This window comes from Glycine soja, unplaced genomic scaffold (assembly GCF_004193775.1).
Source record: "Glycine soja cultivar W05 unplaced genomic scaffold, ASM419377v2 tig00019702_1_pilon, whole genome shotgun sequence".
NCBI lineage: Eukaryota > Viridiplantae > Streptophyta > Magnoliopsida > Fabales > Fabaceae > Glycine > Glycine soja.
In genome coordinates, this window is record NW_021143737.1 from 1 (window position 1) to 66,270 (window position 66,270).

Here is a 66,270-nt window from a genome sequence, read left to right on the forward strand (position 1 = left end):
TCCTTGCCTTTTTTTTTTCTCGGGGCCCCATGAATTATGTTTTCGTTCATGCATCCTCCACCATAGAGTTTGGAGCCATGCTTCATGATTGACTAGTGAGGACCCTCTAGTGCAATCCTCCTTCCTCCCCTTTTATTTGGAGCCCCAGGAATTGCGTTTTCGTGAATGCATCCTCCACCAAAGAGTTTGGAGCCATGCTTCATGATTGACTAGTGAGGACCCTCTAGTGCAATCCTCCATCCTCGCCTTTTTTTTTTCTCGGAGCCCCATGAATTGCGTTTTCGTTCATGCATCCTCCACCAATGAGTTTGGAGCCATGCTTCATGATTGACTAGTGAGGACCCTCTAGTGCAATCCTCCATCCTCGCCTTTTGTTTGGAGCCCCATGAATTTCGCTTTCATTCATCCATCCTCCACCAAAGAGTTTGGAGCCATGCTTCATGATTGACTAGCGAGGACCCTCTAGTGCAATCCTCCATCCTTGCCTTTTTTTTTTCTCGGGGCCCCATGAATTATGTTTTCGTTCATGCATCCTCCACCATAAAGTTTGGAGCCATGCTTCATGATTGACTAGTGAGGACCCTCTAGTGTAATCCTCCATCCTCGCCTTTTATATGGAGCCCCAGGAATTGCGTTTTCGTTAATGCATCCTCCACCAAAGAGTTTGGAGCCATGCTTCATGATTGACTAGTGAGGACCCTCTAGTGCAATCCTCCATCCTCGCCTTTTTTTTTTCTCGGAGCCCCATGAATTGCGCTTTCATTCATCCATCCTCCACCAAAGAGTTTGGAGCCATGCTTCATGATTGACTAGTGAGGACCCTCTAGTGCAATCCTCCATCCTCGCCTTTTATTCGGAGCCCCATGAATTGCGCTTTCATTCATCCATCCTCCACCAAAGAGTTTGGAGCCATGCTTCATGATTGACTAGTGAGGACCCTCAAGTTCAATCCTCCATCCTCGCCTTTTTTTCGGAGCCTCATGAATTGCGTTTTCGTTCATGCATCCTCCACCAAAGAGTTTGGAGCCATGCTTCTTGATTGACTAGTGAGGACTCTCTAGTGCAATCCTCCATCCTCGCCTTTTATTCGGAGTCCCATGAATTGCGCTTTCATTCATCCATCCTCCACCAAAGAGTTTGGAGCCATGCTTCATGATTGACTAGTGATGACCCTCTAGTGCAATCCTCCATCCTCGCCTTTTTTTCGGAGCCCCATGAAGTGCGTTTTCGTTCATGCATCCTCCACGAAAGAGTTTGGATCCATGCTTCATGATTGACTAGTGAGGACCCTCTAGTGCAATCCTCCATCCTTGCCTTTTTTTTTTCTCGGGGCCCCATGAATTATGTTTTCGTTCATGCATCCTCCACCATAGAGTTTGGAGCCATTCTTCATGATTAACTAGTGAGGACCCTCTAGTGCAATCCTCCATCCTCGCCTTTTATTTGGAGCCCCAGGAATTGCGTTTTCGTGAATGCATCCTCCACCAAAGAGTTTGGAGCCATGCTTCATGATTGACTAGTGAGGACCCTCTAGTGCAATCCTCCATCCTCGCCTTTTTTTTTCTAGGAGCCCCATGAATTGCATTTTCGTTCATGCATCCTCCACCAAAGAGTTTGGAGCCATGCTTTATGATTGACAAGTGAGGACCCTCGAGTGCAATACTCCATCCTCGCCTTTTATTCGGAGCCCCATGAATTGCGTTTCGTTCATGCATCCTCCACCAAAGAGTTTGGAGCCATGCTTCATGATTGACTAGTGAGGACCCTCTAGTGGAATCCTCCATCCTCGCCTTTTATTCGGAGCCCCATGAATTGCGTTTTCGTTCATGCATCCTCCACCAAAGAATTTGGAGCCATGCTTCATGATTGACTAGCGAGGACCCTCTAGTGCAATCCTCCATCCTTGCCTTTTTTTTTTCTCGGGGCCCCATGAATTATGTTTTCGTTCATGCATCCTCCACCATAGAGTTTGGAGCCATGCTTCATGATTGACTAGTGAGGACCCTCTAGTGTAATCCTCCATCCTCGCCTTTTATTTGGAGCCCCAGGAATTGCGTTTTCGTTAATGCATCCTCCACCAAAGAGTTTGGAGCCATGCTTCATGATTGACTAGTGAGGACCCTCTAGTGCAATCCTCCATCCTCGCCTTTTTTTTTCTCGGAGCCCCATGAATTGCGCTTTCATTCATCCATCCTCCACCAAAGAGTTTGGAGCCATGCTTCATGATTGACTAGTGAGGACCCTCTAGTGCAATCCTCCATCCTCGCTTTTATTCGGAGCCCCATGAATTGCGCTTTCATTCATCCATCCTCCACCAAAGAGTTTGGAGCCATGCTTCATGATTGACTAGTGAGGACCCTCAAGTTCAATCCTCCATCCTCGCCTTTTTTTCGGAGCCTCATGAATTGCGTTTTCGTTCATGCATCCTCCACCAAAGAGTTTTGAGCCATGCTTCATGATTGACTAGTGAGGACTCTCTAGTGCAATCCTCCATCCTCGCCTTTTATTCGGAGCCCCATGAATTGCGCTTTCATTCATCCATCCTCCACCAAAGAGTTTGGAGCCATGCTTCATGATTGACTAGTGATGACCCTCTAGTGCAATCCTCCATCCTCGCCTTTTTTTCGGAGCCCCATGAAGTGCGTTTTCGTTCATGCATCCTCCACCAAAGAGTTTGGAGCCATGCTTCATGATTGACTAGTGAGGACCCTCTAGTGCAATCCTCCATCCTCGCCTTTTATTCGGAGCCCCATGAATTGCGTTTTCGTTCATGCATCGTCCACCAAAGAGTTTGGAGCCATGCTTCATGATTGACTAGTGAGGACCCTCTAGTGCAATCCTCCATCCTCGCCTTTTATTTGGAGCCCCAGGAATTGCGTTTTCGTGAATGCATCCTCCACCAAAGAGTTTGGAGCCATGCTTCATGATTGACTAGTGAGGACCCTCTAGTGCAATCCTCCATCCTCGTCTTTTTTTTTTCTCGGAGCCCCATGAATTGCGTTTTCGTTCATGCATCCTCCACCAAAGAGTTTGGAGCCATGCTTCATGATTGACTAGTGAGGACCCTCTAGTGCAATCCTCCATCCTCGCCTTTTGTTTGGAGCCCCATGAATTGCGCTTTCATTCATACATCCTCCACCAAAGAGTTTGGAGCCATGCTTCATGATTGACTAGTGAGGACCCTCTAGTGCAATCCTCCATCCTTGCCTTTTTTTTTTCTCGGGGCCCCATGAATTATGTTTTCGTTCATGCATCCTCCACCATAGAGTTTGGAGCCATTCTTCATGATTGACTAGTGAGGACCCTCTAGTGCAATCCTCCATCCTCGCCTTTTATTTGGAGCCCCAGGAATTGCGTTTTCGTGAATGCATCCTCCACCAAAGAGTTTGGAGCCATGCTTCATGATTGACTAGTGAGGACCCTCTAGTGCAATCCTCCATCCTCGCCTTTTTTTTTCTAGGAGCCCCATGAATTGCATTTTCGTTCATGCATCCTCCACCAAAGAGTTTGGAGCCATGCTTTATGATTGACAAGTGAGGACCCTCGAGTGCAATACTCCATCCTCGCCTTTTATTCGGAGCCCCATGAATTGCGTTTCGTTCATGCATCCTCCACCAAAGAGTTTGGAGCCATGCTTCATGATTGACTAGTGAGGACCCTCTAGTGGAATCCTCCATCCTCGCCTTTTATTCGGAGCCCCATGAATTGCGTTTTCGTTCATGCATCCTCCACCAAAGAATTTGGAGCCATGCTTCATGATTGACTAGCGAGGACCCTCTAGTGCAATCCTCCATCCTTGCCTTTTTTTTTCTCGGGGCCCCATGAATTATGTTTTCGTTCATGCATCCTCCACCATAGAGTTTGGAGCCATGCTTCATGATTGACTAGTGAGGACCCTCTAGTGTAATCCTCCATCCTCGCCTTTTATTTGGAGCCCCAGGAATTGCGTTTTCGTTAATGCATCCTCCACCAAAGAGTTTGGAGCCATGCTTCATGATTGACTAGTGAGGACCCTCTAGTGCAATCCTCCATCCTCGCCTTTTTTTTTTCTCGGAGCCCCATGAATTGCGCTTTCATTCATCCATCCTCCACCAAAGAGTTTGGAGCCATGCTTCATGATTGACTAGTGAGGACCCTCTAGTGCAATCCTCCATCCTCGGCTTTTATTCGGAGCCCCATGAATTGCGCTTTCATTCATCCATCCTCCACCAAAGAGTTTGGAGCCATGCTTCATGATTGACTAGTGAGGACCCTCAAGTTCAATCCTCCATCCTCGCCTTTTTTTCGGAGCCTCATGAATTGCGTTTTCGTTCATGCATCCTCCACCAAAGAGTTTTGAGCCATGCTTCATGATTGACTAGTGAGGACTCTCTAGTGCAATCCTCCATCCTCGCCTTTTATTCGGAGCCCCATGAATTGCGCTTTCATTCATCCATCCTCCACCAAAGAGTTTGGAGCCATGCTTCATGATTGACTAGTGATGACCCTCTAGTGCAATCCTCCATCCTCGCCTTTTTTTCGGAGCCCCATGAAGTGCGTTTTCGTTCATGCATCCTCCACCAAAGAGTTTGGAGCCATGCTTCATGATTGACTAGTGAGGACCCTCTAGTGCAATCCTCCATCCTCGCCTTTTATTCGGAGCCCCATGAATTGCGTTTTCGTTCATGCATCGTCCACCAAAGAGTTTGGAGCCATGCTTCATGATTGACTAGTGAGGACCCTCTACTGCAATCCTCCATCCTCGCCTTTTATTTGGAGCCCCAGGAATTGCGTTTTCGTGAATGCATCCTCCACCAAAGAGTTTGGAGCCATGCTTCATGATTGACTAGTGAGGACCCTCTAGTGCAATCCTCCATCCTCGTCTTTTTTTTTTCTCGGAGCCCCATGAATTGCATTTTCGTTCATGCATCCTCCACCAAAGAGTTTGGAGCCATGCTTCATGATTGACTAGTGAGGACCCTCTAGTGCAATCCTCCATCCTCGCCTTTTGTTTGGAGCCCCATGAATTGCGCTTTCATTCATACATCCTCCACCAAAGAGTTTGGAGCCATGCTTCATGATTGACTAGTGAGGACCCTCTAGTGCAATCCTCCATCCTTGCCTTTTTTTTTTCTCGGGGCCCCATGAATTATGTTTTCGTTCATGCATCCTCCACCATAGAGTTTGGAGCCATTCTTCATGATTGACTAGTGAGGACCCTCTAGTGCAATCCTCCATCCTCGCCTAATATTTGGAGCCCCAGGAATTGCGTTTTCGTGAATGCATCCTCCACCAAAGAGTTTGGAGCCATGCTTCATGATTGACTAGTGAGGACCCTCTAGTGCAATCCTCCATCCTCGCCTTTTTTTTTTCTAGGAGCCCCATGAATTGCATTTTCGTTCATGCATCCTCCACCAAAGAGTTTGGAGCCATGCTTTATGATTGACAAGTGAGGACCCTCGAGTGCAATACTCCATCCTCGCCTTTTATTCGGAGCCCCATGAATTGCGTTTCGTTCATGCATCCTCCACCAAAGAGTTTGGAGCCATGCTTCATGATTGACTAGTGAGGACCCTCTAGTGGAATCCTCCATCCTCGCCTTTTATTCGGAGCCCCATGAATTGCGTTTTCGTTCATGCATCCTCCGCCAAAGAATTTGGAGCCATGCTTCATGATTGACTAGCGAGGACCCTCTAGTGCAATCCTCCATCCTTGCCTTTTTTTTTTCTCGGGGCCCCATGAATTATGTTTTCGTTCATGCATCCTCCACCATAGAGTCTGGAGCCATGCTTCATGATTGACTAGTGAGGACCCTCTAGTGTAATCCTCCATCCTCGCCTTTTATTTGGAGCCCCAGGAATTGCGTTTTCGTTAATGCATCGTCCACCAAAGAGTTTGGAGCCATGCTTCATGATTGACTAGTGAGGACCCTCTAGTGCAATCCTCCATCCTCGCCTTTTTTTTTTCTCGGAGCCCCATGAATTGCGCTTTCATTCATCCATCCTCCACCAAAGAGTTTGGAGCCATGCTTCATGATTGACTAGTGAGGACCCTCTAGTGCAATCCTCCATCCTCGGCTTTTATTCGGAGCCCCATGAATTGCGCTTTCATTCATCCATCCTCCACCAAAGAGTTTGGAGCCATGCTTCATGATTGACTAGTGAGGACCCTCAAGTTCAATCCTCCATCCTCGCCTTTTTTTCGGAGCCTCATGAATTGCGTTTTCGTTCATGCATCCTCCACCAAAGAGTTTTGAGCCATGCTTCATGATTGACTAGTGAGGACTCTCTAGTGCAATCCTCCATCCTCGCCTTTTATTCGGAGCCCCATGAATTGCGCTTTCATTCATCCATCCTCCACCAAAGAGTTTGGAGCCATGCTTCATGATTGACTAGTGATGACCCTCTAGTGCAATCCTCCATCCTCGCCTTTTTTTCGGAGCCCCATGAAGTGCGTTTTCGTTCATGCATCCTCCACCAAAGAGTTTGGAGCCATGCTTCATGATTGACTAGTGAGGACCCTCTAGTGCAATACTCCATCCTCGCCTTTTATTCGGAGCCCCATGAATTGCGTTTTCGTTCATGCATCGTCCACCAAAGAGTTTGGAGCCATGCTTCATGATTGACTAGTGAGGACCCTCTAGTGCAATCCTCCATCCTCGCCTTTTATTTGGAGCCCCAGGAATTGCGTTTTCGTGAATGCATCCTCCACCAAAGAGTTTGGAGCCATGCTTCATGATTGACTAGTGAGGACCCTCTAGTGCAATCCTCCATCCTCGCCTTTTTTTTTTCTCGGAGCCCCATGAATTGCATTTTCGTTCATGCATCCTCCACCAAAGAGTTTGGAGCCATGCTTCATGATTGACAAGTGAGGACCCTCGAGTGCAATACTCCATCCTCGCCTTTTATTCGGAGCCCCATGAATTGCGTTTTCGTTCATGCATCCTCCACCAAAGAGTTTGGAGCCATGCTTCATGATTGACTAGTGAGGACCCTCTAGTGGAATCCTCCATCCTCGCCTTTTATTCGGAGCCCCATGAATTGCGTTTTCGTTCATGCATCCTCCACCAAAGAATTTGGAGCCATGCTTCATGATTGACTAGCGAGGACCCTCTAGTGCAATCCTCCATCCTTGCTTTTTTTTTTCTCGGGGCCCCATGAATTATGTTTTCGTTCATGCATCCTCCACCATAGAGTTTGGAGCCATGCTTCATGATTGACTAGTGAGGACCCTCTAGTGTAATCCTCCATCCTCGCCTTTTATTTGGAGCCCCAGGAATTGCGTTTTCGTTAATGCATCCTCCACCAAAGAGTTTGGAGCCATGCTTCATGATTGACTAGTGAGGACCCTCTAGTGCAATCCTCCATCCTCGCCTTTTTTTTTTTCTCGGAGCCCCATGAATTGCGCTTTCATTCATCCATCCTCCACCAAAGAGTTTGGAGCCATGCTTCATGATTGACTAGTGAGGACCCTCTAGTGCAATCCTCCATCCTCGGCTTTTATTCGGAGCCCCATGAATTGCGCTTTCATTCATCCATCCTCCACCAAAGAGTTTGGAGCCATGCTTCATGATTGACTAGTGAGGACCCTCAAGTTCAATCCTCCATCCTCGCCTTTTTTTCGGAGCCTCATGAATTGCGTTTTCGTTCATGCATCCTCCACCAAAGAGTTTGGAGCCATGCTTCATGATTGACTAGTGAGGACTGTTAGTGCTTAGCTTTACTTAGTTTTAAAAGATTGGCTAAAATTTTGTTAAAACATAAGCACTTAGACAATGAAGGAAAGCTGGAGTTGCTGCACATGATGTCTAACATTATGTCAAGGAATCAGATTGGGCTGCACAATGCACAAGGCAAGATAAAATGTCAAATGAAGAATTGAAGCTGCAGGATCCACGATGTCGGATACAATGTCCAGGACATCCTGCCCGAAAATACTGGACACATAAATCTGTTATATCTTTAATAGATTAATGTGCAGTCAGCAACAGATTAGGAGCTCTATCTTTAGGAACGAATTAAAAGATAATTAAAGATTGAATTACAAACTTGAATAGTTTCGTTCAGGGATTAGAGATTGAAGATAAAAACTAAAAGATAAAACTTTATCTTTTAGATCTTTAAGTGCAGATTTTTCAGGAGAATGATAGAGCTTATCCAGCGCAAGTTGTTGCAGCCCAGATACGTACACTGCTATATAAACATGAAGGCTGCACGGGTTTTTAATCAAGTCAGAGATTGAAGAGTTATTTTGTGAGTTTTGTGACTTGAGTGTTTTGTGAGCCACCTTGATGCTACCCTAACATCAAGTGTTGGACCTGAGTGTGTAGAGTTGATCTCTATTGTTCAGAGAGCAATCTCTGGTGTGTCTTTGATTTGTTTGTAAACACGGGTGAGTGATTGAGAGGGAGTGAGAGGGGTTCTCATATCTAAGAGTGGCTCTTAGGTAGAAGTTGCATGGGTAGTGGTTAGGTGAGAAGGTTGTATACAGTGGCTGTTAGATCTTCGAACTAATACTATTTTAGTGGATTTCCTCCCTGGCTTGGTAGCCCCCAGATGTAGGTGACGTTGCACCGAACTGGGTTAACAATTCTCTTGTGTTATTTACTTGTTTAATCTGTTTATACTGTCATATACAATCTGCATGTTCTGAAGCGCGATGTCGTGACATCCTGTACGACATCTATCCTCAGTATCAGAATTTCAATTGGTATCAGAGCAGGCACTCTAAATCACTGAGTGAGATCTAGGGAGATAAATTCTGATGAACATGGAGAAAGAAGGAGGACCAGTGAACAGACCACCAATTCTGGATGGAACCAACTATGAATACTGGAAAGCAAGGATGGTGGCCTTCCTCAAATCACTGGATAGCAGAACCTGGAAAGCTGTCATCAAAGGCTGGGAACATCCCAAGATGCTGGACACAGAAGGAAAGCCCACTGATGAATTGAAGCCAGAAGAAGACTGGACAAAAGAAGAAGACGAATTGGCACTTGGAAACTCCAAAGCCTTGAATGCCCTATTCAATGGAGTTGACAAGAATATCTTCAGATTGATCAACACATGCACAGTTGCCAAGGATGCATGGGAGATTCTGAAAACCACTCATGAAGGAACCTCCAAAGTGAAGATGTCCAGATTGCAACTATTGGCTACAAAATTCGAAAATCTGAAGATGAAGGAGGAAGAATGCATTCATGACTTCCACATGAACATTCTTGAAATTGCCAATGCTTGCACTGCCTTGGGAGAAAGGATGACAGATGAAAAGCTAGTGAGAAAGATCCTCAGATCTTTGCCTAAGAGATTTGACATGAAAGTCACTGCAATAGAGGAGGCCCAAGACATTTGCAACATGAGAGTAGATGAACTCATTGGTTCCCTTCAAACCTTTGAGCTAGGACTCTCGGATAGGACTGAAAAGAAGAGCAAGAATCTGGCGTTCGTGTCCAATGATGAAGGAGAAGAAGATGAGTATGACCTGGATACTGATGAAGGTCTGACTAACGCAGTTGTGCTCCTTGGAAAACAGTTCAACAAAGTGCTGAAAAGAATGGACAGGAGGCAGAAACCACATGTCCGGAACATCCCTTTCGACATCAGGAAAGGTAGTGAATACCAGAAGAAGTCAGATGAAAAGCCCAGTCACAGCAAAGGAATTTAATGCCATGGGTGTGAAGGCTATGGACACATCAAAGCTGAATGTCCCACCCATCTCAAGAAGCAGAGGAAAGGACTTTCTGTATGTTGGTCTGATGATACAGAGAGTGAACAAGAAAGTGATTCTGACAGAGATGTGAATGCACTCACTGGGAGATTTGAATCTGATGAAGATTCAAGTGATATTGATATTGAAATCACTTTTGATGAGCTTGCTATATCCTATAGAGAACTATGCATCAAAAGTGAGAAGATTCTTCAGCAAGAAGCTCAACTGAAGAAGATCATTGCAAATCTGGAGGCTGAGAAGGAGGCACATGAAGAGGAGATCTCTGAGCTTAAAGGAGAAATTGGTTTTCTGAACTCTAAACTGGAAAACATGACAAAATCAATAAAGATGCTGAATAAAGGCTCAGATATGCTTGATGAGGTGCTACAGCTTGGGAAGAATGTTGGAAACCAGAGAGGACTTGGATTTAATCATAAATCTGCTGGCAGAACAACCATGACAGAATTTGTTCTTGCCAAAAACAGCACTGGAGCCACGATGTCACAACATCGGTCTCGACATCATGGAACGCAGCAGAAAAAGAGCAAAAGAAAGAAGTGGAGGTGTCACTACTGTGGCAAGTATGGTCACATAAAGCCCTTTTGCTATCATCTACATGGCCATCCACATCATGGAACTCAAAGTAGCAGCAGCGGAAGGAAGATGATGTGGGTTCCAAAACACAAGATTGTTAGTCTTGTTGTTCATACTTCACTTAGAGCATCAGCTAAGGAAGATTGGTACCTAGATAGCGGCTGTTCCAGACACATGACAGGAGTTAAAGAATTCCTGGTGAACATTGAACCTTGCTCCACTAGCTATGTGACATTTGGAGATGGCTCTAAAGGAAAGATCACTGGAATGGGAAAGCTAGTCCATGATGGACTTCCTAGTCTGAACAAAGTACTGCTGGTGAAGGGACTGACTGCAAACTTGATCAGCATCAGTCAGTTGTGTGATGAAGGATTCAATGTAAACTTCACAAAGTCAGAATGCTTGGTGACAAATGAGAAGAGTGAAGTTCTAATGAAGGGCAGCAGATCAAAGGACAACTGTTACCTATGGACACCTCAAGAAACCAGTTACTCCTCCACATGTCTATCCTCCAAAGAAGATGAAGTCAAAATATGGCATCAAAGATTTGGACATCTGCACTTAAGAGGCATGAAGAAAATCATTGACAAAGGTGCTGTTAGAGGCATTCCCAATCTGAAAATAGAAGAAGGCAGAATCTGTGGTGAATGTCAGATTGGAAAGCAAGTCAAGATGTCCCACCAGAAGCTTCAACATCAGACCACTTCCAGGGTGCTGGAACTACTTCACATGGACTTGATGGGGCCTATGCAAGTTGAAAGCCTTGGAGGAAAGAGGTATGCTTATGTTGTTGTGGATGATTTCTCCAGATTTACCTGGGTCAACTTTATCAGAGAGAAATCAGACACCTTTGAAGTATTCAAAGAGTTGAGTCTAAGACTTCAAAGAGAAAAAGACTGTGTCATCAAGAGAATTAGGAGTGACCATGGCAGAGAGTTTGAAAACAGCAAGTTTACTGAATTTTGCACATCTGAAGGCATCACTCATGAGTTCTCTGCAGCCATCACACCACAACAAAATGGCATAGTTGAAAGGAAAAACAGGACTTTGCAAGAAGCTGCTAGGGTCATGCTTCATGCCAAAGAACTTCCCTATAATCTCTGGGCTGAAGCCATGAACACAGCATGCTATATCCACAACAGAGTCACACTTAGAAGAGGGACTCCAACCACACTGTATGAAATCTGGAAAGGGAGGAAGCCAACTGTCAAGCACTTCCACATCTTTGGAAGTCCATGTTACATTTTGGCAGATAGAGAGCAAAGGAGAAAGATGGATCCCAAGAGTGATGCAGGAATATTCTTGGGATACTCTACAAACAGCAGAGCATATAGAGTATTCAATTCCAGAACCAGAACTGTGATGGAATCCATCAATGTGGTTGTTGATGATCTAACTCCAGCAAGAAAGAAGGATGTCGAAGACGATGTCAGAACATCGGGAGACAATGTAGCAGATACAGCTAAAAGTGCAGAAAATGCAGAAAATGCAGAAAACTCTGATTCTGCTACAGATGAACCAAACATCAATCAACCTGACAAGAGTCCCTCCATTAGAATCCAGAAGATGCACCCCAAGGAGCTGATTATAGGAGATCCAAACAGAGGAGTCACTACAAGATCAAGGGAGATTGAGATTGTCTCCAATTCATGCTTTGTCTCCAAAACTGAGCCAAAGAATGTGAAAGAGGCACTGACTGATGAGTTCTGGATCAATGCTATGCAAGAAGAATTGGAGCAATTCAAAAGGAATGAAGTTTGGGAGCTAGTTCCTAGACCCGAGGGAACTAATGTGATTGGCACCAAGTGGATCTTCAAGAACAAAACCAATGAAGAAGGTGTTATAACCAGAAACAAGGCCAAACTTGTTGCTCAAGGCTACACTCAGATTGAAGGTGTAGACTTTGATGAAACTTTCGCCCCTGTTGCTAGACTTGAGTCCATCAGATTGTTACTTGGTGTAGCTTGCATCCTCAAATTCAAGCTGTACCAGATGGATGTGAAGAGCGCGTTTCTGAATGGATACCTGAATGAAGAAGTCTATGTGGAGCAGCCAAAGGGATTTGTAGATCCAACTCATCCAGATCATGTATACAGGCTCAAGAAGGCTCTCTATGGATTGAAGCAAGCTCCAAGAGCTTGGTATGAAAGGCTAACAGAGTTCCTTACTCAGCAAGGGTATAGGAAGGGAGGAATTGACAAGACTCTCTTTGTCAAACAAGATGCTGAAAACTTGATGATAGCACAGATATATGTTGATGACATTGTGTTTGGAGGGATGTCGAATGAGATGCTTCGACATTTTGTCCAACAGATGCAATCTGAATTTGAGATGAGTCTTGTTGGAGAGCTGACTTATTTTCTGGGACTCCAAGTGAAGCAGATGGAAGACTCCATATTCCTCTCACAAAGCAAGTATGCAAAGAAAATTGTCAAGAAGTTTGGGATGGAAAATGCCAGCCATAAAAGAACACCTGCACCTACTCACTTGAAGCTGTCAAAGGATGAAGCTGGCACCAGTGTTGATCAAAGTCTGTACAGAAGCATGATTGGGAGCTTACTATATTTAACAGCAAGCAGACATGACATCACCTTTGCAGTAGGTGTTTGTGCAAGATATCAAGCCAATCCTAAGATAAGTCACTTGAATCAAGTAAAGAGAATTCTGAAATATGTAAATGGCACCAGTGACTATGGGATTATGTACTGTCATTGTTCAGATTCAATGCTGGTTGGATATTGTGATGCTGATTGGGCTGGAAGTGCAGATGACAGAAAAAGCACTTCTGGTGGATGTTTCTATTTGGGAAACAATCTTATTTCATGGTTCAGCAAGAAGCAGAACTGTGTGTCCCTATCTACTGCAGAAGCAGAGTATATTGCAGCAGGAAGCAGTTGTTCACAACTAGTTTGGATGAAGCAGATGCTGAAGGAGTACAATGTCGAACAAGATGTCATGACATTGTACTGTGACAACATGAGTGCTATTAATATTTCTAAAAATCCTGTTCAACACAGCAGAACCAAGTACATTGACATTAGACATCACTATATTAGAGATCTTGTTGATGATAAAGTTATCACACTGGAGCATGTTGCCACTGAGGAACAAGTAGCAGATATTTTCACAAAGGCATTGGATGCAAATCAGTTTGAAAAACTGAGGGGCAAGCTGGGCATTTGTCTGCTAGAGGAGTTATAGCAGTTACTTCTATCTGAACGTGCTCAAACTTCTCACTCAACATTAATAGCACGTTCACTACTGGGCCAAAACAAATTCAACCTCCGTTTCACACGTTCTCCTACATTCCTCATTCAAACTTACATTTTCGTGGCAATCTCGTTTTCATCAGCATTCCCCAACACTTCTCAGATATTCACGAAACCACTCCCAAAGCTCTGCTTCTCCATGGCTACCTCACCAAAAGAAACCTCATCCCCTGTTTCACCCTCTGTACCATCATCTCCATCATCCTCCAAAACTCCATCAAACCAGGAACAACCTGCACTCAATATCCAATCCATACAAATGATTCCTGGTCCAGGCCCTATTCCTGAGAAACTGGTCCCTAAAAGACAACAGGGAGTGAAGATTTCTGAAAACCCTAGCTTTGCAACAAGCCCTAGGGAAGAAGACACTGAGATGGATAAGAAGATCCGCAGTTTTGTGAATAGCATTTTGAAAAATGCTTCTGTCCCTGATGCTGATAAAGATGTCCCAACATCTTCCACCCCAAATGCTGAAGTCCTCTTTTCATCCAGTGAAGAGAAATCAACAGAGGAAGAGGATCAAGCCACAGAGGAGACCCCTGCACCAAGGGCACCAGAACCTGCTCCAGGTGACTTCATTGACCTAGAAGAAGTAGAATCTGATGAGGAACCCATTGCCAAAAAGTTGGCACCTGGCATTGCAGAAAGATTACAAAGCAGAAAGGGAAAAACCCCCATTACTAGGTCTGGACGAATCAAAACTACTGCACAGAAGAAGAGCACACCAATCACTCCTACCACATCCAGATGGAGCAAAGTTGCAATCCCTTCCAAGAAGAGGAAAGAAATTTCCTCATCTGATTCTGATGATGATGTCGAACTAGATGTTCCCGACATCAAGAGAGCCAAGAAATCAGGGAAAAAGGTGCCTGGAAATGTCCCTGATGCCCCATTGGACAACATTTCATTCCACTCCATTGGCAATGTTGAAAGGTGGAAATTTGTATATCAACGCAGACTTGCTTTAGAAAGAGAACTGGGAAGAGATGCCTTGGATTTCAAGGAGATCATGGACCTCATCAAGGCTGCTGGACTGCTGAAAACTGTCACCAAGTTGGGAGATTGTTATGAAAGTCTAGTCAGGGAATTCATTGTCAACATTCCCTCTGACATAACAAACAGAAAGAGTGATGAGTATCAGAAAGTGTTTGTCAGAGGAAAATGTATTAGATTCTCCCCTGCTGTAATCAACAAGTACCTGGGCAGACCAACTGAAGGAGTGGTGGATATTGCTGTTTCTGAGCATCAAATTGCCAAGGAAATCACTGCCAAGCAAGTCCAGCATTGGCCAAAGAAAGGGAAGCTTTCTGCAGGGAAGCTAAGTGTGAAGTATGCAATCCTGCATAGGATTGGCACTGCCAACTGGGTACCCACCAATCATACTTCCACTGTTGCCACAGGTTTGGGTAAATTTCTGTATGCTGTTGGAACCAAGTCCAAATTTAATTTTGGAAACTATATTTTTGATCAAACTATTAAGCATTCAGAATCTTTTGCTGTCAAAATACCCATTGCCTTCCCAACTGTATTGTGTGGCATTATGTTGAGTCAACATCCCAATATTTTAAACAACATTGACTTTGTGAAGAAGAGAGAATCTCCTCTATCCCTGCATTACAAACTGTTTGAGGGGACACATGTCCCAGACATTGTCTCGACATCAGGGAAAGCTGCTGCTTCAGGTGCTGTGTCCAAGGATGATTTGATTGCTGAACTCAAGGACACATGCAAGGTGCTGGAGGCAACCATCAAAGCCAACACAAAGAAGAAAATGGAGCTGGAACGCCTGATCAAAAGACTCTCAGACAATGGCGTTGATGATGGAGAAGCAGCTGAGGAAGAAGAAGATGCAGCAGAGGATACAGAATCAGATGATGATGATTCTGATGCCACCCCATGACTAGCTATTGGGGCATGTCCCTTTGAACAATTGATTGTTATTGGTCTGTAATATTTGCACATTAATTTCATGCATTCTACTTTTGCCAAATTCTGTCTAAAAAGGGGGAGTAGGAGGATATTATGCATGATTTATGATTTTGAGGGGGAGTAGTATTTATATGATTTTGAGGGGGAGTAGTATTTATACTGCTGCTGCTGATGATGATTGATGTAAGCTACTGAAACTAGTAGCTGATAGAAGATGCTGCAGTGAACTGCTGCCTAGCAGAATATTCACTTCACAGCAGCAAGAGCATGGAGACAGGGGGAGCAGAAAGCTGATGTCACGTGAGATGTCTTGACATCCTGGAAAAGACTTGTAGATTTGAAACTTGCAGAATTTTGCTGTCACCACTACAGATACTGCTGTGCTTGATTACTCTGATAATGAAAGTTGCTGATCCCACTTGCATGACTGCTCGTACCTGCTCAGGAAGTGTCTAAGTATGTTTTAGACAAAATTTGCCAAAGGGGGAGATTGTTAGTGCTTAGCTTTACTTAGTTTTAAAAGATTGGCTAAAATTTTGTTAAAACATAAGCACTTAGACAATGAAGGAAAGCTGGAGTTGCTGCACATGATGTCTAACATTATGTCAAGGAATCAGATTGGGCTGCACAATGCACAAGGCAAGATAAAATGTCAAATGAAGAATTGAAGCTGCAGGATCCACGATGTCGGATACAATGTCCAGGACATCCTGCCCGAAAATACTGGACACATAAATCTGTTATATCTTTAATAGATTCATGTGCAGTCAGCAACAGATTAGGAGCTCTATCTTTAGGAACGAATTAAAAGATAATTAAAGATTGAATTACAAACTTGAATAGTTTCGTTCAGGGATTAGAGATTGAAGATAAAAACTAAAAGATAAAACTTTATCTTTTAGATCTTTAAGTGCAGATTTTTCAGGAGAATGATAGAGCTTATCCAGCGCAAGTTGTTGCAGCCCAGATACGTACACTGCTATATAAACATGAAGGCTGCACGGGTTTTTAATCAAGTCAGAGATTGAAGAGTTATTTTGTGAGTTTTGTGACTTGAGTGTTTTGTGAGCCACCTTGATGCTACCCTAACATCAAGTGTTGGACCTAAGTGTGTAGAGTTGATCTCTATTGTTCAGAGAGCAATCTCTGGTGTGTCTTTGATTTGTTTGTAAACACGGGTGAGTGATTGAGAGGGAGTGAGAGGGGTTCTCATATCTAAGAGTGGCTCTTAGGTAGAAGTTGCATGGGTAGTGGTTAGGTGAGAAGGTTGTATACAGTGGCTGTTAGATCTTCGAACTAATACTATTTTAGTGGATTTCCTCCCTGGCTTGGTAGCCCCCAGATGTAGGTGACGTTGCACCGAACTGGGTTAACAATTCTCTTGTGTTATTTACTTGTTTAATCTGTTTATACTGTCATATACAATCTGCATGTTCTGAAGCGCGATGTCGTGACATCCTATACGACATCTGTCCTCAGTATCAGAATTTCAAGGACTCTCTAGTGCAATCCTCCATCCTCGCCTTTTATTCGGAGCCCCATGAATTGCGCTTTCATTCATCCATCCTCCACCAAAGAGTTTGGAGCCATGCTTCATGATTGACTAGTGATGACCCTCTAGTGCAATCCTCCATCCTCGCCTTTTTTTCGGAGCCCCATGAAGTGCGTTTTCGTTCATGCATCCTCCACCAAAGAGTTTGGAGCCATGCTTCATGATTGACTAGTGAGGACCCTCTAGTGCAATCCTCCATCCTCGCCTTTTATTCGGAGCCCCATGAATTGCGTTTTCGTTCATGCATCGTCCACCAAAGAGTTTGGAGCCATGCTTCATGATTGACTAGTGAGGACCCTCTAGTGCAATCCTCCATCCTCGGCTTTTATTCGGAGCCCCATGAATTGCGTTTTCGTTCATGCATCCTCAACCAAAGAGTTTGGAGCCATGCTTCATGATTGACTAGTGAGGACCCTCTAGTGGAATCCTCCAGCCTCACTTTTTATTCGGAGCCTCATGAATTGCGTTTTCGTTCATGCATCCTCCACCAATGAGTTTGGAGCCATGCTTCATGATTGCCTAGCGCGGACCCTCTAGTGCGATCCTCCATTCTCCAATGTGTTCTTCACTGTCAAGTGCGGACCCTCTTGACTGGGAATTGTGATCTTTGTTATTTTCCCGATTGATTCCTTTGCCAAACGTGTATATTATATTATTGTTATTTTTGTATTTTGTTTTGTGTTGTGCAGAAAAAAGAAGGAGTAGAGACGAGAGTCGTCATGGGCTAATCACGAAAAGGGCAAGAAGGACGAAATCAGTGTCTTATCTTTGCTTTCCTCTTATCTCCGATAAAAGGTAAGTAAAGAGGGGTAACTGTCATACCCTAATTTCGTCCGGGGATTATTACTTGATGATATGCAACCTTTGATTGGCCGCTTCAAGATACTTGGCACCCTTTGTTGCACGAAATGTAAGTCCCGAGACACGCCAGAAATCAAAGGGAAGCAGGGTTACACGATCCGTGAAATTCCGTAATGTGGCGGAAATAAAAAAGAGGTGTTGTGCAATCTGTGAGTTTCCGTAACTTCTTCGAAAGCTAAAAAAGAGTAAATACATGATCCGTAAGGATTCGTAACCTTACGGAAAGAAAATAAGTATTGTTGTGAAAGTTGTAAAGTTTCGTAACGTTACAGAAAAAGAATTACCAAAAAAAGTAAAGGGGGGTGCATTTAGTAAAAAGGGGGGTACAAATAGCAATCAGGCCCACTTGGGCCTTCCAGATTCTTCCTCCAGAAGGTGGTTGCTTCTGGAGGAAGCAACCTTGCCCGCCTAGGCGAGCTGGGTGGCAAACTTCTCCCCTATTTTTCTATAAATAGGGGGAGGAGTGAAGAGGAAAAGGGTTCAGCCTTCTTGGCACTTTGTATTCTCTTAAATTTGCTGAGGAAAATTGTTTCCGTGAAGAAAATCCAAGCCGAGGCGCTTCCGTAACATTTCCGTAACGTTTCTGTGAGTAATTACGCGAAGGTTTTCAACTGTTCTTCGACATCCATCGTTCGTTCTTCATTTTCTTCGGTCTTCAACTGGTAAGTACCCCAAACCGAGCTTTTCAATTCATTCTATGAACCCGTGGTGGTCCACATTTTGTTTCATGTATTTTTATTCTCGTTTTCATTTACTTTATGTACCCCCTTTTGACGTGCTTCAGTCATTTATTTAAGTCATTTCTCGCCTAATCAAAAAAATAAAATAAATTTCCATCGATCATTTGATTTGTAATATTTGTTAATTTCTGTTAAAATGAATTCCGACCGTTCGGTCGTGCCGTAACCACGTTGGAAATAAAAAAAGAGGTAAAATAATAATATAATAATCAAAAAATACCTTTTAGTAAAATGAAGCGAAAAAATCAATCGGACGTTTTCTCTTTGGGATTTTTCATTCTTAATCGAATTGACTAATAACTAAAGTAAAACTAAGGCTAAAATCAACTCGCCTAGTCAAGCTCGTCCACAAAAAAGTCACTAAAAAGGGTTTGAAAGTTTATCATTTAAGTTTTCCTTATCAAGTAAATGGATCATTTTTAAGGTCCAACGTCTTAAAATGATCACCTTTCAAGTAAAAAGAATCGCTTGATTCACTCTTAAGAAAGAACTACGTAGGTCTGACTTCCTCTTCAATGGAGGGTATGTAGGAGCAAAAGCCCCGCTTTTGTCGACCTCAAAATAATAAAAAGAAATAAAAGTAAAAGTAACACAATTTCCACAATTCTAAAAAATGAGGCTGTTGTCCTTTGAGACAAACGTGAGAGGTGCTAATACCTTCCTCAAACGTAAATACAATTCCCGAACTTAGAATTTTCATTTTGACCGGTTTCCTTTGGTTTTTCCGACGTTTTCCACACATAGACGTTGGTGGCGACTCCGCGCATCTTTCCTCCTTTGGAAAGCGCACACGTGAGCCTCGCCTCACACGCCCGCAAAAGGGCATTTGCGACAAATACCCGTCAAGATCTAGCTAAGATGGGGATACGATCATAGTTGCATCCAAGGTCTGATGGGAAGAAAATTTACTTGCCCCCAGCTTCTCATACTTTGTCCAAAAAGGAGAAGATAAGTTTTTTTCAGTGTCTTTGTCGGGTGAAGGTTCCACAAGGATACTCTTCAAATATTAAGAGCCTTGTGCAGTTGAAGGAGCTTAAGCTTGTAGGGTTAAAGTCTCACGATTGTCACGTGTTGATGCAACAATTGTTAGCCGTGGCTATATGAGACATCTTACAAAACAAAGTCAGGTTAGCCATAACTCGCCTGTGCTTTTTCTTCGATGCCATATGTAGCAAAATCGTTGATCATATCAAGTTTGATGAGCTATAAAATGAGGCTGCAATTATATTGTGCCAGTTGGAGATGTATTTCCCCCTGCTTTCTTTGACATCATGATTCACTTGATTGTGCATCTGGTAAGAGAAATCAAATGTTGTGGTCCTGTTTATTTGCGGTGGATGTACCCGGTTGACCGATTAATGAAGATCTTAAAAGGGTATACAAAGAATCTATATCATCCAGAAGCATCTATTGTTGAGAGGTACATTGCAGAAGAAGCCATTGAATTTTGTTCATAATACATTGAGAAGGCAAAACCTGTTGGCCTTCCTGAGTCTTGGCATGATGACAAAGTGGGTGGTAAGGGTTCAAGAGGACTGCATGTGATCACTCCAAATCTAGAAGATTTGTTACAAGCTCACTTGTATGTCTTGAACAACAGTAATGAAGTTTTGCCATACATACTTAAGCATGAAGCTTTAGTCAAACAGAATAATCCAAAAATGTCAAAGAATTGGGTGTTGAAAAAGCATAACAAGACTTTCTATGATTGGTTTAAAGATACAATCTTTGCAAATGAAAATGATTCAGAAACATTAAGAAAGCTAGCAAATGGGCCTAAAAGAAATGTTATAACTTGACAAGGATACGACATAAACAAGTATTCATTTTACACAAAAGCACAAGACGACAAAAGTACAATGCAGAACAGCGGGGTCACCCTAAGGGCTGATTCTCAACACTTCGCAAGTGTGCATGACGCTAATCCTTGTGTAGCTTCCATCCCTTACTTTGGGTTCATTGATGAAATTTGGGAGTTTAACTATGTGAAATTTACTGTTTGTGTTTTCAAATGTAAATGGGTTGACAACAACACCGGTGTGCGAACCAATGATAGAGGATTTACGTTGGTAGACCTAAAGAAACTTGGTTACCACAATGACCCTTTCATCATGGCAGAACAAGCTAGACAAGTATTTTACGTGCAAGACCCTTGTGATGAAAGTTGGTGCGTGGTTCTACAGGGCAAAACAATTGGTGTTAATGTAGAAGATGATGATTCATACATGGACACCTATGTTAGTCCTCTGTCCATACAAATCACTCCTAATGTTGTCGGAGAAGAAGAAGCTAATCACGTTCATGCTAATCGTAATGATCATGATGAAGGAGAATTAATTAACATCGTCTAATGTAATTTTCTATTTATATATTTGATTTTGCTAGATTCATTTGCTAGATTTTTCTACATAAGTCATATAATTTATTGAGGTGAAATTTGAAGACCAATGTATTTATCACATTAAGTTGAATTGGACTAATGCTGCAATTATTAAAATTTTTGAAAATTTTCACATTAAGTTACATAACCTACTAAACATATTATTGACATCGATTAATATTTAATCCACATTTATATTTGATGATTGGTTTGTGTGATTGGCTTACTAATTGCATTATTGAAAACATGCATATATTTGATGAAAGCTTTGAGAATGGATCTTATGACATTTCATATTTTTGTATTTAGTGGATCTCATCAATTGTTTTCTGGAGAAAGAGAGGTCACCAAAGCAAGTAAGTGATAGCTACACTTTTTTCTGATTGTATTCAGTGTATACATCTTTCTTTGTGTGTGTGTGTGTATCTTTTATTATTTCAGATAAAAAATAAATACTACATGCAAACAAAATTCGCTATCTTTTCTCTCTTTATAGGCTAGTAAGACACTTCAAACAATTTTTAGTTCCATTGCATTGTCCCATGGCTCTTAAAAGATAAAATCAATAACGAGTACAACTTCAATGTCTAAAAATTTACCTCGAGTCTGTGATTCAATAAGTTATCTGTAAGTAGGATATATAGATATTCTACTTATTTTGATTCAATAAGTTATTTGTAATTGTCAAGAGTTGAAAGTTTTTAATTACTTGATTGTATAATGTAAGAAAAGTAAGAAGATTCTGTGAAATTAAATTGGAATTTGGATTGCGTCCACATCACATGGAAAATAGCGTAGTGTCACTATAAGCAACATTCACAAGCGTCATTTAATTAAAATTCTCGACCAATATCTGGCACCAACAAAATGGTGACACTTTGCTTTATTCTCTCAAGAGTAACTAGCAAATACTCAAACTATGAAATTTAGGTGACTGCTCATTCTTCATCCCATAGATCATCAAGAAGAGGCTTGGTTGGTCCTTTGATGAGCCTCTATTGGTGGATTTCACTTATTTTCTTGTAATCATCCTCAGTCAGTGACCAATCAAAAATCCCAAAGTTTTGCTTCATCCTCTCTTTGTCATAGCTCTTGACCATAAAAGTCAACCCTTGTTCATATAGCTATCGAAGACAAATCTGCAAAAAATTTAGATTAATTTTCAGAACATGAAAACATAGTACTTGAAATATATAAATAAAAATAATCAGAAATTAATTAGTATATAGTATATACCTAGGCTGCAGTCTTGCCATGAGCATCTGCCAATTCTTTGATTACATCATTGTCCAACACAAAATTAGCACCCTGTCGCAACCTACCCTTCGGCGGGAGGGCGACGCGTGACTCGCGGGTGCGTGTTCCAAGAAAGGAATACGCGCGGAGTCGCCACTAATGTTTATTTGAGGAAAAAGTCAGAAAAACCGGAAAAGACGTGATCTACGAACTTTAAGTGAAAGGTTCAGGAGTTGTATTTACGCAAGGGGAAGTTATTAGCACCCCACACATCCATCACAAGAGACGGCACCCTTTAATCAAATGTGCAAATATGACTTCAATTTATGTTATCTTCCCTTTTTGCGTTCTTATGTCTTTTTTATGCCTTTTTATATTTTTACCTTTTTGTAGTCGACAAGGGCGTTTCCCTTTGCTCCTACGTATTCCTCAATTGTGATGAGAAAATCAGACCTACGTAGTTCTTTTGTGAACAAAGCGTTTTGGTTAAGTTATTTTTTTATCCTTTTTTTGCAAGATATGTTTTTATTGAATGAAAGGTCATTTAAGGCGTTTGACCATTAGATAATCTTTCGATTCTTTTGAAAAGTGAGAAAACATTAAGGCATTGAACCATTAATGATTTCTTTATTTTTGAAAGAGATAACAAAGTTACATATTGATTTTAGGCTTTTTAGAAATCTACATTTAACCAATAAAAGCGGAAAAGACCATTTCAAGGCGTTGGACCTTTGAAAATGGCTTTTTTAGGCAATGACAAAAGTTTGGTTTATGAATTGATTTTAGCCTTAGTTTCACTTTGGTTATTAGTCAATTCAATTAAGAAAGAAAAATCCCAAAGAGAAACGTCCGATTGATTTTTTTGTTTTATTTTACTAAAAGATATTTTTTTTATTATATTATTATTTTACCTCTTTTTGGTTTCCAACGTGGTTACGGCATGACCGAACGGTCGGATTTCATTTTAACAGAAATTAATGGATATTACAATTCAAATGATCTGTGGAAATTTATTTTATTTTTTGATTAGGCGAGAAAATGAATTAAGTAAATGACTAAAGCACATCAAAAGGGGGTACGGAAAGTAAATGAAATGAAAATAAAAGCACGTGAAACAAATGAGGACCACTAAGGGTACATAGAATGAATTGAAAAGTTCGATTTCGGGAACTTACCGGTTGAAGACCGAAGAACGACGAAGAACGAACGAAGAACGAACGAAGAACGTCGAAGAATGGTTGAAAATCTTCGCGAAATCACCCACGGAAACATTATGGAAACGTTACGGAAGCGCCTCAGCTTGGATTTTCTTCACGGAAACTATTTTTTTCACTAATTTCAAGTGATCTCGAAATACCAAGAGGGCTGAACATTTTTCTCCTTCACTCCTCCCCCTATTTATAGGAAAATAGGGGAGGAGCTTGCCACCCAACTCGCCCAGGCGAGCTAGGTTGCTTCCTCCAGAAGCAACCGCCTTCTGGAGGAACATCCTGGAAGGCCCAAGTGGGCCTGGTTTCTATTTGCACCCCCATTTTTACTAAGTACACCCCCTTGCCTTTTTTGGTGATTCTTTTTTCGTAATGTTACGAAACTTTACGAATTTCGTAACGACACTTGTTTTCTTTCCGTAAGGTTACGGAACCTTATGGGCCATGTAATTACTCCTTTTTTAGCTTTTGGAATGTTACGGAAACTCACGAATTAGGTAACAATACTTCCTTTTGATTTCCGGCATGTTACGGAATTTCACGGATTGCGTAACAATGCTTCCTTTTGATTTCCGGCATGTCTCGGAACTTCACGAATTGCCTAACGATGGGTGCCAAGTACCTCGAAGTGGTCAAACAAAAGTTGCATGCCACCAAACAATGGTCCCTGGACGAAATTAGGGCATGACACACCCCTACTAGCACCCTTCCTCAGGGGTGAGAAGGAAGTTACAGTAATACCTTTTTCCTTGCAGAAATCTCTAACCTTCTATTGTTGCCACCCAAGGTTAACTTCTACCTGTTAAGGTTTGAAAACTATTTTGAATATTCTTCTGAAATTTAATTCAATGGCCCTCACATATCAGACTAGTGTCTTGCAGGTGGAAGTATAATTGTTTCGATGTTAGCTAGTAGTACTAAGGAGTAGAAGAAGAGTTTCACTATCTAAAAGGAAAGTGAAAAATATTTATATATGTACCTAATAAAGCAACTTGGCATTGAAACTCAATCATTTTCTTATAAAAGTTACTTAGGCTTTCCAAGAAAGTTGAAAAGTTAATGCACTTATTATAAGTTATAACTCTTGACGTTATGAACCTTCGTTATTTACCTTTTTCCTTCTCTGGATAAAACCAAACTGTAGTTATCAATAGTTAATGAGCCAATATACAGAGTGGCAGTTAATGAACAATTTGGTTGAAACAATTGTATCCAGATAAGAAAATAAACAAGACTACCATGAAATTAAGATTTCTGTTCAATATTTCAAAATTAGTAAAAGAACCTGGATTAGAAATCACTACGTTTTGTTTAATTATGAACATCGGACAAGAGAGTAATGTGACTCTTTCTGGTTAGTCAATTATTTAGCATATAATAATTTCCTAGTGAGAATACTTCAACATATAATAATTTCCATTTTTTTTCAATATCATTTTACTGAGTTCCATAATGAAACCTGAAATTGTCCATTAGCAATATACAAAGGTTGCAAACTCTTCAAACTTGTAAGCATGTCCTTCAAAATCAATACCACTTGCAACTAACCAAATACATTTATTTATACAGGACCAGAAAAACCTATGCCACAAAAATTAGCAGTTTATTGATCACTAATTTGATTGAAATGTTTGTGATGTGAACCAGATTTACAAGTGACAATATGAACTTCCTAGAAAAGTAAAAAAATAAGAATTGTATCCGAATCTAGCCATGTAATAGGTATTTGTATTGTACCTGTGCTATAATGCTACTAAGTTTATATGCATCTGAAGCAACTTGAAATTTTGCCTCATGTAAAAATATGAAACCAATTGGTCCAGGAGAGGATCTTCAAATGTGTTTTGCAATGCAGACAGCCAAAACTATGAGTTGCTTCTTGCCGTATACTCCCTACAAGGGCACTAATTGACAACCAAAACAATTGTCACCTTCGCAACACTTAAAGGCAGTTAGAGTTTGAAAATTTCAACTACAACTGTTTCAAATTTAGAGTAAAATTAGTTTAATTCTAATATGAATAAAGGGAAAGGAAGAATATACTTATCTTAATTCATAGTTTTTAAAAGAAAACTCTCTAATTTCTAGCTTTTTCCACATGATACGTACTCACACTTAACATATACAATCCTTTCACTTAATTTCTTCTTCATGGATAGCTTGTTGTACACACACCTCTCAAATTGATCACCTTCATTATGCTTGTAACCTCCATAGATCATCTACCACCACCCAACATAAACCAACCTCTCTTAATTGCCAATGGTGTCATTAGGAATACTTCAGAGATTTAAAATAGATCTTTGAATGGCATTGAAGGTCAAGGAACAAGAATTACCTTGAGATATTAATTATGGATGTGTGTGTATTATAGAAACTGATGTTGGAAGTGCATTAACAGCTGTTAACCAAAATTGATGTTGTTCACATGGTTCAATGAAACAGGTTGGGACAAGGAAGGGACAAAGGAGAACATACATCATTTAGAAGAAATTGAAAAGGTTAGGTGATCGCAACTTGTTATGTTATTTTTTACAGCAAAATTAGATCTTATGCTATGTATGTGATGAAGTCTGCATATGCATGTTGCATTCATATGGCTTGTTGCATTCGTATCACCATAGAGTGGTGGTAGTGAAGTGCCTTAAGAATGTCACAAGTGGAGATGTTGAGTTTTGGGCAGAAGTCACAATCATTGCCAGAATGGACCACCTCAATATGGAACTGAATTTGAGTTAGGGATTAGGATATTTTTTATGATAATGAGTGCAATAATTATATACAATGAGCAAGAATCTATCCCTTAAGTTTAGGGATTAGGATCAACCTATCTATGTATGGAAATAATTAGAAAACAAATCACCCTAATTATGTAGTACAATATTTCATTTTCCCCTAATTATGTATAATATCTTAACAGTTTACAAGAACCAATACTAGCAAAAAAAATTGAAATACCAAAACTACATGAAGTCATATTTATATGGACTAAAAACCTATTTAATCCTTAGTGCCTGAATGTTGAAGATTGATGAAAAAGGATTTTAATGGAAAAAGAAAATGTCATGGGCAGTTAAGTCCCTCCCAAAAGTTTGAGCCTAACCTCTCCAATCCGCACTCCCTAGCCTAAATGTTGAAGATTGATGAACCAGCTGCTGTATATCTTAATCATGAATAGAAACAATAATTAATTATCTTATGACATTTATAAATCTAACTCAGCTTTAAAAAATTGAACTGCTCCAAAACCAAACTGCATGAACCAAACTGACTTGTATCTTATGAGATTAAAAAATCTAAGCCAAGTTTGTTTAAGCTTATTAAATAGTGATGAAAGGAACTAAGCCAAGTTTGTTTATTAAATATTGATGAAAGGAACCACAGGCCACAACTCAAGTCCATGCCAAACACACACACACACACACACACACACACACACACACACACACACACACACACACACCTACAATAATAAAGCATAAGCACCCCCGAACCCCAGAATTCCAAATTAGTTACATAAAGAACTGTTGATGTCGATATTTGTCTGTAATTAAAATTTACATTTTGTATGTTCTTGTATAAAGGACCATGGCTTCTCCACCTGCCTCACCTCCTCCTCCTCCTCCTCCTCCTCCTCCTCCTCCTTCCGACACATCGCCTTTTTCGTCTGCGGTGAAGCGGACACGCAAAGCCTCATGTCTACAATCATTGTCTACTAGACCACCTGGTGCTGAGAGACCAATGGTCCATGTTGATCTTGGTACCGACAAGGCCGACGGTCCCCACAGGAATAAATTAAGAACATATTTGAGGATAGTGGCGCGTGATAAGGTGGACGTCACGTACGAGAACTGAAAGGAGGTCCCTTCTGCTCAGAAGGACTTGATTTGGGAGGATATTCAGGTATTTTTATTTTCTTATTTGATGTTGTTTAATTAATAGCCAAAAAATACATTATTGTAACAAATAAACTTTATTAACTATTGTCAGGCGGAATTTGAAATCCTAGAGACTTCTTGCAATAGGACGAAAAAGAAGTTACTCCAGACTGTCAACGAGAGACGGAGGCAGTTTAAATCATACCTCACGAGGAAATGGGCCCTTGTAGCCGATCAAGACGGTGTGGAAGACACTGTTTGTGAGAAATACGACATAAGCAAGGAAAAATGGGCCCAGTTTTGCCAGACTCGCAGAGACCCTTCTTGGGAGGTATGTACCTTGCCATTTAAGTTGTTTTTCAAAAAACATTAACTTATTATAATTCATTCAAGCAATTTGAAAGATTATTGTTTTATTTTTGTAGGATGTGCGGAAAAAGGCACATGCCATCCAGAAACAAAACACTGCCCCCCACGTTTTGTCTCATGTGGGTTATGAATATTTGGAGCATAAGCTCCTGGTTGAGAAGACCAAGAAGAAGCTAGAGGAAGCTGCACAGTCGGGAAGCGTTGATTGCATCATCGACCCTCCATCCCCCGTCAGATGCCATGTGAAGTGGAAGATGGCCCGCACAAAGAAAACAGGAGACATGACAATTGAGGCCGCAAAGAAAATCGCTGAGAAGATCGTAAGTCATTTTCAAATAACCATTAGAATTATATTTCAATATTTTGTGAATGCCATGTACAATTGTGTCTTTTTTGTGCAGTATTCCTTTGAGGAGTAGGCGGCACAGGGATCCTTTGTCCCCCATGGACGTCAGGATGTTCTCACCGTTACTATTGGAAGTCCAGAGCACCTTGGACGTGTTTGTGCTGTTGGAGCTAGTGTCACCATCAAGCAACACTTCAGATCAGCTCCACGGACATCCCGTAGCTCTTCCTCGCTGCCTCTTGAAGAATTACAGCAACTGACCCAGCAAATCAGGGACCAGCTAGAGGAGTCGATCACAGAAAAAGTGACTCGACAGCTCATGGCATCGTTCAGCCAGATGCAGTCCCAGATGCAATCTCAGGGGCTTGCACTACCTCTGCAGCCTCTGGCTGGTCCCTCAGGTCCTCGAGTAAGAACAAAGGGGAGTTGTGTTGATCCCTCAGGAAATGATCTTGAGACAGGTGACTCAGATAGGTGCGACTTGTACATCGAAGCAAATTTTGCCTGCCTGGTTGCCCTGGGGAGAGTTTATGAGGGATCCACTGCTGTTCATAACACTCCTTTGTTGCCTGGACAAGTAAAGGTGGGTGTGGAGGAGGTTAAAGATCCAGATGCTTCAATTCCTGTACCCACTGATGAGGTTTCCTTAGTGGGGCAGGCAATTCACACCTTCCTTGCTTGGCCGACACATCTGGTCAAGTCTTTATCATAGCAGGTACTTTACTCTTACTATATGTTTCTTCTTTTTGAATTAATTCATTCATTGTGCCTCAAATTAGGCCATTTAACTTTGTTTCATGAACAGGCAGTTGTGTCTCCAGCAAAACCACCTTAAAAGCCATATCCGGAGGTCGATGATCCGCTTTATCTGATGACATTGACCATCCAAGAGCTTTTCTTAAGGCCTTACCAGGTTACATGGGATGCCACCGTGTTTGGGGTCTTTAATCCAGACTTCCCGCTCTACATAAAGCACGAAGACCTCTCTAAAATCGCACACGGTGGTCAATGTCTCAGCATATCAGTGTTACAGTTGTGGATTCTGTAAGTCATTTTAGATTACTTTTAATTACCTAAGTTATTGCTTTAAATTCATAAATATTTAACTTTGACTTAACATAAACAAGCATCTGACTGAAACAAGTATGCGAGCGGGGAATTCTTATATCTATGGATTCCTCGAGCCACAGTCCATTCAGAGGTCTGGGCAATCACAGTTTGAGACTGAAAGTTACATAAAGAGTTGGATGCAGAGTTCAAAACGCAATGTCTACCTTGGAGCCTACCTGAATGGGTAAGTCACACAAAATAACTAAATTTAATTAATGTTTACTAATATACTAACCCATATTCATCCCCACTGCAGCAGACACTGGCAGATGGTGGTCATCGTGCCCAAGGAACACCTAGTTGTCTGGTTTTGTTCATTGCATAACAGGCCAGACAACTACCTTAAGGGGATAATTAACATGTCAGTGTTCTTTTCAATGCATTTGCATTTAAATACCTCAACAACACCACTTTTTAATTTTTACTCGCCTGGAACAGTGCTTTAAAAGGTCTTGATGATGCTCCACAGCCTAAATCAAAGGCTCCTACTAGGTGGATTGTCGTCAAGGTACGTCATTTACATAAAACTTCCACTTATATATATACTTCTTATGTGTCTGTACCTTAATTGTTTAATTAATATCCAAATTTCATTATGTATTTAGTGTAATAGACAAAAAGGAAGTACTGAGTGCGGCTATTATGTCATGCACTGGATGTCGACCACCATTTTAGGAAGTTTCAAGAATAACTGGGAAGTGGTACATTTATTTCAAACAAATTCGATTTTTTTATAATTTGTATTACATTATTAACTTATTATCATTTATTTCATGATGCAGTATATTAACGATCCTAGATCATTGGAGCCAGAGAGACTAAAGGCACTGCGGATCCAGTGGGCACATTATTATCTCCGAGTTAGAGCTGAGAGCTAGGATTTAGGGACATTAAGTTTAGCTTAGTTTACATTGGTTTAACATTTTTGACATTTCCTATGTAATTTGAAAATTGAATTCATTTGTTGATAGTTGTTCACAATAAATCAATTATTCAATGTTTATTGTGATTAAAACTGCTTGAAAGCAGAATAAAATGTTTATTTGATATGAATTGGGTCTGAAATTGCATTTTACAGGTACAATTTTGGGTTTATTGTAAAAATAGAAAGTTTATATATAAAAAAACTTGAAAACAACATCGGTTATTAACAAAAATCGATGTTAATATAATAAACAACATCAGTTATTTAGAAAAACTGATGTCAACATGCACCTTGACATCGATTTTTCAAAAAATCGATGTTGGTTATTTCTAATAACATCAATTATTTATACATAACCGATGTTAATGTACAAACGTTAACATCGGTTATTTATAAATAACTGATGTTAATATACAAACTTTAACATCTGTTATTTATAAATAACCGATGTTATATATAACTAACTACAGCAAAATAAGTGTATAGATGATGGACGTTCACATCGGTTTTCTATAGAAAACCGATGTTAATAAATTACATTAACATCGGTTTTTATAGAAAACCGATGTCAATGTTCATCATGCATACACTTATTTTCTTTAGTTCTTTGTATATAACATCGGTTATTGAGAAAACTGATGTTAGTATTTTTATGTTAACATCAAATTTTCAAAATCGATGTTAACAATAATACATTCAACATTGGTACTTTCAACATCGGTTTTAAAAACGATGTAGAATGTCGTAAATAACCGATGTTGAAAGTGTATTTTCTATTATTGTCTGATTTTAAAGCTTAAGCAAATCTTTATCTTTTCAATTTATTTTGGACCCAAACATGGTTACATAAAAGGGTTTTAACATCGATTCTAAAGGAGTTTCAATATCAGTTCTAGCTAGAACCGATGCTGAAATGCCCATCATTGAAAATAGGCATTTTCAACATCAATTTTAAAATCGTCGTTAAAAATCTCTTTTTACATCGGTTCTAGCCAAAACCGATATAGAAGGCCAACATTATGTATTGTAAAGCATTTTCTACATCGGTTCTGAAAAGATATAGAAAGTGCCTTTACAATATCAGTTCGATGTTGAATATGCTTACAACTCGGTTTTGGTCAAAATCGATATATAAAGTGTCTTTATAACGTCGGTTTTGATATTGTAAAAACACTTTCTACATCGGTTTTAGACCAACTGATGTTGTTTTTTGAATTTTTTTAATATTTTGTCTATTTTTACAATGAACCAACTACAACCAATTTATAAAAGATATATTAATTTTAAATTAAAATATTTAAAAATATTATTTTCATTACAATAACACATTACTTACAATCTCATAATAATGATTCCACGGTTAGCATCAGAAAAGTATATTTTGGAAAAGTATAAACACAAACAAATACTTTTTGTATTTAATCATCAAAACAACTTTTATCTAGCTAAGATGCAAAACATTCTATTATGAAAAAGATATTAAAAAATAAAAAAAGCTTTCAAGATAGATTTTTAAATGATGTTATGGTTAGCATTAGATCTATAAGGCCATAACAAAATATTAAGATGAAAAATAAAATAGTTTCCATGCGAAGCAAAATTTCATTGAATCCTATATGAAGTTGCATTAAAAGCATCATTTATATTTTTCATTCCAAGGCCAACACCTTCCAATGACTTACACTAAGATATCATATCCTCACAGTCACTATAAATATTTAAAAGAAAAAAGAAAAGAAATAGAAAAGATATTCACCAAAGCATATGTAATATGCTTTCTCTCTCCACCAAGAACACACTTTAGAACCTCTGCTTTGTATTCTGGACCACCACCTTTTAAGCTTGCAAGGATATGTTTTTGAGGGTTCTGAGCATGACAATAGCACTCCTCCAAAGTTAAAAAAAAATAAAAAAAATAAGAAAAACAATTCTCCCATAGCTCAATCAAATCTGTAAGATAAACCAAAAAACAAAATAAAACATAAAACTATTTATTTATAAGCAAAACCATATACTAAAAAACCTTACCTACAAGAGAAGAAAAGATAATTTGGGAGAAGGAAGGACAAATATATTATATGAAGAGATTATTGGAAATATAAAGCATTCAGATTTCCAACATGAGTACATTATCTCACATGGATGACCTTATTGGCTCATTCTCAACTTACTTGGTACTAGCTAACTGGTTGCAAATAAGTTTGATAACAACAACCATATTGGTGAGGGCAGGTTTGACCTTGGTGTATTTGCGTGTCATAAGGCCACAATCTGGGTTGACCCAGAGAATGTTGCTTTCAAGAACTACAAGCATCTTGTTGATCCTATCAACAATTTCTTCTGTGGGGGGAATCCTGGGTGAATGAATATCATAAATGCCAGCACGATATTTCACTCCCTCACAGATGACCAAAAGTAAATTCTCGTCTGATCTGGAGTTCTCAATGGTGATCACATCAACATCCATGTTTATGATTGAGTGAATGATGTCATTGAAGTTGGAGTAGCACATGTGAGTGTGAATTTGTGAAATATCACAATATATTAATATTAATACATAAGATTGAGTAATCATTTGTAAAGATTGGAACATGAGAAGTGAAGTTGATCTTGAGTAGTGTCCTCCACACCACAGTTGGTAATACTAAATGAGTGAACAAAGTTTAGATAGAAAGCCTCCTCGGACTTCCTCAGAGGTAAACCTTCTCTTAGAGCAGCCTCATCAATTTGGATGACAGTAATATCAGCTTTTTCAAGATCCTAAACCTCATCCTTGATAGCCAAAGCAATTTGTAGCATGTTTTAAATCTAATAACAAATAATGTTTAATCAACAAAAATTAATAAATAAAAATAAATTTAAGGCAATGAAAAAAAAGCCTTTTTTTTTCAATTCTTGGAATTACTTTCAATTCCAACAAAGTAGAATGTAGGTCTATGTTAAAAGCATCATGCATCATCTCATGTTAATGGACTATTCCATTAGTATAGAAAATAGATTTACACTGTATGTATATCATGTTGTTAACTAATATAGAGGCAATCCTAATCCTAATGCTTAACATTATTTTTCTGTTAGTATATGACATTTTTTTTATTGATGTAGCTTAGAAAACTTTCTGTTTCAATAAGTATTCAAGAAGTTATACTAAGTACAAGCTTTACATAATGTACATTTTCAATACTATTAGTTACTTAATGTTTTGATATTGCATTTAATTTTCTCATTTAATGTAATATAATTCAACTTACACATAGGATGGCATGAAATTCCTCCAAGTCATGAGGATCAGAGACATTGTAAGTGTTCTTGTTGGCACCCAAAATCTCTATGCCTGCATCTTGAACGTACTGTTTGCATAAAAAAAATTAGAAACTGATAACTAGAAAAAACAAAAAAAGTATAAGCGCCAGATTAACTAAGATGCAAAAAGAAAATGATTGGAAAAGATGAAGTATGAGCATTATAATAGTGCAAATTTACAACTCTAGCATGCCACGTTTGATTTCCCTAACAGATATGATTTCATACCTTTAATTGATACTTTTTCTGTGTGAAAGGCCAAAGACCCTAAAATGATGACATTTCAGATGTTAGAAAAGTATCTTTATCGATAAACAAAAGGCTAAAAGTTGTGTATCAGTAGTTGGTTCCAGATGATTTGAACAGAGAAAATGAGCAACAATTTTGAAAGAGCTAATAGAGGTTAGAGTGTCTATTGATATCGTTTAGATGCTAAAACAAGATCAGAATAATACATCAAACTGATAATATAATGTGCAAATTGAAACAAAGCTCCAAGAAATGTATATGAAACATTGTATTTAAAAAGTAGGAAAGAGTTATGTAATGGGATGTGTGCTTTTAAAGATACATATATTTTTATAGCTCATCCAAGCTGTTGTTGGCTTGAATGTTGTCCTACTTGTGGCAATTTTAGCCAAGCACAAATAGTTTGCCTTAACCTATAAGATAGCAAATCACTTTTGTCATACTAACATGAACCACAAAATCTAACAAGTTATTAGCACAAAAAATTATGAAAAGATGGTTGAGTAATCTCCGAATGCAACTTTTAGCTCATGCACACGAACGACACAAGCATAAATAGTTTGTCTAAACCTATAAGAAAGTAAATCACTTGGTCTGGCAACATGTATCACAAAATCTAATCAGTTATTAGCAGAGAAAATTATGAAAAGATGGGTGAGTAATCTCCAAATGAAACTTTTAGCTTATGCACACAAACTTATCAAGTTTAAAGTAAACTTATGGCAGAAGTAGAGGCATGCTGCCACACAAACTTTTGAATTATTGTTAAAACATTTAGAAGAAAGGAAACACATGGTTTGGTGGTTGTTGAACATTATTGATTGCCATTTGTTGATACGTTCCACATTTAAATTTATGCGCTCAGTATGTAATATGTGAATGAATTCTAATGATTTAACTAATGGCAGTTTTCAACTTTGTTTTATCCCGGATAAACTAGTCCCACATTTTCATGTTCATAAATCTATGGCGTGATGTTCAAAAGACAAAAGAAGTTGGAAATTTACATGTTTGGTATATGGAGCAAACCGTTTGCACAAGCACCTATAATGCCAAAAAAATGGGAATAAGTTATGGTGGGTCTATTTGATAATGTTTTTAAATTCAACTATATGATTCTCAATCTAATTCTTTCGCCCTTGCACAAACAAATGCATTTTCTGTGATTTTGTTTTCATTCATACGGATTTATTTAAATTGTTAGTAATTGGCTAGTAGCTTACAAGCTACATTTTACAAATAGAAATACAAGAAATCAGTAGTTTCACCCTAAACTACAACTGACAAAGTAATATAGACTGAAACAAATCAGGACTATGAAACAAATCAGGACTATGAAACAAACTAAATTTAATCCTAAAAGTTACTTAACTTTTGTCCATTAATTCTTAGTATCTAATCTCAATTACTTAGGTATAGCAAGACCCCAAGTAGAGATTTTAATAAAAAGATCCAGTCTGGGTCTTGGACTGAACAAGAAGAAGAATGTAACGACCTACCTCGTTGCTACGATATCACTGTTAGTCGATGAATACGACTAACTTTTGTGTAAGAAATCTGTGAAAATTGTATCTAACTCCTCCCATTTATGGTTATTTTGTAGTGTTTGATGTGCCATCATTTTCTTCTATTTTCTAAACCCTTTTTGCACCATTTTAATTACTGATTGGTCTTAATTGTCAATTAATCAGGCAGTTTTATTATTTGGGCTCATTTAGCTAATTTGATGTTTTTAATCTAATTTCAGGAATTAATGAAACATTGGGCTTAATCCGGATTTTGGTTATGGACTTGAAGAGGGCAAATAAAGCAGCGCTCACCTTAGTTAATTTCTAATTAGGAAATTTCGCAATTTTATTTTATGTTGTTCAGTGTTTATTTCGTTTTGGGCCAGAGTATTGTAATAGGGCCCAGTGACTTTGAGTGACTCTTTTTAAATAGCAGCCCTGGGATTCGTGCAAGGCATTTTGTTATGCTATTCATTATTCAGAGCTTTTGTTTTAGGGTTTTCATTTTTCTACTTTGATACTTCTGAGTTCGTAATGCAATTTTACGTTTTCTGCTTCTAATTACAATTTCGTTCTTGCTTCTTCTTCTACTCTCATTTACGTTTCTATTCCATTTTACATTTCTGTTCGTTTATGTTTCTGTTCATTTACGTTTCTGCTTCATGTTTCAATTGCGTTTTCTGTTTGAATCCATGGAAGGCTAGATTTTCTGGTGTTGTTTCCTTTTGAGGATGAAGCCCAACTCTCTTTGAGGTTTCGCTTGTAATGTGGTTTCCTGGCCGTTTTCCCATCACCAGTTATCCCAAATTCGTGAATATTAATCAGTGCACGCTTCGTGTTCGATTAATTGCCTCTGAGCCTAACTTGCATTCATGCTTAATGGACGAAGGGCTAACTGGTGTATGTGGTGCCTAATCATGTATTGAAAACCCTAAGTTGATTTTCGCTTAGTAAATTGAAATAGGGTTGGATTAAGTGGTTGACTGTTAGGGACGAATTCTCCATAACCCAGGATAAGAGAATGGCTTCTGAATCAGAGGAAACAACCCATTTTTAATATTAGTAGTTTCGTATTCCAGTTTACTTGTTCTGCTCTTTAATCACAAAACAAACAAACCCCCCCCCCCCAATCGTTACTGTTACTGTTACTGCAAGTATATTATGAACATTTGGTTTGTCACTGCTCATTGGGAAACGACCTAGGATCACTTCCTAGTTACTGCATTTTCATGTTTATTTGATTCGGGTACGACCTCGATCAAATTTGGTGCCGTTGCCGAGGAGCAGTGTCCAAAGGTTCATAATAGTTAGCTAGTGTGTGTGTTTAATCCTTTCGTGTTTTATGTTTAAATTGTTAGTATTGTGTTAGTATGTGTGTTAGTGTTGTTTAGTGTCCTGGTATTTTGTTTAATGTGTGTTCTGTTTCAGTTTTCCCATTAAGCGTTTCCCCTGTTTCAGTCTTGGGTGTTTTGCTGTGAAGATTGTGCTTGCGGCAAAACAGAGTAGTAGTAGAAATCAATTAGAGACGGATTTTAGCGACCACCCATGCTGAATTATTTGAGATTTTTAGTTTTAGTAGCTAGGGTTGTTATTTTTGGCTGAATTTTTTTGTGGTAACTTCTTTTAATCCATATTTTGTGGGAAAAATAGCTAGAGCCTTTAGTTTGGTCAGATTTGAAAGTTCCAAAAAACTAGCAAATTTTGTGTTTGTCAAAACTTCAAACGGCCATAACTTTTGCTCTGGTTATCAGAATCACAATTATTATATATGCATTTGGGGTAGAAAAAACTTTCCTACACCATGGCATCCTGCCTTAGGCTGGCTAAGGTCTCCATCGTCCAAAAAAAGCGATTCTGTCAAAAGTTTTTTATTTTTCAAGTTTTATTCACTTATTTTTCTTAACTTACCATTTTTAGCTTTCATAGTTAGACTTTGATTTTTTATCTGAAATTTTTTGTGCTATCTTCTCATCATTTTATAAGGTTGCTCACAAAATTTCAAGTCATTTGGATATCATTTGAGGGTAGCTGTAGTTCAAACCTACACCTTTATTTACATGACAAGGCAACTAGTTGTGTGCATGCTGAATGTAGTGTATGACTAGAGGCAATCCATCTGACTTACAACCCTTTGATCCTGAGATAGATAGGACATTTCATAGATTAGTTAGGCATCATTTTATACCTTTTGATCATTCTGAGCATTCCATTACTGGTGAATCTGTGCATTCTGTTATTGGTGATTTTGAACATCCTGATGTTGAGCATTATAATTTTGAGCATTCTGATTCTGAGCATTCTGATTTTGCACATTCTGAGAACATGGCACAACCTCCACCCCGTGAGAGGACTCTAAGGGAAATGGCTGCACCTGATTTCACCTATGAAAGCTTGTGCATCCAATACCCTGATGAGGATGTCCCATATGTTCTTAAAACTGGACTGATTCATTTGCTTCCAAAGTTTCATGGCCTTGCAGGTGAAGACCCGCACAAACATTTGAAAGAATTTCACATTGTCTGCTCCACCATGAAACCCCCAGATGTCCAAGAGGATCACATATTTCTGAAGGCTTTTCCTCATTCATTAGAGGGAGTGGCAAAGGACTGGCTGTATTACCTTGCTCCAAGGTCCATCACGAGCTGGGATGACCTTAAGAGAGTATTCTTAGAGAAATTTTTCCCTGCTTCCAGGACCACAGCCATCAGGAAGGATATCTCAGGTATTAGACAACTCAGTGGAGAGAGCCTGCATGAGTACTGGGAGAGATTTAAGAAACTATGTGCCAGTTGCCCCCACCATCAGATTTCAGAACAGCTTCTTCTCCAATATTTTTATGAAGGACTCAGTAATATGGAGAGAAGTATGATAGATGCTGCCAGTGGTGGAGCCCTTGGAGACATGAGTCCTGCTGAAGCCAGAAATTTAATTGAGAAGATGGCTTCCAACTCCCAGCAGTTTAGCGCCAGAAATGATGCCATAGTCATTAGAGGAGTGCATGAGGTAGCTACAAACCCATTTGCATCATCCGAAACTAAGAAGCTTGAAGGCAAACTGGATGCATTGGTTAACTTGGTAACCCAGCTGGCCTTGAATCAGAAATCTGTACCTGTTGCAAGGGTCTGTGGTTTGTGCTCCTCTGCTGACCACCATACAGACCTTTGCCCTTCCATGCAGCAACCTGGAGCAATTGAGCAGCCTGAAGCTTATGTTGCAAATATTTACAATAGACCTCCTCAACCTCAGCAGCAAAATCAACCACAGCAGAACAATTATGACCTCTCCAGCAACAGATACAACCCTGGATGGAGGAATCACCCTAACCTCAGATGGTCCAGCCCTCAGCAACAACAACAGCAGCCTGCTCCTTCCCTCCAAAATGCTGCTGGCCCAAGCAGAACATACATTCCTCCACCAATCCAACAACAACAACAACCCCAGAAACAACCAGCAGTTGAGGCCCCTCCACAATCTTCCCTCGAAGAACTTGTGAGGCAAATGACTATGCAGAACATGCAGTTTCAGCAAGAGACCAGAGCCTCCATTCAGAGCTTAACCAATCAGATGGGACAATTGGCTACCCAATTGAATCAACAACAGTCCCAGAATTCTGACAAGCTGCCTTCTCAAGCTGTCCAATATCCTAAAAATGTCAGTGCCATTTCATTGAGGTCGGGAAAGCAGTGTCAAGGACCTCAAACCGTAGCACCTTCCTCATCTGCAAATGAACCTGCCAAACTTCACTCTACTTCAGAAAAAGGTGATGACAAAAATTTACCTAACAATTTCTATGCAGGTGAATCTTCTTCCACAGGTAATTCTGATTTGCAGAAGCAGCACATTCCCCCTCTTCCATTCCCTCCAAGAGCAGTTTCCAACAAAAAAATGGAAGAGGCAGAGAAAGAGATCTTGGAAACGTTTAGAAAAGTAGAGGTAAACATACCTCTGTTGGATGCAATAAAGCAAATTCCAAGATATGCCAAATTCTTGAAGGAGCTGTGCACTAATAAGCGGAAGCTTAAAGGAAGTGAACGGATTAGCATGGGCAGAAATTTCTCCGCATTGATTGGTAAATCTGTTCCTCAAATTCCTGAAAAATGCAAAGATCCAGGTACATTCAGCATACCTTGTATCATAGGCAATAGTAAGTTTGACAATGCCATGCTAGATTTAGGAGCTTCTGTTAGTGTTATGCCTCTGTCTATTTTTAATTCTCTATCTCTAGGTCCCTTGCAGTCAACTGATGTGGTAATTCATTTAGCTAATAGAAATGTTGCCTACCCTGTTGGTTTCATAGAAGATGTCTTAGTTAGAGTTGGTGAACTGATTTTCCCTGTTGATTTTTATATTTTGAATATGGAAGATGGATTTTCTCAAGGATCAGTTCCCATCATTCTAGGCAGACCCTTTATGAAAACTACTAGAACTAAGATAGATGTTTATGCAGGCACACTGTCCATGGAGTTTGGTGATATAACTGTTCATTTTAATATTCTGGATGCTATGAAATACCCATCTGAAGATCTTTCTGTATTTCGTGCTGAAATAATTGACCATGTTGTTGAGGAATACATGACTGATCTTTATTCTAATCTGCATGCCTCTCACTCTTCATGCATTGAGTCTGAAATTGTACTTGATCATATGTCTGAATTTGATGCTGAGAGTGAATCTGAGAGTGATATTGATTGCATGCCTGGTGGTGGTGTTGTACCTCTTGAGATTGATTTTATAGAGTCAGATAGGACTAACCATGTTTCAGGAAGTACACATACCTCTGACTTTCTTTATGAGGTAAAGGCTGAGAAACCATCCCCTTCTACCACTGTCCAGCCGACCACACCAGAATTGAAGCCTCTGCCATCAAATTTAAAATACGCTTACTTGGATGATAGCAAGAGTTTTCCAGTGATTATATCTGCCTCCCTTGCTGATGAGCAACAGGAGAAGTTGTTGTCAGTTCTCAAGAAGCATAAGAAGGCTATAGGCTGGACCCTGGCGGACATTCCTGGTATTAGCCCATCCACATGTATGCATCGAATAAATTTAGAGGATGGAGCTAAACCAGTAAGACAGCCACAGAGAAGACTCAACCCGGTGATTCTTGATGTAGTGAAGAAGGAGATAACCAAGCTTTTGCAAGCTGGAATCATTTATCCTATCTCCGACAGCCAATGGGTGAGTCCCGTCCAGGTAGTCCCGAAGAAGACCGGCCTCACAGTGATAAAAAACGAGAAGGAGGAGCTAATTCCTACTCGTGTGCAGAACAGTTGGAGAGTCTGCATTGACTATAGGAGGCTGAACCAGGTTACCAAAAAGGACCATTTTCCCCTGCCATTCATTGACCAGATGCTTGAACGCCTGGCAGGTAAATCCCACTACTGTTTCCTTGATGGTTTTTCTGGTTATATGCAAATTACTATTGCTCCTGAGGATCAGGAAAAGACCACATTCACCTGCCCCTTCGGCACTTTTGCCTATAGGAGGATGCCTTTCGGCCTGTGCAATGCCCCTGGTACCTTCCAGCGGTGCATGATTAGTATTTTCAGTGATTTTTTAGAAAAATGCATAGAGGTGTTCATGGATGATTTCACTGTATATGGATCCTCTTTTGATGGTTGTTTGAATAGTTTGGAAAAAGTTTTGAATAGATGCATTGAAACTAACCTTGTTCTAAATTTTGAAAAATGTCATTTTATGGTTGAGCAAGGTATAGTTTTAGGCCACATTATTTCCAATAAGGGTATTGAAGTAGATCCTGCAAAAATTTCTGTTATTTCACAATTGCCTTACCCCTCTTGTGTGCGAGAGGTGCGATCTTTTCTTGGTCATGCAGGATTCTACAGGCGCTTTATAAGGGATTTTAGCAAAGTAGCCCTTCCATTGTCCAACTTGTTGCAAAAGGAGGTGGAGTTTGACTTTAATGACAGATGCAAAGAGGCTTTTGATTGCCTCAAAAGAGCGCTGACTACCACCCCCATCATCCAGGCACCCGACTGGACAGCCCCTTTTGAGCTTATGTGTGATGCATCAAATTATGCATTGGGGGCTGTCCTTGCTCAGAAAATTGATAAATTGCCCAGGGTGATATATTATGCTTCTAGGACTTTAGATGCTGCCCAAGCGAATTATACTACTACTGAGAAAGAGCTTCTAGCCATAGTTTTTGCTCTTGAAAAATTTCGATCTTATTTGCTTGGTACCCGCATTATTGTTTACACTGACCATGCAGCTCTAAAGTACTTGTTGAAGAAGGCTGATTCGAAGCCTAGGTTGATCCGATGGATGCTCTGGCTCCAAGAGTTTGACTTGGAGATCCGTGATAGGAGCGGAGCACAAACTCTAGTTGCTGATCATTTGAGTCGGATCGAACGTGTATCTGATGCAGATTCACCTATTCGGGATGATTTCCCGGATGATCATTTGTATATATTGTATAGTATTTCTGACTCTCTTTCTACTCCCTAGTTTGCTAATATTGTCAATTATTTAGTTGCTTCTGTTTTTCCTCCCTTAGCATCTAAAGCCCAAAAAGATAAAATTAAAAGTGATGCTAAGCATTTTATTTAGGATGACCCCTACTTGTGGAAATTGTGCAGTGATCAGGTCATTAGACGGTGCATTCCAGATCATGAGACTGACTCAGTCCTGCAGTTCTGTCGTTCTTCCGCACCGGGAGGTCATCTGGGTGTTCAAAGGACAGCTCGCAAAGTGCTTGATTGTGGTTTTTATTGGCCCACCATCTTTAAAGATGCGTGGAAGATCTGCAGCACTTGTGAGCAGTGTCAGAGAGCAGGAAATACACTTACATGGCGACAACAAATGCCTCAGCAACCTATGCTATTCTGTGAGGTGTTTGATGTCTGGGGTATAGATTTCATGGGTCCTTTTCCTGTCTCTTTTGGTTATGTTTACATTCTCCTTGCAGTTGACTATGTTTCAAAATGGGTGGAAGCCAAGCCCACTAGAACTAATGATGCTAAAGTTGTCACAGACTTTGTCAGGTCTAATCTGTTTTGCAGGTTTGGAGTACCTAAAGAAATTGTTAGTGATCAAGGAACCCATTTTTGCAACAGGACAATGCATGCCCTGCTTAAAAAGTACGGGGTGGTACATAGGGTATCCACACCATACCACCCCCAGACTAATGGACAGGCAGAAATTTCTAACAGGGAAATCAAGAGAATTCTAGAGAAGATTGTGCAGCCAAGCAGGAAATCTCTGGGCACATCAGACTACCTACAAAGCACCCATAGGAATGTCTCCTTATCGGGTTGTCTTTGGAAAGGCATGTCATCTTCCAGTGGAAGTTGAGCACAAAGCATACTGGGCAGTGAAGACTTGCAACTTCTCTATGGATCAAGCTAGCGACGAAAGGAAGTTGCAACTGAGTGAGTTAGATGAAATCCGCCTTGAAGCCTACGAGAATGCCAAGTTCTACAAAGAAAAGACCAAGAAGTTCCATGATAGTATGATAGTTAAAAAAGACTTCATGGTTGGGCAAAAAGTGTTATTGTATAATTCTAGGCTTGGACTCATGAGTGGTAAGTTGAGGTCTTAGTGGATTGGTCCTTTTGTTGTTACTAATGTTTTTCCTTATGGTACAGTTGAGATCAAAAGCGACTCCACAAACAAGAGCTTCAAGGTCAACAAACATCGACTTAAGCCATTCCTCACGAACCCTTCTTTAGTGGACGTAGTGGTGGAAGAGACTTCCTTACTCCACCCTACTCTTCCTCCACCATGACTTAGGGAGTTTTTCTTTTCCTATCTCCTTCTTTGCTTTTATTACACTTGTCCGATTCTCTTTGATGATTTAATTGTTTTTAATCTTTTAATTGTGCTACATTGAGGACAATGTGTTGTTTAAGTATGGGGGGAGTGTTCTTTGGTTTTGCTAGTTTTGTTGGTTTTGTTAATTTGTTAGTTGTGTTAATTTGTTAATGTTGTTAGTTTCGTCGGATTTTCAGTTTAATATTTTGGGTCAATTTTGTGTGCACGTACGAATTTGCATGTTTTTCTTTGAATTATAGGATATGTTCAAGAAATGGGTAATTGTTTTGAAAATAAAAGTTCTTGACATTTTGTGACTTGAAATCCTTGATTCTTCTCTACATGTCATGATAGTTTTGAAAGCTCAAATTGAAAGTGATGAGTTTACCTTTGTGAGAATTTGAGCCATCCATCATCATAATCATTTGGTGTGTTTTGCCCCATTGATTGCTTGCACAATAGCCTTGGCTTGATTCTTGTTGATGCGTCCTAATTTACATGCATATTTGGAAATGATTGAGGCAATTTTGTTCTTATAAGCTTCTAGCCAAATGGACTTACCTTAAATTATTTCCTTTGATAGCCCTTTTGAGCCTTGTTTCCCTTTCCTTGTTTTGAAGCTCACTACAAGCCTTAAGTGAAAAACCATGATATCACCATATCCTTAAGGAATTTTGGAGCTTTGGAATTGTTTTGGGAATAAGTGTGGGGGGTTTTTGTTTCATTGGACAACTTGTTTTGTTGACTATGCTTCATGATGTATTTGGGGCCATACTTGATGTACATTGTATATTGGTTAAATGTTGGACATGCTGAATGAAATGTTGTTTCTCAAAGGCTATAGAGTCAAAAAAAAAAGAGAAAAAAAAAAAGAAAAGCAATAAAGTTGAGTGAATAAGATCTTAAATGGCATAAGAATGATGAAACTCTTGGTTCTACTCTTCATGTTTAAATTTTATCTTTACTTCTTTTTATTTTCTTATTTTTTTTAGTATGCACTTATTCCCCATTGCTCCTCTATTCCTTTGGGATTTAGCTACTTATTCCATATTTCTCCATACCTTGTCCTTGGCCCCATTACAACCTCAAAAGACCTTTTGATCCTCATGTGCTTGTGTTTGTGGGTTGATTGTCAATTTTAGAATGTTGCCAAGTTTATGTGGTGTTTGCTTTCATCGGTGCTTTGAGGGTAAATAGTAGCCTAGACACTTGAGAGATAGAGTGTATATCTTGTGAGGCTTTATCACTTTTCATTCTTGAGCTGATTAACTATTTTGCCATGATTGGGTTGCTTGGATGATTTTCATGAATGTCTTGACTTTTTGGATCTCCTTATGTTAGATGTTACTCATTCCTCTCATTCCTTGATGTTCATTGAGAAATATGTGAATGTTTTTGTCTGTCTCTCTTTGATATCCTTGGATTTGGTTTTTTGTTTCATTTTGCCTAGGAGTGCAAAAGGCTAAGTATGGGGGGTTTTGATGTGCCATCATTTTCTTCTATTTTCTAAACCCTTTTTGCACCATTTTAATTACTGATTGGTCTTAATTGTCAATTAATCAGGCAGTTTTATTATTTGGGCTCATTTAGCTAATTTGATGTTTTTAATCTAATTTCAGGAATTAATGAAACATTGGGCATAATCCGGATTTTGGTTATGGACTTGAAGAGGGCAAATAAAGCAGCGCTCACCTTAGTTAATTTCTAATTAGGAAATTTCGCAATTTTATTTTATGTTGTTCTGTGTTTATTTCGTTATGGGCCAGAGTATTGTAATAGGGCCCAGTGACTTTGAGTGACTCTTTTTAAATAGCAGCCTTGGGATTCGTGCAAGGCATTCTGTTATGCTATTCATTATTCAGAGCTTTTGTTTTAGGGTTTTCGTTTTTCTGCTTTGATGCTTCTGAGTTCGTAATGCAATTTTACGTTTTCTGCTTCTAATTACAATTTCGTTCTTGCTTCTTCTTCTACTCTCATTTACGTTTCTGTTCCATTTTACATTTCTGTTCGTTTACGTTTCTGTTCATTTACGTTTCTGCTTCATGTTTCAATTGCGTTTTCTGTTTGAATCCATGGAAGGCTAGATTTTCTGGTGTTGTTTCCTTTTGAGGACGAAGCCCAACTCTCTTTGAGGTTTCGCTTGTAATGTGGTTTCCTGGAAGTTTTCCCTTCACCAGTTATCCCAAATTCGTGAATATTAATCAGTGCACGCTTCGTGTTCGATTAATTGCCTCTGAGCCTAACTTGCGTTCATGCTTAATGGACGAAGGGCTAACTGGTGTATGTGGTGCCTAATCACGTATTGAAAACCCTAAGTTGATTTTCGCTTAGTAAATTGAAATAGGGTTGGATTAAGTGGTTGACTGTTAGGGACGAATTCTCCATAACCTAGGATAAGAGAATGGCTTCTGAATCAGAGGAAACAACCCGTTTTTAATATTAGTAGTTTCGTATTCCAGTTTACTTGTTCTGCTCTTTAATCACAAAACAAACAAACCCCCCCCTAATCGTTACTGTTACTGTTACTGCAAGTATATTATGAACATTTGGTTTGTCACTGCTCGTTGGGAAACGACCTAGGATCACTTCCTAGTTACCGTATTTTCATGTTTATTTGATTCGGGTACGGCCTCGATCAGTGTTGTAATTACTTTTTGTTAAAGATAGGTAATAAATACTTAGTACTCCCATTTTGTGTATTTAATAATCATTTCCTCTCAATTTCAGGTTAATTAGGCAAGTTTGTGAGGTGCTAATTTTCATCTGCTCGCTAAGCCAACCTGCCAGCTCAGCGAGCCATCCGCTGAGCGCAACACTCCTTTGGCTGAGCGAGAGGAAGAATTTGGAAGAAAGATGAGTTGTGCATGTTCGTTGAGCGAGTGTTCCTCCTGCTAAGCACACCGCTTGAGTTCATCCGTTGACCGAGAAGACGCGTGCTAAGCCGAAATTCACTAATGCGCGCTAAGCGGTACAGATTTGTGCTAAGCGCACAAGCACCAACAAAGCCACCTATTTAAGCATGAAATCAGAAATGGAGAAGGGAGTTTGGGCAATTCTCGAAGCTTTTGCATGTTTAGAGAGAGAAAGGTCCAAGTTCCAGAGAGTTTTGAGAGCTTTTGTTGTGCGTAGACTGGTAGAGAACTAAGCAGGAAGAGGAAGCCATCCTGAGAGCATGAGCTGAGTCTGGGAGTAATTGTGAGGTTCTAGAGGTGGAGGAGACATCCCCACTACTTGTATTTCTTCAATCCTTCATTTTTCTCTTCTCTTTGTTGTAAAGGAAGCTTCCCAGATATCGAGAGCTAAATCCTCTGTTGGTTCTTCCTTGTAGGTACTTGATGTAAATACCTATATATCTATTTAATGATGTTTTATGTGTTCTCTATGCTATCAGTACGTCATTTCAGTGTGCTATTTCCTTGATCACGTAGATGCATGCTTTGTTAGGATCATTCAACAGTGGAAACTGGTCTGATTCTTAGAACTTGATAGGACAGGGCTAGTTATCGTATTATCACCAGGGGTCGAGGTACGGTAACCTAGATGTTTGTATGCTTGTCTTAATGCGGTTCTGGTCGAGTTTAGTCCAACAAGAGGAATCTGACGATGATGCTTGATCTGGATTAGGCTAGACTATCATGAGGAATTGAGGTTTAGGATTTCAAGAAAAACCATAGAACACATGAGCATTGTTAAGTAGAGAATATCCTTATAACATCAGGCACCTAATAGGAAGACCAACATGTTGTCTACTTGTCTTTACACATCACTACTCACGTGATTTTCCTTTTAATAGTTAGTTTACATACCTATTCATAGTCCACACATATCCTTTCATACTAGACACCTATTCATTGAATATAGCTTTACCAAGTAACACAAGTTCCCCGAGAGTTCGATACTCGGTTCTTACCGTTTTATACTACTTGCGCGATTCAGTGCACTTGCTGGGTTCGAACAAGTTTTTGGCACCATTGCCGAGGAACTTCTTTCTATTTGGAAAGTTAGTTCAGCCCTAGGTGTCTATTCTTTATTCTTTGATTAACTGTGAATATTTGCTTTCAATTCATATTTGTTTTCCTCTTGAACTGGATAACCGCTGTTTTTGTTAGTGTTTTATATGCATAGATCTCCCACAGGCAATTTAGTTCCTCTGGACTTGGAGATTGAAGCTACGCTAAGAAGGAACAGAGCCGAGAAGAGAAGAAAATTACAGCAAGATAGGACAGTAGCGTCCATTCTTGAGGAAGAAACTCATTTTTCTTATTCTTCATCATCTGACTCACCATCATCAAAGGAATCTCCTTCAAACTTACCGAAGGCCATTACCATGGCTGATGAACACCAGCAAAGGGTTACCCTTGAGGACTACTCAAGCAGTTCAGTGCCGCAATTCTTTACCAGCATTGCACGTCCTGAAGTGCAAGCTCACAACATAAACTACCCTTATTCTTTGATTCATTTAATACAGGGGAACTTATTCCAAGGATTACCAAATAAGGATCCCTATGCACATTTGGCAACATTCATTGAAATTTGTAACACTGTAAAGATTGCAGGCGTGCCAGATGAAGCCATTAGACTCAATCTATTTTCATTTTCCTTGGCAGGAAAAGCCAAGAGGTGGCTCCACTCATTTAAGGGTAACAGTTTGAAAACCTAGGAAGAAGTTGTTGAAAAGTTTCTGAAGAAATATTTCCCAGAGTCAAAGACTGTGGAAGGGAAAACTGCAATCTCTTCATTTCATTAGTTCCCTGACGAGTCCTTGAGTGAAGCGTTGGAGAGGTTTAGAGGTTTATTGAGAAAGACCCCCACCCATATGTTCTCTGAGCCAATTCAATTGAATATGTTTATAGATAGGCTGAGCCCACAAACCAAGCAACTACTAGATGCTTTAGTAGGGGGAAAAATAAAGCTGAAGACCCCTGAAGAGGAAACTGAGCTAATTAAGAATATGTCAACCAGCGATCATGCCATTCTGTGCGACAGAGTTCATCAACCCACAAAGAAAAGCTTGTTATAACTATCATCACATGATGCTTTATTGGCACAGAATAAGTAGCTTTCTAGGAAACTTGAGATTTTAACAGAAACACTTGGTAAGTTGCCAACTAAACTGTCTATTGTTCAACCTACACATTCTTCTATTTTGTAGGTTACAGGTTGTACCATCTATGGTGAGGTTCATGAAACAGGCCAATGTATTCCCATTGAAGAAAACAATCAAGAAGTTCTCTATATGGGAAATCAACAGAGACAAGGATATACTCAAGGAGGATTCTTAGGCTTCCAACAGGGTCCTTATAACCAACAAGGACAGTGGAGATCACACCCTGGAAATCAATTCAACAAGGACCAGGGTGGACCTTCCAACAGGCCAATTCAACAAGGGCGTAACATCTTTCAGAGGACTACTAAGCTGGAGGAGACTTTGACTCAGTTTATGCAGGTAACAATGTCAAATCATAAAAGCACTGAGTCAGCAATGAAAAACCTTGAAGTCCAGGTGGGACAAGTGGCCAAGCAGATAGCTGACAAGTCATCCAACATTTTTGTGGCGAGTACATAAAAGAATCCAAAGGAGGAATGCAAATTTGTGATGACAATGAGTAAGAGGTTTGTGGGGGCTGAGGATGAGGATAGTGTTGTATCCAAGAAGAAAGCTGCTGAAAAGAAAGGTACTGATGGCAAGAAAAATGATGTGAGAGGTGAAAGCAATCAGGAAAAAGAGAAACAAATAATGGTCAAGAAAAAAGAATTAAATGACCAAGAAAAAGAAAAAGAAGTAGAAAAAGAAAAAGAAAAATAAAAATGAAAAAGATGAAAAAAATAAGAATGAAGATAGGAGTAGAAGTGAACAAGCTAGAAAGAAGAAAAGAGAAAAAGCTACGAATGAAGGTGCGGAAGTACCATATCCTATGGTACCTTCCAAGAAGGAGAAGGACCGCCATTTCGCGAGATTCTTAGATATTTTTAGGAAATTGGAAATAACCATGCCCTTCAAAGAAGCTTTACAGCAAATGCCACTCTACTCCAAGTTTTTAAAGGATATGTTAACAAGGAAACACAAGTATATTCACCAGGAAAACATTGTTGTGGAAGGAAATTGTAGTGCTATGATTCAAAAGATTCTTCCACCCAAGCATAAAGACCCTGGAAGTGTAACCATTCCTTGTTCAATTGGAGAAGTCACTGTGGGAAAGGATCTTATTGATTTGGGAGCCAATATTAACTTAATGCCACTCTCCAAGTGTAGAAGGTTGGGAGAGTTGGAGATCATACCCACTAGGATGACTTTACAACTTGCTAACCGCTCCATTACCCGTCCATATGGAGTAATTGAAGATGTGCTAGTCAGAGTAAAACATTTTATCTTCCCGGCAGACTTTGTGGTAATGGATATTTGTGAAGATAATGACATTCTTGTAATATTGGGAAGGCCATTCATGTTAACTGCGAGCTGCATAGTTGATATGGGGAGAAAGAAGCTGGAGCTGGGCTTTGAAGATCAGAAAATTGATTTTGATTTATTTGTCAAAGACAAGCCTACCCCAGAATAAAATGTTTGCTTACAGGTAATGGAAGTGGGTAAGGAGGTTCTGGAAGTAAGAACCAAAACGTGATTTCGCCCATTGAGGTAAAAGCGTCAAGCTAATGACGTTAAAGAAGCGCTTCCTGGGAGGCAACCTAGTTCTAATTTCTGTTATTCTATTCTTGTTTATGCATTGTATAATGTGGAACTTGCTTCATAATCATTACATTGGGGTATATCAGCTTGTTTTTGAATGATAGATATAAGGGTTTCAATTTCTTGAGGAAGGGACTGAAAAATAACTTAGAATTTTTTTTTTAAAATCAGTCCTCTCGCTAAGCAGAGAGTCTCTAGCGCTTAGCGCTCAACCCTTGCATCTCAAAGCTGATTTGGTTTGCTAAGCTAGCCAAGGTTGAGCTAAACCCATTCCAATTTGATCTGAATTCGGCTGAGCGAGGGCCTGCTAGCTAAGCGCATTGTATTCACTGGCTAAGCGCAACATGGCGTCGCTAAGCCCATTTTGATGCAGCTTAAACTGGGTTTCATTGAGCTAAGCGCCACTCATGCCAGCTAAGCCCAAATCCTTTCGGCCATGAAAATGCTAAGCGATTAATCTTCCGCTAAGCGCATACCCCTCTATATTCAAGATGCATTATTTTAGCTAAGCCGGACCAGAGCCCAACTCAGAGAGAGTTGCAGGTTTTATGACCTGTAGAATTTGCTAAGCGCCCCTTCTATGTGCTAAGTCCAGCTTTAAAAAAAATCAGATTTTGAATTTCAAACTTGGGCTAAGCGTGCAATTCCGCTAAGCGACCCGCTTTGAGAAACCAAACGTCTCTCTGGCTCGCTTAGCGCTGCAGTTCGCTAAGCAAGAGGGTCAAAAATTGCTTAAGTGAGCGTAACATCAGTCACACCCAAACTCATATTTGCCTAGAATTTACTGAAAATTGCCTGCATCTTCTCTCTCACACCCAAACTCATGCATTCTTGCTTTCTTTGTGCATCTTCATGCATTGTCAGCTATTAAAGATCCAAGTAAGTTCCTCATTCCTTTTCCTTCTCTTTTATTTTGTCGAACCTTTGGTTAGAAAACCATAGATTTAGCTTTTGATTGCTAGGGTTTGAAAGATTTTAGATTAGTGAAAGATTAGGATTTTGTGAATGATTGTTTTATGTAGATAGTTTTGACTGGTTTGCATGTTTGATATGACTTTTAGAGGCTCAAAAATAGAGGAGAAAATGAACTGCGTTTTTTGGAAAACGTGATGGACTGCGCTAAGCGAGTTCATCAAAAATTGCTTGAATATATGTGTTTTCGGACAAACTCGCTAAGCGCGCCTACCGCGCTAAGCGAGTTCATCTTTTGAGGATGAGCACTCATCCTTCTGTTGAGATGTCTGTGGCTAAGCGGGGCTGATTCGCTAAGCCTAGGTAACTTAGTCAAAAAATTTGTTGGAAGCCGCGTGCTAAGCCGAGACTATCTGGGCTAAGCTCATTTCTTTGCGGCAGCCACTGGGCTAAGCGAGCGTGGCTCGCTAAGCCCCCATACTTAGTGAATTTTCTAAAATTATTTGGCCGCTGAGCGCAACCCTACTGAGCATAGTGCATATCTGTTGCGACTATTATTATGCTTAGCGGGCAGTTGCTTGCTAAGCCGATTATGCATAAGCATAATTTTCTGCAATATCTGCTAAGCGTCCCTCCATGTCGCTAAGCGGTAGTGTGTATTTTGTGAAGGCGAGCTAAGCAGACCATGTCCCGCTAAGCCGCCAGTGTTTTTTCTCAATCTTATTTTTCTATTTTTCAATTTGAATAACTTGTGGTCTAACTAACTTTTTGGGTTCCTTTGTGTTGCAGATGGCCTCCAGGAAACGTAAGAGCATTGGGGCAAGGACAACTGCTCAATATGATACTTGACGGTTCCATTCGCTTGATGCTTGGAACAATTATACAAATAATGTCTTAGGGAGGATTATTTTGCCAGAGAGGAAGGTTGAGATATACCACACGGAGTTGGATGACTTCAAGACAGAGTTGGAGAGGCGTAATCTTAACAAACGCCTCACCAACTTGGCTGATGGGACTATTGATCTTGCTTTGGTGAAGGAATTTTATGCTAACCTCTACAGCTTTGAAGACCCTTCACCAAAGCAAGCCAGAGTTAGAGGCCACTTGGTGAAGATAGACGCTGACAACCTCAACACATTTCTAGAGACTCTTGTAGTTCTAGAGGAGGGGGAGACATTACCCATCTACTCTAGGTATTGCAGGTTACCCACAAATCATAGAGAGATTGAGACTGCTCTGTGCATACCAGGGAAATGGTTCATTTTGAATGCTGAGGGCCATCCAGGGAGGATTCTCAGGAAGGATCTGACTACCTTGGCCCAGGTGTGGAGTGCTCTCTCGTACTCCAACCTGGCCCCTACATCTCACACCTCAGACCTTACTATGGACAGAGCCAAGTTGATCTTTATTTATAGAGGAGACTCTGCCCAAAATTTTATATTTGTTCTTCTATTTACTTCTTTATTAAATTTTAGATGGGCATAAGAGTTTGTTTTGTATACCATAGCCCAGAATATCAGTCTTGTGATATTATAGATTGTTGTTGTATGAGATTTATGTTGCTCGAAGACCTGGGGAATGTGAATCCCAAACATGAATTTATATGTATTTATATGGAATGTGATTGCTTGTGATGTTGATGATATTGAGATGAAATGATGTTGATGTTGATCATGACATTGAGATGAGATGATGTTGATGTTGATGATGTCATATCCTTGAAGAGGGAAAGGGATTGCTTTAAAAATTTCAAGCTTTCCTGGAGAAAAGGAAGGAGATTGCTTAGAATTTTTAACTATCCACGGTCAGTGCATTGATGGTGCTCATGTTTCATACTTCATAATTGCATGAAAATAGTATAAACTTTGTCAGTAAGTACCTGTAGTTTTTCGTGAGGAAAAAATACTTGTACTTAGGGGGCATGTCACTTGGTTTGAAACTTCCTTGAGACTCGGGCTGATTACCATGGGGGGAAGTTGTCTATGCACGATAGGGTAACCTCAACACTTGCTGCCTAGTTTTCCTAAGGGAGGGTGTGATGTGGAGACACTTAGGCTATTTCCTGACGAATGGTACCACATTGCATTTGAGAGTTGAGTCAGGTACATGCATCATTCAAAGCTTAATTGATTTGAATTATGGAAAAGTTGATGACTAGTTTATTAAGTGTATGTTGAACTGATGGATTATTGAGAATGATTGTGGCTATTGTTATTGTTTTCTTGCTAATCATTGTCATCTGGTGCTTGTTGATCTTTTATAATAAACTCACCCTTGTAATTTTATACCATGTGGTTGGTGCCTATGATGATCTTGCACTTTCGTTCGTGGGAGCAGATGAGTAGCAGTAGGTGTCATGGAGGGAAGTCTTTTGTTGGAGCCGCCGAGTTGACATGATAACGTTGAAGTTTATTTTGGAAAAGAGTTGTGTTTTGTTATCAACTATTACTTAATTGGTTCCTTGATTTTCTTTTTGATTTGGATATGTAAAGTCTGGGTTTAGATACATGTAAAAACTGAATTATACCTTGACATGTGAATGAAGTGTAGTGGTTATATATATATATATATATATATATATATATATATATATATATATATATATATATACATACGTATTTGTGTGTTATTTAGTGGATGTATATCGCGAAAAATTTACCACCGTTTTCACAATCAAATTAAAGGAGTTTTTACTTAAAATTGAAATGTCGCATTTAAAGTTAGTGATTGTTCGTACCCAGCAAGTGCACCGGATCGCACAAGTAGTATACAACGGTAAGAACCAAGTATCGAACTCTCGGGGAACTTGTGTTACTTGGTAAAGCTATATTCAGTGAATAGGTGTCTAGTATGAAAGGATATGTGAGGACTATGAACAGGTATGTAAACTAACTATTAAAAGGAAAATCACGTGAGTAGTGATGTGTAAAGACAAGTAGAAAACATGTTGGTCTTCCTATTAGGTTCCTGATGTTATGAGGATATTCTCTACTTAACAATGCTCATGTGTTTTATGGTGTCTCTTGAAATGCTAAACTCCGATTCCTCATGATAGTCTAGCCTAATCCTGATCAAGCATCATATTTAGATTCCTCTTGTTGGACTTGTCGCAACGTGCCCTTTTGCGGGCGAGCGAAGGCGAGGCTCACGGGTGCGCTTTCCAAAGGGGGAAAGATGCGCGGAGTCGCCACCAACGTTTATTTGTGGAAAATGTCGGAAAAACCAAAGGAAACCGGTCAAAATGAAAATTCTAAGTTCGGGAGTTGTATTTACGCTTGAGGAAGGTATTAGCACCTCTTACGTTTGTCTCGAAGGACAACAGCCTATTTTTAGAATTGTGGAAATTGTGTTATCTTAACTTTTAGGTCTTTTTATTTTTTGAGGTCGACAAAAGCGGGGCTTTTGCTCCTACGTACCCTCCGTCAAAGAGGAAATCAGACCTACGTAGTTCTTCCTTATGCGTGAATCAAGTGATTCTTTTTACTTGAAAGGTGATCATTTTAAGGCATTGGACCTTAAAAATGATCCATTTTACTTGGTAAGAAACTGAAATGATAAACTTTCAAAACCCTATTTTTTGTGGACGAGCTGATTTTAGCCTTAGTTTCACTTTAGTTATTAGTCAATTCAATTAAGAATGAGAAATCCCAAAGAGAAAACGTCCGATTGATTTTTCACTTTATTTTACTAAAAGGTATTTTTTGATTATTATATTATTATTTTACCTCTTTTTTGATTTCCCACGTGGTTACGGCACGACCGAACGGTCGGAATTCATTTTAACCGAAATTAACGGATGATACAATTCAAACGATCGGTGGAAATTTATTTTATTTTTAGATTAGGCGAGAAATGACTTAAATAAATGACTTAAGCACGTCAAAAGGGGGTATAAAAAGCGAATGAAAACGAGAATAAAAATACATGAAACAAAATGTGGACCACCACGGGTACATAGAATGAATTGAAAAGCTCCGTTTGAGGTACCTACCCGTTGAAGACTGAAGAAAATGAAGAACGAACGATGAATGTTGAAGAACGGTCAAGAATCTTCGCGTAATTACTCATGGAAACGTTACGGAAACGTTACGGAAGCGCCTCGGCTTGGATTTTCTTCACGAAAATAATTTTCCTCAGCAATTTCGAGAGAATAAGAAGTTTCAAGAAGGCTGAACCCCTTCTCCCTTCACTCCTCCCCCTATTTATAGCAGAATAGGGGAGGAGCTTGCCACCAAGCTCGCCCAGGCGAGCAAGGTTGCTTCCTCCAGAAGCAACAGCCTTCTGGAGGAAGAATCTAGAAGGCCCAAGTGGGCCTGATTGCTATTTGTACCCTTTTTTTTTACTAAATGCACCCCCCTTTACCTTTTTTGGTAATTCTTTTTCCGTAACGTTATGAAACTTTACGAATTTCGTAACGATACTTATTTTCCTTCCGCAAGGTTATGAATCCTTACGGATTATGTATTTACCCCTTTTTTTTAGCTCTCGAAGAAGTTACGAAAACTCACGGGTTGCGAAAAATACCTTCTTTCGATTTCCGTCACATCACGGAATTTTCACGGATCGCGTAAGCCTGCTTCCTTTTGATTTTCGGCACGTCTTGGGACTTCACATATTGTGCAACAAAGGGTGCCAAATATCTCGAAGCGGCCAATCAATGGTTGTATATCATCAAATTATAATCCCCGGACGAAATTAGGGTATGATAGTTGCCCCTCTTTACTTACCTCTCATCGGAGATAAGAGGAAAGCAAAGATAAGACACTGATTTCGTCCATCCTACCCTTTCCGTGATGACGATTCTCGTCTCTACTCTTTCCTTTTTTGCTGTACAACACAAAACAAAATACAAACAACAACAAGAACAACGAATATAATATACATATACACATATACACATGTTTGGCAAAGGAACCGATCTGGAAATCAACAGAAGAACATATTTCCCAGTCAGCAGAGGCTCCGCGCTTGATAATGGAGGACACATGAACAGCGCTAGGCAATGACATTCATGGGGCTCCGAAAAAAGGGGGAGAATGGAGGATTTCCTTGAGGGTCCGCACTTAGGCAATCATGAAGCATAGCTCCAAACTCGAAGGTGGAGGACACATGAACAGCGCTAGGCAATAACACTCACGGGGCTCCGAAAAAAGGGGGAGAATGGAGGATTGCCTTGAGGGTCCGCACTTAGGCAATCATGAAACATATCTCCAAACTCGAAGGTGGAAGACACATGAACAGCGCTAGGCAATAACATTCTTGGGGCTCCGAAAAAGGGGGAGAATGGAGGATTGCCTTGAGGGTCCGCACTTAGGCAATCATGAAACATAGCTCCAAACTCGAAGGTGGAGGACACATGAATAGCGCTAGGCAATAACATTCATGGGGCTTCGAAAAAAGGGGGAGAATGGAGGATTGCCTTGAGGGTCTGCACTTAGGCAATCATAAAACATAGCTCCAAACTCGATGGTGGAGGACACATGAACAGCGCTAGGCAATAACATTCATGGGGCTCCGAAAAAGGGGGAGAATGGAGGATTGCCTTGAGGGTCCGCACTTAGGCAATCATGAAACATAGCTCCAAACTCGAAGGTGGAGGACACATGAACAGCGCTAGGCAATAACATTCATGGGGCTCCAAAAAAGGGGGAGAATGGAGGATTGCCTTGAGGGTCCGCACTTAGGCAATCATGAAACATAGCTCTAAACTCGAAGGTGGAGGACACATGAACAGCGCTAGGCAATAACATTCATGGGGCTCCGAAAAAGGGGGAGAATGGAGGATTTCCTTAAGGGTCCACACTTAGGCAATCATGAAACATAGCTCCAAACTCGAAGGTGGAGGACACATGAACAGCGCTAGGCAATAACATTCATGGGGCTTCGAAAAAAGGGGGAGAATGGGGGATTGCCTTGAGGGTCCGCACTTAGGCAATCATGAAACATAGCTCCAAACTCGAAGGTGGGGGACACATGAACAGCGCTAGGCAATAACATTAATGGGGCTCTGAAAAAAGGGGTTGGCGGGACCGAACGGTCCACCGGGTTTTTCCACCTGAAAGGAAAACATGCTTTTTGTAAAGAAAAATAAATCATTCGCGAGAGCATCATATCTTAGAGAAACAATATACTTGTGCCAAGGGTAATCTTGCTTGTAACCGAGAATGAAGGGCAGGACGTCAACTTTTAGCTTTTAAATGAACATGCAGGGGAAACATCGGGCTAAGCTGAAAATAAATCACTCATAGTGTATAAAACTCACAAGGCAAGTGTTTTATCCTATTCCCAAACCATAACTGCACCACGACTTTATTTTGCACACGATTTCCTATCGAATCAAAGATCACACGTACGATCACGGATCAATAGGATTTTCTCGAGGGTAGTGTTTTTTGAGAGGAAACTGGGTGTTCTGGTCTTTTCCTCTTTGTTCATGTGGGGTGGGATATCGCCAATCGATAATGATTTCGAGCGGCAATTCGAAAGGAAAAGACACACCAAAAATGGGTTTTCCTTTGCTGACAGTCACTTATTCTGCCGAAAATTTATCTGGTTTGAAGATTTTCCATTCCCTTTCTTTCATTGATCGGGAATTACTCTGTTTTCCTCCGATCTTTTCCATTTTCACTTCCTTTCGATCTTCGATCGAGAATCCTTCTTTTTATTTCTTTTTTATTGTTCTTTTTCTTTCTTTTCTTTTCATTTCTTCCTTTTTTTTCCACTTCTTCCTTTCCTTTCTTTGGGAAATCGGGTTTCAACATTCTATTTGCTCTCCCTTGAGGAGATTCCGCTGTCCTTTGCTTTGGGGGAAAGGATGAGGATTCTTTTGATAGGCCAAGGTTCAAAAAAGTCTAAGGTTGTGTTTCAATGGGGTCTTTTATCGTGGGAGCCCAATCTTGATATCAGGGGTAAAACAAATTTGGGTGTCACGGTGTCGGTCCCGGGACGAACTCCCATATTACTCCACAAGGCACGCGTGACAACGATGATTTGAAAACAACGTGCAAAATTAGTCATGGCTACAGCCAGGTGGGCACTCAAGAATCCCGTTTATGGCATTGTGATACTATGGTTGGGAATTTACACAAACAGACCCAATGTTTCCCAATTATGTTCTTTTATCAGTTCAATGAATTCATCCATCCTTATCTCGGTTATTCCGGAAAATAAACTCTTAGCATCAGTCCCTTGTTTCCAAAAGATACGTTTGCTCTTTACGAATGATTTATACTTCTTAACTATAACATGTCGACCTTCGCGGTCTTTCTTTCTTTTTCCTTCATTGTACATCTATATTCTTATACATGACAAACTTTTTCTGTACACGCATTGGAACTCTTTCTCTTTACGTCACACGGTCTATATACAAACCCTATTTACGTTCAAAGATTTTTTATTTTTCCCAACACACCCTTATGGTTTACACAAAAGTTTCTTCATATACACTCGTTGCTCACACACGCAAGGATTCCTTTCCACGCATCATTTACACACAAAAAAATCCTTTTATACACACTTTCCTTTTTCTTTGTATACGCAGACATTTTATTCACAACACTTCTTTCTTTTTATTGGGATTTTTGGTTCATTTTATTATATTTTTTTTAGGACGACGTTCCTAAATGAAAAACTTTACACGGTCCCGGAATTTCAACAAACATTATTGACAACAATGAAACAAGTACCGACGTAACAACTCAAACGATATGTATGTACAAAACAAAAGTCAATCAACATGAAACAAATGTTAGTCCCTTAGTCAAACAAAAATATATAACAGGAAAAATGGAAACAAAAAGAAATATGGATCAAGGGATCTCCCAATCATGTGGCCCGGCTCCCTCCTAAGAAATCCAGTAAATCGGTCATCTCCTCGTCCTCGCGGGTCTCATCTGCCTCGTCGGGAGCCTCTACTGGTGCCTCTGTCGGCGCCTCTCCTGCCCGGGCCTCAGGCCAATCTCCAGGCCATGCGACCTCTGCCCTGAACTGGTCCGGAGTAGGGCACGGAAAAGAAGTAAAACCCTGGCTCTGCAGGCTGAGGCTCATTTGGTAAAGACAATCATGGGTCTGTACATGAGCCCGGTGGTTGGCCGCCTGCTGGCGAACCAAATGCCGCAAATACTGCTCCGTATCAAATGACCCGGCTAGACCAGCCTGATGAGGTGGCGGCACGTCTGCGGCCTGCGGATAATCCCCCTGGGCCTCTCTCTGTGTGCAATACTTCTCAATAAAAGCTCGGGTGATGGGCGGCCGAATCACCTTGCTAGGTGCGACGGGGACTCCGAACGACTGGCAGAGTCCTGTGATCAAGGCGGGAAATCCCAGGGCCCTGTTGCACTTATCCGGGTCCAGAGGGTGCCTGGTAGGCGCCATACCTGCAAATAGATAGATGGCATCAGCGATTAACTGAGCCACATGAATGCTCATCCGTATCAGGATGGCGTACACCAGCTGACACTTCGGCAGGGGGAGGTCGGAATTATGATCGCTGGGCTGGATGTTGCTGAGCAGCAAAGTCATCCAGATCTGAGTCAGGGTGGTCATGTTGGTGCGCATGATCCGCACCCGTCTCCCGGCAGCAGTCCGGTCAAAATCCTGCCCCAATATACATAGCAAATGGGCGATGGCCTCCTCATCGAACCCATCGGACCGGTTCCTCCTCTGGCCATACTCGCACTCCTGACCCTCTTCCAGCACTAAAGGGTATCCCAAGAACTGGCTGATAGCATCTGCATCAAACGGGATCCACTGACCCCTCACCCAGGACCTCATATCTCGCACGCCCTCCTCTGTAGGCCAAGCATTGGCATAAAATTCGAGGACTATGTCTGGATCGAACTTGGCCATGGGGGTAACCAGTGATGCCCACCGCCGGCGAACTATCTCCTCCTGGAAATCGGTATACTCGTCGTCCCTGAGCTGGACGTGTCGCTCCTGGAGAAATGACCATCCCTTGATGGCCTCGAAGCGCTGCTAGTGTTCAGCGCTCCTAAAGCGATGACTGTCATACTCGGGAGTGGAACTGGTTCCTTCGGCCGCTTTATCCTTCCTGGATCTCTTTGAGGCAAGTTTCCTCGGGGCCATCTCCTATGAGAACAAACATTTGGAAGTTAGTTTTACAAGATAATTCTTATCTTAACGCAAAAATGTCGTGCTAACCCCTCTGATTTAGACCAAACTCATGTAATCCATTTATGCACACGCGCATGTGTAGAAAATATCCTATTACTCATGTCAACATACAAGAACATCTAATATATTCTAATTGCCATACACCTATATACATTCTGAGAAAGAAAACACACTTTCATGCACAAAGTGTCAAACTTTACACCTAATTTATATCCTAAACATTTGCTATCACAAACTACCTACATACATTTGAAGTACACCATACAAATTTTTATTGTTTCACTCATATTTATTTATATGCATATTGGAAAGCTAATTACATCCTGCACATATTTGCATTCAAAAAGGCATTCCACGCTATCATACATTTATTTAGGAAAACAATTATTCATACTTGGCGAGGAATTTTATGCCCCTTATATTTACACATATATCTACACACCATTGAAAGGCATTTCCCACGTTACTTAGGTGCAAAGTACCAATCATGGGGCAGCCCAAATTCTTACAAGCAAGTCCCTATTTTCATGCTTTTCTAATTTTAAAACCAAATTTTGGGTTCCTAGTCATGAGTATGTTTTCTTGCATTGAAGCTAAAAGTTTGGGTTCCTAAGCTTGGGATTGCATTTGGGCATCTATTTTGACTTTCCTATGCTGTCTCTACATACATAAAACAGCCCCACCATCCCAATTTTGCAAAATCATATTCATATATCATTGGGGCATTTCACCGAGCACTTGATGGGCGCATGTTTGGACATAAATTGCAAGAGAATGGGGGCAATGTGGCATGCCCCATTGCTTCAGAATACAACATAGGCCTAAGGCCTTCTCATTCAAATCCTCAACTCCAAAAAATCAAGCATAAAAACAACCTAAAACTGCCCCACAAATATAATCACATTCTCACAATTTGGAGCACCAAAAGATGAAGAAAATATACCAATGGGAAGCTAAAAACATCAAGGATTGAATACTTACTTGTTGGAGTGAATAGAAACACCAAAAACGAAAGCAAAATGCGATCAAAAGTGGCTTAGGGGAGCCAGAAACGCAAGCCTTCGTGTTCATTATCTTTTGAATGAGAGGGGGGGGGGGGAAAGTCTTTTAGATACAAAAACATTCCCCTCCCTCGTTTTTATAATTTGGGTGCAGGGGTTGCTCGCCCAGGCGAGCTAACCTGCCATTTTATTTTTTATTTTTTTTACGAGGAACATTAACCATGTCTCCTCCTTCCTTATGGGTTAGCGTTTGCCCACTTGAACCTACTTAAATTAGAATTAGGTGTCGATTACTCATTTAAAACAAACAATAGTAAAAGAAACTGCGAATGCAAAGGATACCGGGCTGTCTTGCAGCGACGTTCTCTACTTGTTTAGCGCCGGGAAGGGGCAACGATCGGTCGGTCGCGATCCTATCCTCCATTTGCCTCCATCCCTAAGTACCTGCAAGTAGGAGACAAATAATATGCGGCCAATCGTGATCGGTCATCATCTTACCTTGGTTGATTTCTGCCATTGACTCGTCTCGACTTCTGACCGTGGCCTGAGACGACTCTGCTCCTTACTATCACAAGATATGCATGTGCATGTGCATGTGCATGTATGAATGTTCCTAATGCGATGATTTTATTTTAGTGAAGACTGGTTAGATTCAATTTTAAATAAGCGTTTGGGGCACCCCATACGCCGAGCGAAGAGGGCTCAAGTTATAACAAATCTAAAACACAAGGTTTGAAACCAAAGGGAGGATTGAAACCTCGCCCATCTTTTCTTTTCAAAGAAACGAGACAAATACAGTGAATGGGAATCCCTAGAACGAGAAAAACTTAGAAATAAAAAACATGCAACGGTCCTCTCGATTGCCCCAGACTTCAAGCGTAATATCGTTTAACTACATCGGAGTTCACGAGCGAGGGCAACTCCTCGCCATCCATGTTGGTGAGTATCAGAGCACCCCCAGAAAAAGCTCTTTTCACCACGAAAGGTCCTTCATAATTCGGGGCCCACTTGCCTCGACTATCCTTAACAGCGTGGAACATCTTTTTCAGCACGAGGTCCCCCTCGTTGAACTTGCGCGGACGTACCTTCTTGTCGAATGCGTTCTTTACTCTTCGTTGATACAGACGCCCATGGCTCATGGCTGTCAAACGCTTACCTTCAATGAGGTTGAGTTGGTCGTAGCGTGCTTGAGCCCATTCCGACTCTTCTAGGCCGGATTCTGCTATTATCCTCTGAGAAGGAACTTCTACCTCAAATGGTAGTACCGCCTCCATCCCATAAACCAAGGAATACGGCGTTGCCCCAGTAGAAGTTCGCACCGAGGTTCTGTATCCGTGCAGGGTGAAAGGCAACATCTTATGCCAATCTTTGTATGACACTGTCATCTTTTGAACAATCTTCTTAATATTCTTATTCGCAGCCTCTACAGCCCCATTCATCTTTGGCCGATAAGGGGTAGAGTTATGATGCTGGATCTTGAAGTCCTCGCACATTTCTTGCATCATCTTATTGTTCAGATTGGTACCATTGTCAGTAATGATCTTCCTAGGGAGTCTGTATCGACAAATCAGCTCCTTCTTTATGAATCTAACTACCACATTCCTTGTGACATTAGTATAAGAAGCTGCTTCGACCCATTTGGTGAAGTAATCTATCGCCACAAGAATGAAGCGGTGACCATTCGATGCTTTGGGTTCGATGGCCCCAATGACATCTATTCCCCACATGGAAAAAGGCCAAGGGGCGGACATAACTTTCAGAGGATGTGGCGGAACATTGACATTGTCCGCGTATGCCTGACATTTATGACATTTCCTTACATGAGCGTAACAATCGCTTTCCATGGTGAGCCAATAGTAACCGGCCCTAAGAATTTTTCTGGCCATAGCATGCCCATTGGCATGTGTCCCAAAGGAACCCTCGTGGATCTCCTCAATCATGAAGTTCGCCTCTTTGGCATCTACGCATCGTAGGAGGGTCATGTCGTGGTTTCATTTGTACAGGATGGTACCGCTTACAAAGAAACCAGTAGCCAATCTCCTCAACGTCCTTTTGTCATTGTCAGAAATTCCTGGTGGGTATTCTTTGTTCTCGACATACTGTTTGATGTCGAAATACCACGGCTTCCCATCCCGCTCTTCCTCTATTGCATAACAATATGCCGGCCTGCCTTGAGATTTGAATTCGATGTACGGCAGATCCCCGTGTGGGGCAAGTTGAAACATGGATGCCAAGGTGGCTAACGCATCAGCCATTTGATTCTCTTCCCGAGGTATGTGGTGGAAGGAAATGTCATCAAAGTACTTGGCTAACCTCAAGATGTGAGTTTGATAGGGTATCAACTTCGGATCCCTAGTTTCCCATTCTCCTTTCAACTGGCGTATCACCAAAGCTGAGTCTCCATACACCTTGAGTAGTTTTACATCAAAATCAATGGTCGCCTGAACCCCGAGGGCACATGCTTCGTACTCGGCCATATTGTTGGTACAATCAAAACCTAGCCTAGCCGTGAAAGGAATACACTGATCATCCGGGGATACAAGGACTGCCCCTACTCCGTGGCCCAAAGCATTAGATGCCCCATCGAAGCAAACAATCCATTTGTCTATGTCCTCGTGCGTCCGCTTCTCTTCAAACAGGGCCATGATATCTTCATCTGGGAACTCGGGGTGCATCGGCCGATAATCCTGGAGGGGTTGCTGGGCCAAATAATCCGCTAAGGCACTTCCCTTTATCACTTTTTGGGTGACGTAAACGATATCGAATTCAGATAATAGTACCTGCCACCTAGCGATTCGTCCCGTGAGGGCCGGTTTTTCAAAGATGTATTTCACGGGATCCATTTTGGAAATAAGCCACGTGGTATGGCTGAGCATGTACTGCCTAAGCCGATGTGATGCCCATACCAGAGCACAACACGTTCTTTCCAGCATTGAGTAATTCATCTCACATGCGGTAAAATTCTTGCTCAGATAGTAGATGGCTTGCTCCTTTTTCCCAGAATCATCATGCTGACCCAACACGCACCCCATAGACTCGTCCAACACGGTCATGTACAGGAAAAGAGGTCTTCCTGTTACAGGTTGCATGAGCACCGGGGGATTTGCGAGACTTTGTTTGATCTTCTCGAAGGCCTCTTGGCAGTCACTGTTTCACAGGACCGCCTGGTTCTTACGTAATAGCTTAAAAATGGGCTCACAGGTAGGGGTGAGTTGCGAGATAAATCTCGCGATATAATTCAGCCTGCCCAAAAACCCCCAAACCTGCTTCTCCGTGAGTGGTTCTGGCATTTCAAGGATGGCCTTCACTTTCTCGGGATCTATCTCTATCCCTTTCTGACTTACGATAAATCCTAACAACTTCCCCGACTTTACCCCAAAGGTGCATTTGGTTGGGTTTCGTTTTAATTGGTATTTCTGCAACCTTCCAAACAGCTTACGCAGATTGACAAGGTGTTCGTCCTCAGTCCGAGACTTGGCAATCATGTCATCTACGTAGACCTCTATTTCCTTATGCATCATATCATGGAACAACGCCACCATGGCACGCTGATAGGTTGCCCCAGCATTTTTCAACCCGAAGGCCATCACTTTATAGCAGAATGTCCCCCATAGGGTGACGAAAGTGGTCTTCTCTACATCTTCGGGTGCCATCTTTATTTGATTATACCCCGAGAAACCATCCATAAATGAGAAAAGGGCGAATTTGGCTGTATTATCTACCAATATATCAATGTGTGGCAGGGGAAAATTGTCTTTAGGACTGGCTCGGTTCAAGTCCCGGTAGTCTACACACATTCGAACCTTGCCGTCCTTTTTCGGGACTGGGACAATGTTGGCCACCCACTCTGGGTACCGCGCCACAGCTAAGAAACCTGCATCAAACTGCTTCCTTACTTCTTCTTTAATTTTTAAAGACATCTCGGGTTTCATTCTTCGTAACTTTTGCTTAATCGGGGAAGACCCAGGATTCAAAGGCAACTTATGCTGCACAATGTCGGAATCCAGACCGGGCATGTCTTGATATGACCACGCAAAGACATCTTGATACTCTTCAAGAAGGGTTATCAAGCCTTGACGGATAGGCGCGGTCATACCGGCTCCTACCTTTACTTCTTTTTTTTCCTCCGTGGTCCCCAAGTTTACCAATTCGGTTTCTTCTTGGTGTGGCTTCATTTCACGTTCTTCCTGAGCGACCAACCTCTCCAACTCTAGTGACAGGACGTCCTCTTCCTCTTCCTCATTTATCGTTTGGCTTATATCTCGATCGAAATCGATTGTCAAACCCTCGTTGTTAGGATCCTCAAAGAATCGACCCTCATATCTATACCAGACAAGACAAAGAAACAAAACATGCAAAATGATATGAGAAAAGGTGGAACTGCAAGAACAGATGAAACAAGATCTCTTTGTTTATTTAATAAGGTAGGTTTCACAAAACAAAAGAGAAAGGAAATCTATAGGCTCTAATTACATTGAATCAGCGGTATAGACTTCTGACTAGCTTATCACGCGCCAGTTCCCCACTTGGGAATCGGGGTGGCATGGTTGCACAAAACTTGGTGGGTCTTAAGGGAACTCCTCTTCTATTGCAGCCACCTCCTCCTCGGACACCATTCCAGCGCTGGTGAAACACTGGCTAATACGGCCGGGCCATACCCTATCCGCCCGAAGTCTTGACGGCACATTCCTCCTCCCCGGCATCCCGGGTTCATACCCTAATCCATACTTGTATGGATTTCCCTTGATATCGACCACGTCGGCATTCCCGAGGCAGTCCTTGCCTAGACCCATTCTGGGCTCAAATCCGTTCTTGAGCATAACACGTGCCACCATTATGGCCGCGTTGGAGAGAGAAGGTAGCGACGAACTTGGTTCCAAAGAGGCGCAGCTCACCACCTCAAAGGATTGGAAAGCCGTTTCCAATGATTCTTCCGCCGCTTCTACGTACGGTGCGGAGGAGGGGAAGCTCACTAACATATCCTCTTCACCCGACACTATCACTAAAAGTCCACCCACTGCGAACTTCAATTTCTGGTGAAGCGTTGAAGGGACCACTCCCAGGGCATGAATCCAAGGTCTTCCTAAGAGGCAGCTATAGGCGGGATTTATATCCATTACTTGAAACACCACATTGCAAGTGTGGGGGCCTATCTGAATGGGAATATCGATTTCCCCCATCACTTCCCGCCGAGTACCATCAAAGGCTCGCACCACCATCGAGCTCGGTTTTAAACGTGACGCACTAAAAGGAAGCTTTTCCAAAGTGGTCTTCGGCATTACATTTAAACTCGATCCATTGTCGATAAGTACCTTTGCAACAACGTGGTCCATACATCTCACCGACACATGTAGAGCCTTGTTGTGTCCTCTCCCCTCAACGGCAATCTCTTCTTCCGCAAACGCGATATAATTGTTGGTGGTTATATGATTAACGATGCCTTCGAAACCCTCCACTGAGATATCATGTGCTACATGGGCATCGTTAAGGACCTTCATCAACAGCGCACGATGAGGCTCGGAGTTTATGAGTAGTTCAAGCAAGGAGATCCTTGCTGGAGTTTTATTCAGTTGCTCACTACCTTAAACTCGCTTTGTTGGATGAGCGGAGGAACTCATGG

At 40.7% G+C, this 66,270-nt stretch overlaps 1 protein-coding gene and 1 non-coding gene across 2 annotated transcripts; both read right to left on the reverse strand.

Moving 5' to 3' along the window:
* Positions 1-32,027: 32,027 nt before the first annotated feature.
* On the reverse strand, positions 32,028-32,554 carry LOC114404327 (5-methyltetrahydropteroyltriglutamate--homocysteine methyltransferase 2-like). The gene is made up of 2 exons (XM_028367327.1): positions 32,259-32,554; positions 32,028-32,037 (listed from the first exon to the last, which is right to left on the reverse strand). Exons 1-2 carry the CDS (start codon positions 32,552-32,554, stop codon positions 32,028-32,030), a joined length of 306 nt encoding a protein of 101 aa, XP_028223128.1.
* Positions 32,555-37,847: 5,293 nt separating this feature from the next.
* LOC114404328 lies at positions 37,848-37,954 on the reverse strand. Its single transcript, XR_003664924.1, has one exon. It is a non-coding gene; the product is annotated as a small nucleolar RNA R71 (small nucleolar RNA).
* Between the last annotated feature and the right edge of the window lie 28,316 nt (positions 37,955-66,270).

Coding starts and splice junctions, on each gene's coding strand:
- LOC114404327 (XM_028367327.1), bottom strand. CDS start 32,554: ATGGATGTTGATGTGATCACCATTGAGAACTCCAGATCAGACGAGAAT.